This window comes from Haliotis asinina, chromosome 14 (assembly GCF_037392515.1).
Source record: "Haliotis asinina isolate JCU_RB_2024 chromosome 14, JCU_Hal_asi_v2, whole genome shotgun sequence".
In the NCBI taxonomy this organism is placed as follows: domain Eukaryota; kingdom Metazoa; phylum Mollusca; class Gastropoda; order Lepetellida; family Haliotidae; genus Haliotis; species Haliotis asinina.
Genome location: NC_090293.1, coordinates 8091746 through 8163834, shown reverse-complemented (window position 1 = coordinate 8163834; position 72089 = coordinate 8091746). Strand labels below are relative to the sequence as shown.

At 40.7% G+C, this 72089-nt stretch overlaps 1 protein-coding gene across 1 annotated transcript; it reads left to right on the top strand.

The window, feature by feature from the left end:
• Positions 1-18447: 18447 nt before the first annotated feature.
• Positions 18448-25427, top strand: LOC137262240 (neurogenic locus Notch protein-like). Its single transcript, XM_067800043.1, has 6 exons — positions 18448-18769; positions 20572-20766; positions 21736-21849; positions 22705-22950; positions 24023-24220; positions 25249-25427. The coding sequence occupies exons 1-6, from the start codon at positions 18448-18450 to the stop codon at positions 25425-25427; spliced, it is 1254 nt and encodes a 417-aa protein (XP_067656144.1).
• Positions 25428-72089: the final 46662 nt, after the last annotated feature.

Below are 72089 nucleotides of genomic sequence, written 5' to 3'. Positions count from 1 at the left end.
TGCTTGATGATCGGAAAAATACTATGATAGTGCTTGATGATCTGAAAAATACTGTGATATTTGTAAAACGAACTGTTTGATCTTCACGGGCTATAAAATACAATTTTTGTATCACGTCGGACTGATTCTGATGCAACGACACTGCCCAAATCGTTGACTTGACGTCTCCAATAATGGAACTTGCCTCTCAGATAGAACGCTTTCTCATTAGAATGTCAGTGTACATTTGTTCCACTTGATGACGTCAGTTGTATTAGTGTGGTATCCCTCACACCCAGCCGCTGGATTCCCTCACGGACTCTAAGGAACCTGTGTAGTGGTTGATGGCTGTGCCATCTACATCTCACATTACTCGGAGATACACGCTCCTTATACAATAGCGAAGACTCTTGTCTCCTTACAGGCGGAGATATTTCCCGCTCCTTACTCTAAGGATAACCGGCCAGCCAGTCAGCCAGCCAGCGTGAGATACAATCCAATATGAAAGTTGAACCCATGCAGGTGAACACAGTGGTGATTCTGGCTGACTGTGCAGAGCATGGTTTAAGGCCGCTTTGAGCAGTATTCCAGTTATATTACGGCGTGTCAGCTGAATGTGCAAGGAAAGTTCCAAATGTCGAAGGTCTCGGATGTTTACAACTTTCAAGCATCCACAAGGGACGCAACTCTGCACAGCGAACTGTGGCATCAAAGACCACTGTGCCACCCGTTCTGTTGTAATCATGCAAGCTTTAGAAACTTGAGGTGTCTTTTCAGCAATAATAGTTGAAAGGTATGCCAATAAACTGATTGGTGAGCGTATCAAAATATCTTGCACGGTTTATGCCACTGCAGTATAACTATTGTGAACGTCATTTTCATTAGGGTGGGGATATGAGGAGTGGGGGAGTGAGATATGAGGTGTAGGGGTGTGGAGTGTTGAGTTGAATGGGTGTGGAATTGTGAAATGTGGGAGTGTGGGATGTGAAGATGTGGGTGCTTGGAATTGTAGAGTGTGGAGATGCGGGGGTGTTGAGTGTGGGGTGCGGAATTGGGAAAGGTGGGGATTGGGCGTGAAGATGTCGGGGTATGGAGGTGTGGGATATGGATGTGGGGTGTTGGGGATGAAATGGCGGGATTTTTGCAATCACAATACATGACCATAAACCTTAAAGACATGTACTTCTCATAAATCCTGACAAGACATCGTTGGGGATTTTCCTTATTTTCTGCAACTACCACACACTTAGGGCTTACATTTTTGTGTTTAAGACCCCCGTTGTTCGTTTTTGTCACACGCTCAGAATATCGCAAATGCTTTGACCATTCTTCGTCACAATGTTGAAATTACCTCTTTCCCCGGTTTTCCACGAATGATGCTCATCCCCAAACTAAAGACAAAAGCAAATACCATTTATGTAAAGCATTGTGTCCAGAAGTTTTTGTGGCTTTTCATCGCCCAGTATCCCTTTCTGCGATAGTAAATCCTCTTGTACACGTCAGTTTTTGGCTTATGAATGCGAATTCCACTCTGGGTCAATGACCTCATTACCACATCTAACATTTTCCGTAGGGCAAATTCAAAATCAGCACTGAAGTTTACATCCCTACCATTTTCCTGGAAGAAATAATGAATTGACCTGAGGATTTCTTGAATGGTATTTCTATGGTATTCGTCCCCATTCTGTTTTTTCACCACTGTCACAAACAATACCAAGTGTTTACATAAATCCTCACCACCTAAATTCGGAAGAGTCTGTCCAAAACGTAAATCTATGCCCTTTCTGTCCTTGCACCATGAATAAAAAATACGAACGGTCTATTGACACTTTTTCTCAGTATTTTTATTTTTGGACATATATTTGTAAATTCATAAATTCCTCGTTTGTCAGAGGTTTTCCAAAGCGGGAAGCATTTGTCCAGCTAGAAAAGTTGTTTTCAAGATGTTGTGAAGCACATCAGAGGAATCATTGCCTACGTTTGTTTCAGACTTGTCAGAGTCATATTCAATAGCAAAGTCGGGCTTTGCATAGTCTGAATCTATAAATTCTTGAAACTCAGAGTGTATGTCCGTTTCGTCAGCATGATATCTCAGCAGTTTGTAAGAATATGGTCTGAGAAAGAAATATGTCATCATCTGTGTCGCTCGACATACTTACTGAACCTGTTTTATCCATGTAGTTGTTGCAACTATCATGCTCGTGTATACGCCACCTTATATCTCAGCAGTTTGTAAGAATATGGTCTGAGAAAGAAATATGTCATCATCTGTGTCGCTCGACATACTTACTGAACCTGTTTTATCCATGTAGTTGTTGCAACTATCATGCTCGTGTATACGCCGCCTTATAATAGTCTCCAATAGTCGCCATATGTGAAATGCACGTGCTTCCCGCGCTTTTTCAAGCCGCTGGAGCTACTCTACTTTTATGACGCCAATATCCAACAACCTGGATAACGGAGTCTATTTAGGTTCAAGCAGAACAGACTCCGGAAACACTCCAATGGTTGTGCACGAAGTCTAGTGCGCCTCGGACTAAACATCGCCCACAACTATTGACGTTTTTTCGAAGCCTATTCTATACATAGAATAACAAATAAATAAACTTCCATGCATTTGCAAGTACACAAAGACTTAGAGGTTACAAAGTTAATTCACACATAATGGACCACTTACAGCTTATAATCACTGGTGTGTGTTTGTACTGGGTTATTGTCAAAGTACATGGTTTGTGTGTTAATAATCTCACAGACCTAAATCTATGGTTTCTCTTAAGTCGCTATTGTTGACTACCCATGTGTCATATGTTCAAGTAAATATAAACCTGCTGTCATCTTCACTGTGGAGGCACCCGTGGCGAGCCACCTCCTCGTGGCTTGTGCTGGGTAACGCCAAGAGCTCGCCGACACCCTGTTGTGGAACCGTTCGCCATGGGTTGCGTCCCGTGTCGGTGGAGGACGGTAGGCTGGTGGTTGAGGGCAGCAGGAGCCTGGAACCGCGCTCCTGTTGTTCAACACACCACTTCGGCCCTTACTTCACCTAGACGGGTGGTAGAATCGGCCCGGTTCTATCAATCGGCTGGTCACGCCAAGCCCTGTGCATGGTGACTGTATTTTGCACATTTAACTATTATTGGGTATTGGCCGTTTCTATGTCAAATATATACACCATTTATTGATTGAACTGCCTAGAGTCCTATGCCAGAAGGCGGTGGCTCATGGGCCAATCTGGCACTTTTGACCTCCAGGTTCAAATTGTCATCAAATAAGTGTAGGGTCTGAACCAACCTGACTTTTATTCTGTTTGGCAATATTTGCTACCTGTGCTGATATTGATTGAGTATAACATCCGTGTAGCCCTAGTGTTTGTCGTTGGTTTCCACTACAGCACTGTCCTCGTTGACACTCGATGGCGGGTGGGGAACAGGGATGTCGAATGTTTACCTTCAACATGGATTCCCCACAAATCACTGGTTCTCGGTACTCAACTAAAAGACGTCATATTGATATAGACACTATTTCGTCTTCTGATGATGAAAGTTCTCTTCTAAATGTAGAGTCATGGCCACGATTTCTGGTTGTGGAAGGTGCTAAGGGTCTCCCGCTTAAAATAAACCCTTTTGTTGTCTCTAAGGCTGTGGAAGGAATATGTGGCACTGTGCAAAATATTACTCGTCTCCGTTCTGGCTCTATGTTGATTGAATGTGCTAAAAGGCAGCAGTCTCTAAATTTGCTCAAAGCAAACCATTTTGCTGATACTGAGATTGTTGTATCTGTCCACAAGACATTAAATTCGTGTCGAGGCATTGTTCGAGATCGTTCAAAATGTTTGTCTGACATGTCAGAAGAGGAGATTGTGGCAGAACTCAAGACTCAATGGGTGACATCCGTGAAACGTTTCACTAGAAAAGTTAATGACAGGGTTATCCCTACCACCACCTATCTGTTTACCTTTGCGCGAGCCAAACTACCAAAATCCATCAAAGCTGGATATCCTAACATCGGTGTGGATACATATATCCCAAGTCCACTCCGTTGTTTTAAATGTCAGCATTTTGGTCATGGGGCAAGTTCTTGTAACAACTCCCCAATTTGTTCCCGCTGCAGTGGAAATCACGAGAACACTGATTGTACAAATGCCATAAAATGTGCAAACTGTAGTGGTGAGCATATGTCTTACTCTAAGCAATGTCCAGTGTTTGAGAAAGAATCTAGAATTATTAAAATCAAAATATTCAAACAACATTTCTTTCTCTGAGGCCAAAAAATTAGTTGCCGACCAGACACACAACAACAATTTAACAAAGCCATATTCTGTCGCAGTTTCTTCTTCTATCCAAAAAGTGGATAGTGTGTGCCAGACAGCCATTAGCTGGGTCACCGATCAGCAAACACTCCTCTACTCGCTCAGTGCAGTAACTTCAACAACTGACACGCAGACTGATGTACCATCTACCCCCCGGTCTCAAACAATTGATCGTAGACCAGAATCTGTGCCAGAACCCCATACTGGGAAAAAAACTGAACCAAACAACACTGTCTTTTCCAAAGTGAGTGAGTGAGTGAGTTAGTATTTAACGTCACATCGGCAGTATTGCCGCCATATCGTGACGAGAACGATTAATTATAAAAATACAAATGAATTACTAGCACGGACATTGTAAAACCCTGTCAACGAAGGACAGTAAAACTGACTAGAATATCACAGAATAGAATATAAAACTAGTGAATAGATCTAAAACAATGTATCTATAGAGGACAGTACAATATAAAAATGAGCTATAGGTTGCCAACAACTGAAGGTAGATCGCCATACTAAGGACCATGGGGACTTACAGTACATTTGCTTCCTTCATGGACCCTAGCTGGATTTACATCATCCCTTCAGCTGTTAGCAATTTAGACAAATCTAGCCATAAATTAAAAACACACTTATTATACGATTAAAAAGCTGGAAAACTGAAATTTACGTCAAATGTTTTTGGACTTACGTACCCTCTCAGGAGGACAATTATTTTACGGTTCTTCAACCCCCTTTGAGGGTACAGCCACTAACGATTTGAGTTACTAATTTAATCTTCCAATTTTAAAATATTTATCTATTTACAGTTCGATTAACAAATTTAATTCCTTTAAAAATGCAAAAATTAAATGAGGACTGACACTGTTAAAAAAATCCTTCATAGTATGTGAATTAAAATACTGATCCCTTGTGATGGAATATTCAACACAGTCAAGCAAGATATGCCTGACTGTGATTCTTTCATCACAAGGGATGCAGAACGGAGGATCCTCACCTTTCAAAAGGTATTCATGTGTATATCTGGTGTGGCCAATACGACATCGCCGCATGATGACCTCTTCAAATCTGGACTGACAACCCAAGTAGGTGTAACCAATATAGGGTTTTATTGCATGTAATTTATTTATGCCCACTTGGGTGTCCCACTTCTTCTGCATCAGATCACGGATGTAAGTTCTAATGCTGGCTTTATAATCTGAGTATGGAATAAGAAGTGGTGTCACAGATTTGTTGAGTGCTGCCTTGGCAGCAAGATCGGCCATTGCGTTACCGGAAATACCTACGTGGCTGGGTAACCAACAAAAAACGATGTCGTATTGGCCAGTGGCAAGATTATTGTACAATTCAATAATTTCTATTAAAAGTGGATGTTTACAAGAGATATTTTTAATAGCCTGAAGGCAAGAAAGAGAGTCGGAATAGATTATATATTGTTTACGTTTAGGGTGTCTTTGAATATATTTGAGAGATGTTAATATGGCGTTAGCTTCTGCTGTAAAAATAGAACTATTATCTGGTAATCGAGAAGATATTGTTCTGGATCCAATGACAGTGGCACAAGCAACTGCGCCACCGTCCTTGGACCCATCTGTAAATAAGGATTTATAATTCCTATATTTATGTTTTAATTGATGATATTCTTGTTTATACTGTAATTCATTAGTTTCTGACTTTTTAAATGATGTTAATGTTAGGTCAACTTGTGGCCTAACCAATTGCCAAGGAGGAGAAGAAATAAGACGGGAGGGAGCTATGTTTTCCAGTTCAATGCCCGCAGCAGAAAGAAAGGGTTTAATTCTGTGTCCTAGAGGCGGGACAAGAGAAGACTTTTTGTTGTATAAATCCTCATGAAGGGGATTGAAAACACAGTTATATGCAGGGTTAGATTGATTTGAGTATAACTTAGTAATGTACTGTAAAGCTAACTTTATACGTCGCTGCTCAAGAGATGGTTCATCAGCCTCGACGTACAGACTGTCAATAGGTGAAGTTCTGAAGGACCCAAGACAAAGTCTTAGGCCTTGGTGGTGGACAGAATCGAGAAGTTTAAGGTTGCTTTTGCAGGCTCCGCCATATACGATGGAGCCATAATCAAGTTTTGAACGGACCAGTGATCGATATAGGTGTAAGAGGGTCGCTTGACCCCGCTTGATATTCAAACAACATTTCTTTCTCTGAGGCCAAAAAATTAGTTGCCGACCAGACACACAACAACAATTTAACAAAGCCATATTCTGTCGCAGTTTCTTCTTCTATCCAAAAAGTGGATAGTGTGTGCCAGACAGCCATTAGCTGGGTCACCGATCAGCAAACACTCCTCTACTCGCTCAGTGCAGTAACTTCAACAACTGACACGCAGACTGATGTACCATCTACCCCCCGGTCTCAAACAATTGATCGTAGACCAGAATCTGTGCCAGAACCCCATACTGGGAAAAAAACTGAACCAAACAACACTGTCTTTTCCAAAGTGAGTGAGTGAGTGAGTTAGTATTTAACGTCACATCGGCAGTATTGCAGCCATATCGTGACGAGAACGATTAATTATAAAAATACAAATGAATTACTAGCACGGACATTGTAAAACCCTGTCAACGAAGGACAGTAAAACTGACTAGAATATCACAGAATAGAATATAAAACTAGTGAATAGATCTAAAACAATGTATCTATAGAGGACAGTACAATATAAAAATGAGCTATAGGTTGCCAACAACTGAAGGTAGATCACCATACTAAGGACCATGGGGACTTACAGTACATTTGCTTCCTTCATGGACCCTAGCTGGATTTACATCATCCCTTCAGCTGTTAGCAATTTAGACAAATCTAGCCATAAATTAAAAACACACTTATTATACGATTAAAAAGCTGGAAAACTGAAATTTACGTCAAATGTTTTTGGACTTACGTACCCTCTCAGGAGGACAATTATTTTACGGTTCTTCAACCCCCTTTGAGGGTACAGCCACTAACGATTTGAGTTACTAATTTAATCTTCCAATTTTAAAATATTTATCTATTTACAGTTCGATTAACAAATTTAATTCCTTTAAAAATGCAAAAATTAAATGAGGACTGACACTGTTAAAAAAATCCTTCATAGTATGTGAATTAAAATACTGATCCCTTGTGATGGAATATTCAACACAGTCAAGCAAGATATGCCTGACTGTGATTCTTTCATCACAAGGGATGCAGAACGGAGGATCCTCACCTTTCAAAAGGTATTCATGTGTATATCTGGTGTGGCCAATACGACATCGCCGCATGATGACCTCTTCAAATCTGGACTGACAACCCAAGTAGGTGTAACCAATATAGGGTTTTATTGCATGTAATTTATTTATGCCCACTTGGGTGTCCCACTTCTTCTGCATCAGATCACGGATGTAAGTTCTAATGCTGGCTTTATAATCTGAGTATGGAATAAGAAGTGGTGTCACAGATTTGTTGAGTGCTGCCTTGGCAGCAAGATCGGCCATTGCGTTACCGGAAATACCTACGTGGCTGGGTAACCAACAAAAAACGATGTCGTATTGGCCAGTGGCAAGATTATTGTACAATTCAATAATTTCTATTAAAAGTGGATGTTTACAAGAGATATTTTTAATAGCCTGAAGGCAAGAAAGAGAGTCGGAATAGATTATATATTGTTTACGTTTAGGGTGTCTTTGAATATATTTGAGAGATGTTAATATGGCGTTAGCTTCTGCTGTAAAAATAGAACTATTATCTGGTAATCGAGAAGATATTGTTCTGGATCCAATGACAGTGGCACAAGCAACTGCGCCACCGTCCTTGGACCCATCTGTAAATAAGGATTTATAATTCCTATATTTATGTTTTAATTGATGATATTCTTGTTTATACTGTAATTCATTAGTTTCTGACTTTTTAAATGATGTTAATGTTAGGTCAACTTGTGGCCTAACCAATTGCCAAGGAGGAGAAGAAATAAGACGGGAGGGAGCTATGTTTTCCAGTTCAATGCCCGCAGCAGAAAGAAAGGGTTTAATTCTGTGTCCTAGAGGCGGGACAAGAGAAGACTTTTTGTTGTATAAATCCTCATGAAGGGGATTGAAAACACAGTTATATGCAGGGTTAGATTGATTTGAGTATAACTTAGTAATGTACTGTAAAGCTAACTTTATACGTCGCTGCTCAAGAGATGGTTCATCAGCCTCGACGTACAGACTGTCAATAGGTGAAGTTCTGAAGGACCCAAGACAAAGTCTTAGGCCTTGGTGGTGGACAGAATCGAGAAGTTTAAGGTTGCTTTTGCAGGCTCCGCCATATACGATGGAGCCATAATCAAGTTTTGAACGGACCAGTGATCGATATAGGTGTAAGAGGGTCGCTTGATCCCCTCCCCACTTTGAGTTGGAAACAACTTTCAACAAGTCAAGAGCCTTAAGGCATTTAGTTTTAAGGAACTTAATATGACGCAGAAATGTTAAGTGGGAATCAAAGATTAGGCCCAAGAACTTGGCCTCCTTAACAACTCTGATGGGAGTGCCATCTAGAGATAGTTCAGGGTCCTTATGTGGCTTTTAATTTCTGCAAAAATGTATACAATTAGTTTTGGATTTAGAAAACTTAAAGCCGTTTTCAAGACACCATTTATTTATTTTGTTTAAACACAACTGCAGTTGCCGTTCAATAGTATGCATAGTTTTCCCACGACAAGAAATATTAAAATCATCCACAAATAGTGATCCATCAATTGAATCATTTAAAACTTTTGATAAACTATTTATCTTTATACTAAAAAGAGTGACAGACAAAATACTGCCTTGTGGAACACCCTGATCCTGATTGTAATGATCAGACAGGGTAGAACCCACTCGGACCTGGAATTGTCTGTCATTTAAAAACTTGGCAATAAATTCAGGCAAACGACCTCGCAAGCCGAAGTCATGTCAATCTCGTAAAATGCCATATTTCCAGGTAGTGTCATATGCCTTCTCAAGGTCAAAAAAGATAGAGACAGCGTGTTGTTTTTTGATTAGTGCGTTTTTAACAAATGATTCTAAACGCACTAAGTGATCGACAGTACTTCTATTTTTACGGAAACCACATTGTATATCTGTGATAAGGTTATTTGTTTCCAAGTACCAAACAAGTCGATTATTTATCATGCGTTCCATGGTTTTGCAAACACAGCTAGTTAGTGAAATTGGTCGATAATTGGACGGATCAGTATGATCACGTCCAGGTTTAGGTATTGGTACTACTATGGCGTCATGGAAACTTACCCGATGTCCAAATATCATCAAAAATATTGAGAAGAGTTTCTAGGCAGGATTCTGGTAAATGCTTTAGGAGTTGATAATGTATGTTATCAGCTCCTGTAGCAGTATCATGGGCTTGATCAAGAGCAGTATGGAGTTCATGAAGAGAAAAAGCTTCATTATAATCCTCCCCATTATCTGAATGGAAGTTAATAGTTTTCTTTTCTTGTTGGTTTTTTATATTGCTGGAATTTAGGTACATAATTAGAAGAGGAAGAATGTTTAGCGAGCGTTTCACCCAGTTTATTTGCAATATCTGATTTATCCGTTAGTAATTGATCTCCATGTTTAAGATGATGGACAGTAGATTTAGTACCTTTACCTTTAATTTTCTGGACCATGTTCCATACCTTGGACATGGGTGTCCGAGAATTTATTTTGGATACATAATTTTGCCAAGATTGGCGTTTGTTCTGTTTAAAAGTACGCCGTGCTTTAGCATTTAAAATTTTAAATTTATTTAAGTTATGCACCATAGGATGGCGACGGAAATAATGTTCTGCTTTTTTCCTTGCCTTCCTTGCTTGTTTGCAGTCATCGTTGAACCATGGTTTTCGGATATGTGGAACAGCAGAGGACTTTGGAATACACTCATCAGCAATGTTATTTAGTTCATCAGAAAAGCACTTGATAGCATCAGGAACGTCAATAAAATGTTCAGGTTTAAGTTTGTCAGCACATTGTATGGTATATAAAGGCCAGTTAGCCTTTTTAAAATTCCATCTGGATAATGGAAGAGTATCAGATGGGGTCACACGTTTAAGTATAGTAGGAAAATGGTCACTTCCACAAAGGTCATCGTGGACTGACCACTCAAATTCATTAAGTAAGCTGGAGTCAGTTATTGACAGGTCAAGGGCTGAATATGTTCCTGTTCCAGGATGTAAATATGTATCTGCACCATCATTGTAGATACATAAATTATTATTTGAAATAAAATCTTCAATAATTTTACCTTTAGTGTTTGTGGTCGCACTCCCTCAAAGCGGGTTGTGGCCATTCAGATCGCCCATGAGTACACATGGTTTGGGAAGTTCATCATAGAGAGACTGAAGATCAGCCAGAATAAGAGTTGATGATGGCGGAATGTACAATGAACACAGAGTAAGTGTAATGTTCAACGTAAGTCGTACTGCAACTGCCTGAAGGTTTGTTGTGAGTTTCACATGACTGTGGATAACGCCATTTCTGACAAGAATGGATGATCCTCCAGTGGCCCTATTTTCAGCAGGATGCTGCTTCAGATGCGTTTCTTGTAAGCAGATTGCTGACGGTTGAAAGTCTTGGTCTAATAGATGTAGCTCATGCAAATTATTTTTAAGGCCTCTGCAGTTCCACTGTAAAATGTTCGAAGAACTATTTCTTTGGGGGGTTTATTGGGGATCTACCCCTTGACTTTCGAGAGGGTGACAGACTATGTGCCCTGTGCTGGATGTTTTCGGACACGTCCATGGCTTCAAGGGATCCAAACCTATTGTATATCTGGATCTTATCTTCTGCACCTTTAGAGGCTCTGCCACTCTGATTTTTCTTGTTTTCAAGTATCATTGTTTGGTTTCACTTTGGTTTTTGAAACCTGTTTTCCATCATTTCCAAGAGAGAGTGTTGGGGTAGACTGTGATGATGATTTATCCTTTGACACTGACCGAGATTGAACTTCAACTGTGACTGGTGTTTTTGATTGTGATTCAATCGTTTGTGTTGACTGGTGAGGTGAGTATACCTCAGGTGTATCAGTGTCAACCCATGTCAAATCAGTTTGGCATGATGTGGAAAAGGTGGACATAGGTGCAGTTGCTTTTTGACTCGTTCCAGCGGATACTCGAGTAACTGAGGCATATGACTGATTTGGTTCTGGGGTCTGAAGAGCAAGCTTTTTGGCATCTGCAAAACTAATATTTCTGGTAAATTTAATTTTGTTTATTTGCATCTATTTCCATAATGGACAGTCTTTAGAAAAAGATGAATGAGTGCCAGTGCAGTTTGTACATTTTTTAAAGTTACTATCACAATCTTCAGTCACGTGAGTTTTTTCACCGCAGTGAGCGCATGTTATGGAATTTGTGCAGCTATTGACACCATGTCCATACTTTTGACATTTAAAACACCTCAGAGGGTTTGGTATATAAATGTCAACGTTGATATTGCAATATCCTGCTTTAATTGATGTTGGAGCAGTTGGCGAAGAAAAATGGAATAAGTAGGTATTTGTTGGTCTATTTTCAGAGTTTTTCCGGGTCATAAATCGTTTCACAAAAGTTACTCCTTGGTCCTTCATTTCCGAGGCAATGTCCAGTTCATTCATATCGGCAAACAGTTGGTCCCGGTCTCGCACAATGCCTTTACTTGAGTTCAAAGTTCTATGCGGAGTAACTGATACCGGTATTCCAACGAATAACTCAGTGGACATCAAATTTGTTGCCTGCTGTTTTCTACTACGTTCTATGAGCAGAGAACCTGTACGTAACCTTTTTATGTTAGAAACTTCACCAGCAATACCATACACACCTTTTGATACCGCAAAAGGATTGAGTTTTAGAGGTGATTTGTCAAGTGTCTCGATCACGAGAAATCGTGGCCAATATTCATTTGAGTTTGAAGGTCGTCGATCATCATCATCACTGTCCAGTTGACGCTTGTTTCGTTTTAGGGGGGGTTTTGTATTCCATAGTAAGTGTATAAGTTTCATCATCCGAGCTCCCCACCCACCACGGAGTATCACAAGGACAATGCTAAAAACAAGCGGGTCTCCAGCTTGCAGCACCAAGGATACCCGGATGATATACTCCAGTAGAAAAATTAAAAGATTAATGATTCCACCAGATTGGCCCATGAGCCACCGCCTTCTGGCATACAACTCTAGGCAAAAAGACATTAACTTGGGTATTGAAATTCGGAGTCCAAAAGTTCGCCAAGACTTTAAAACATATCAAAGTATAATTTTCAAACTTTGGTGCAACAGTACAATATGTAGCACAGGGCTTGGCGTGACCAGCCGATTGATTGAATTGGGCCTATTCAACCACCCGTCTAGGTGAAGTTAGGGCCGAAGGGGTGTGTTGGGCAACAGGATCACCTAGTCCTTGTTCCAGTGCCCTCAACCACCAGGATCCCCTCCTCCACCGACACAGGGGCGCAACCCACGGCCAACAGGTTGCCCAATTTGGTCGCCTCTTACGACCAGCAATGGGGTGCTGTGGACACATTCTGTCCCGGGTCCACACGGGAGAAGAGCACTTAGCGTTACCCAGCACCCACCACGAGGAGGTGGCTCTTCACGGGTGCCCTTTTCCAAAGCAGAAAGAAAACAACATAAAAGAAAAGAAGCAAAAGCTCTTAAGCACATTGACGTATCTTTGAACAATTCTGTCGAGGTTCGTAACAGCTTTGAACCTCTGGATATGGAAACCTCTTTTCCAAAGCAGAAAGAAAACAACATAAAAGAAAAGAAGCAAAGGCTCTTAAGCACATTGACGTATCTTTGAACAATTCTGTCGAGGTTCGTAACAGCTTTGAACTTCTGGATATGGAAACCTCTCCATTACAGTGCAGGGGACCTTCCCCTCATTCACGATCTCCTGTTAAGCCACCATGACTTCCTCCACCTGTTTATTACAATGGAATGTTAGAGGACTTCGGAACAATTATAATGACCTCCAGCTATTAATCCAGGATTACAAACCATCAGCTTTTTGTTTACAAGAAACCTTACTCAAAACAACTGATACATTAAATTTAAGACAGTACGACTCGTACCATTACTTTTCACCTGCAGGTGACAAAGCAGCCGGAGGTGCTTCTGTTCTGGTACGACAGGGGGTAATTCACAGTCCAGTTTCTCTGAACACCCCTATCCAAGCTGTTGCAGTACGTTTGACACTGAATATTGTTTTCACCTTGTGTTCTTTGTATATCCCATCGTCCTATTCTCTTCACCAGTCTGATCTTCAGGCACTTTATGACCAACTTCCCAAACCCTGTGTAATAATGGGTAATTTGGACGGTCATAACCCACGTTGGGGCGGTAATGACACTAATGCAAAAGGAAAATTACTTGAAGATTTTTTCTTAAATAACAATTTATGCCTTTTTAACGATGGTACTAAAACCTATCTACACCCTGGAACTGGCTCGTATTCCTGCTTGGACCTATCAGCTGTTGATTCCAATTTACTCAATGAATTCGAATGGTCAGTTCATGATGACCTCTGTGGTAGCGATCATTTTCCTACTGTATTAAAGTCAATTACACCATCTGATGTTCCTCCGTCTTCGAGCTGGAATTTTGCTAAAGCAGACTGGGCTCGCTATGAAACTCTTTGTTCAGAAAAGCTAACACCAGATGATTTCATTGATGTTCCCGACTCTATAGAGCTCTTTTCCGATAGGCTTCACAAAATAGCTGATGAATGTATTCGGAAATCCTCTATCATTCCCCACATACGTAAACCTTGGTTTACTGCAGACTGCAAACAAGCTAGGAAGGCACGGAAGAAGGCTGAGCAATATTTCCGTCGTCATCCAATGGTCCATAATTTGAATAAATTTAAATTACTCAATGCAAAAGCCCGGCGTACTTTTAAGAAAAACAAGCGCCAATCATGGCGAAATTATGTCTCGAAGATAAATTCACGAACGCCAATGTCACAGGTATGGAACATGGTCCAGAAACTTAAAGGTAAGGGTAGCAAATCAAGCATACACCATCTCAAATGCGGAGATGAACTGCTGACGGATAAATCTGATATCGCAAATAAACTGGGTGAAACACTTGCGAAACATTCTTCCTCAGCTAACTATATTCCTCAATTTCAAACATACCAGAAACAGCAGGAAAAGACAATTCTCAATTTTCATTCAGATAACGGGGAAGATTATAACGAAATCTTTTCTATTCATGAGCTTCATACTGCTCTCGACCAATGCCATAATACTGCTACAGGAACTGATGGTATACATTATCAGCTCCTAAAACACTTACCAGAATCCTGTTTAGAGACACTATTGAATGTTTTCGATGACATTTGGACATCAGGTAAATTTCCTCCATCCTGGCGTGATGCCATAGTTATACCTATTCCCAAACCTGGACGTGACCATACCGATCCATCAAATTATAGGCCCATTTTTTTTACTAGCTGTGTTTGCAAAACCATGGAACGCATGGTCAATAACAGATTAACTTGGTACCTGAAATCTAATAATTTAATCACAAATATCCAATGTGGTTTTCATAAAAATCGCAGTACCGTTGACCATTTAGTTCGACTGGAGTCATTTGTCAAGAATGCCTTTATCAGCAAGCAACATGCAGTGTCGATCTTATTCGATTTAGAAAAGGCTTATGATACCACCTGGAAGCACGGCATCTTAAAAGACTTACATGACTTTGGTTTACGGGGCCGTATGCCTCAGTTTATATCACAGTTTTTAACTGACAGGCAGTTTCAAGTCCGAGTGGACTCTACCCTATCTGATCATTACCATCAGGATCAGGGTGTCCCACAAGGCAGTATTTTGTCTGTCACTTTATTTAGTATCAAAATCAATAGTTTAGCTAAAGTTTTAAATGATTCAGTTGATGGTTCACTTTTTGTGGATGATTTAATATTTCTTGTCGTGGGAACAATATGCATACTATTGAACGGCAATTGCAACTGTGCTTAAACAAAATAAACAAATGGTGTCTTGAAAACGGCTTTAAATTTTCTAAATGAAAAACCAATTGTATACATTTCTGCCGCAAATATAAACCACACAAGGACCCAGAACTCTTCTTAAATGGCTCTCCCATCAAAGTTGTCAAGGAGGCTAAGTTTTTAGGTCTGACTTTCGACTCACATTTAACTTTTCTGCCGCATATCAAATCCCTCAAAACTAAATGCCTGAAGGCACTCGATTTATTGAAGGTCGTGTCTAATTCAAAGGGGGGAGGTGACCAAGCTACCCTTCTACCTCTCTATAGATCACTTATCCGTTCGAAGCTTGAGTATGGCTCAGTTGTATATGGTGGAGCCTGCAAGAGCAACTTAAAATTATTAGATTCCGTCCATCATCAAGGTCTCAGACTTTGTCTTGGCTCCTTTCGTACTTCACCTGTTGACAGCCTGTATGTCGAGGCTCATGAACCATCTATTGAGCAGCGCCGTATAAAATTAGCCTTACAGTATATAACAAAACTACATTCCAATGAGTCAAACCCTGCATATAATTGTGTTTTCAATCCTCTGTATGAGGATTTATACAGTAAGAAATCTCTTGTTCCACCTCTTGGTTTAAGAATAAAACGACTTATTGTTGCTGCCGGCATTGATCTGGATACTATAGCTCCTTCCCACCTTTTTTCTTCTCCTCCTTGGCTGTTGGTTAGGCCCCAAGTGGACCTAACATTGACCACATTTAAAAAGCAGACAGTAATGAACTACAATATAAACAAGAATTTAATCAATTACATACTAAATATAAGGCATATAAATGCTTATTTACAGATGGGTCCAAGGACGGTGGCGCAGTTGCTTAGGCCACTGTCAGTGGATCCAGAACAATATCTTCTAGATTGCCAGATAACAGCTCTATTTTTACTGCTGAAGCTAACGCCATCGTAATGGCTCTTAAGTATATCAAAAGACACTATAAACATAAACAGTATATAATCTATTCAGATTCTCTTTCTTGCCTTCAGGCTCTTCAAAATAGTTGTTGCAAACATCCACTTGTAATTGAAATTATTGAATTGCATAATGATCTTGCTACTGGCCAATACGACATCGTCTTTTGTTGGTTACCCAGACACGTAGGCATTTCCGGGAACACAATGGCTGATCTTGCTGCCAAGGCAGCTCTCAACAAATCTGTGACACCACTTCTTATTCCATACACTGATTATAAAACAATCATTAGGTCTTACATCCATGATCTGATGCAGAAGAAGTGGGACACCCAGGTGGGCGTTAATAAATTACATGCAATAAAACCTTCTATTGGTTATACCTATTTGGGTTGCCAGTCAAGATTTGAAGAGGTCATCATGCGGCGATGTCGTATTGGCCATACGAGATATACACATGAATATTTATTGAAAGGTGAGGATCCTCCATTTTGTATCCCTTGTGATGAAATAATCACAGTCAAGCATGTCTTGCTTGACTGTGTCGAATATTCCATCACAGGGGATAAATATTTCAAATCACCAACTATGAAAGATCTTTTTAGTAACATAAGTTCTCGTTTAATTTTTGCATTTTTAAAAGAATTGAATTTGCTAACGGATTTGTAAATAGATAAATATTTTATGATCGGAGGTTTAAAATGATAACAAAGATTGTTAGTGGCTCTATCTTCGAGGGGGGTTAAAGTAGTGTAAAATTATTGTCCTCCTGAGAGGGCACGTAAGTCCACAAACATTCCAAGTAAATTCAAACTCTCTGCTATTTTGATCGTAATATATGTGTCCTTTTAAATGCATGGCTAGACGTGCCTAAATTGCTAACAACTGAGGAGATGGTGTAAATCCAGCTAGGAACCATGCAGGTAGCTAAAGTAATGTAAGTCCCCATGACCCCTAGTGTGGTGATCTACCTTCAGTTGTTGGCAATCTATAGTCCATTTTTATGTTGTATTGTCCTATATAATTAAACTGTTTTATAACTAGTCACTAGTCTTAGATGGATATCTGTGATATATACTAGTGGTTTTACTGTTCTCCGTCAACAGGGTTTTAGTTTCTTATATTCTTTCATTCTACAATGTCATTCTTACTTGTTCCCGTCACGATATGGCTGCAATATTGCCGATGTGACGATAAAATTTAACTCACTCACTCACTTCACTGTGGACATGACTTTGTCATTCCATACTTGTAGCTTATTAGCTTTTGCCAGGCCCCTTTAAACACCCTTTCAAGAGGATATTTTGTACCAAACTCTCGAGACATTCATCAGATAGGGCCATCCGGGTAGTTAAATTAAGCTGTGATAACTTTGATAATATTGCTAATTTGCATAACGAAATAAACCAACGACTGTTTCAGATAATTGTGTGTATTTTTTCTTTCCAGATCTTATGAAAACTTTGCAGAGCGTTATATGCTGAGAATCATTTGGAAGACCAATCCATCAATACGACATAATGGTGCTTATATGAGTTTTACATACAAGTACTTGGTACCTTTGTGAGCGATAGTCAGTTGTGTCACTGCGAGCCAACTTGAATTTGGTGGCAGTTATGCAGACATCAAGATCATATGATACTGATTTGGAAACATAATCAGGGATATCAAACCGACAATCACTGCCCCGACAATTTTCTTTACTCTGAAGATCCTTAACAGGATAGTAACAATAAGCGCATATGTTCACATTCGGCCCCATTATGATAAGGCATCACGCAACATTTTTACGACACGCAAGGACTACTCGGTGTCATGTTTGATCTGTGTTTCAGGAAGTAACGGACAGATGCTTTACAAAGGTGTTATCGTCTATCATGTTTAGTTAGTTGACTTGGTAGGTCTTAGACAATGTGATGTTCATATCCCTGCAAGGCAATGTTTGTGCCATGACACGAACATTCCTCTGAATATCTCTATTGAACACGAACTACCTCACGTCTTATTAGCGTGTGTTAAATCAGGATATACAACTGTTATAACTATGAGCCAATGTGATTGTGTCGATAGCCAGATGCAATAGTCAACATACGATTATTGTGCAGAATATACAACTGAAATAATGTACTACTTGGATACCCACAGGGTCACGTAAAACACCAGATGTGTTAAGCCGTATACATCGCTTCAGAAACCATCTGGCTTGGTTATACAGATCAGGCTTCGTACATTGTACCTTGTTGAATATTGTGAAAAGAGACAGAATGGTTCCAGAGATGTTTTTGGTAGTGTGTCTGATGACATCCCATGTGAGCAGTCAACGCGCGCCTACCTGGGAGGCGTGTGACTGTGAATGGGAGCATTGGAATCCTTGGTCCACTTGTGATGCACAGTGTTTTGGAAAGCAACAACGCTCAAGAAGTGTTTCGATGATCGACACTTGCACGGACTTCGAGAACTGCGATGCTGGAGCAGGTGCCTATGATCATCAAGCCTGCAACACTCTATGTACATATGGTTCCTATGACTTATCATCTGGTGGATGTCAGTGTCCAGGCGGAAGATACGGACAGTGCTGCACCGACGGTAAATATCGCTAGCTTGGAATCAGTGTTTTGTATGGAATACTGTAAGGGACATTCTCGCGATCTCGCATTCTCCCGATCTCGACCTTTGGAAACAAGCCAAAATGTCAAAAGTGCGAGAATGCGAGTTCGCGAGAACGCGAGATTTGGCCAAAATCTTTCGTTCTCGCGATCTCCTGCTTTTGGTACAGATCAATTATTTGTCAAAAGTCGACGACACGAGAATGCGGCTGTTAAACATGCTGTCAAATCTCGCAATCTCGCAATCTCGCAATCTCGACTTGTCAAATAAAGCCACAAAAACACGAAATCGCTAGAGCACGAGAATGCGACATTTCATTTTTCTCGCGATCTCGCGTTTTAGACGCTACCGTTGCGCATGCTTATTATCACAAGGTCAAGGCGCATGCGCATGCTAGTAGTGCTGTGGTCATGCTTCTTTCATATATTTCATTGCGCAAATAGCATTTAACAAATTCATGACATAGCTTGAAAATACTAAGCATGTAATTTACATTCACGAAGTGTAGGGTAGTGTATATAAGTCCGCTCCCGTTGTTACAATTGTTGGGAATGAATTAGCGCTTAGAATTTAGGACAGGTCTCCTAGATCCAGCAGCATCAATGAGAAGCCTTGGGACAACTTGACAAATCTAGATTGCCTCAGCTATAAGACGTTAAGAATTGCTATTCATTCATATTTTTACAATATTCAACATAACTTCCTATAAAACACACTCAGTCACTCACTACTGTTGTTTGTTACTGTGTACAACGTAAACCAAACTTGGAAGTGTAAAGATACACTTTTCACTGTAGCAATTCTTTATACAGGGACTTGCCGATGGGTATAAAAGGCTGCGTTCGCGGGAAGTTTTGTATTGTAAGAGTAATTGTAATTATAATTGTAATAATTTGGTAAATTCTTTTTTTAATATGTTGATGATTTAAGGTACCTTTTAAAATTAAATAGATCAGGATCTATGCGTCCAAAACATGCATGCAAATTTCCTGCGTGTGTTTTTATTATTTTGTTGCGTTTAAAACCCAGGTTCTCTGTTAACACGAACACTGAACCTTTTATATTTGCATGTGGACAAATATTTCCTAATAAATCAGTTTAAATTTCAGTTCAAACTGCAGTTGTTGCAAAATGACTATACTTGCAAAAAATAGAGGCACAGTTGATTCTGACATACACGCAGTCTAGGTCTGGAGCATGCACAAGAAGTTTGTGTCTGCACACTCTATAAGCAAACTGGCAGTATCCTCTTCCATGCCAACCTCCAGTGCCACGAGCTGTTGCGTTATGGACGTTAACGTCAATCTATTGTTTACTGACTCACAAAGTTGGCCTTGACCTTCAAACAGCATAAGACATAACCTCTTTAAGATGTATTTAGTTGAAATAGTAAGGAAGATTATAATATACGGGTATAGATCTGGCGACAGTCTACATTACCTGTCCGTGCGGATTTCATGCAAGCATGCAAAGCAGACGTTTGGCATATGCTGTCGTTACTGGGGCAGTCATGAATGCCCGCAGTTGTTTCTGTTACTGAGGACGCCTCGTTTTCAGTATTCATATAATTACATTGATTGTTGTGGTAATATTTGAATGTTTTGTCATCTGTGTACTTGACATTTTACCTAAGTAGAAAACTACTGTCCGTTTTCAAAATGTATCAAGGGAAACGTAGTATGTTTTAAAGTTTAAAATTGCTAATGGCACTTCCTTAGAAATATAGTAATGCATACATGATAGATTCAGAAAGATTTGATAACAACAGTTATCGCAAATAGAAATAACGTGCGGGGAACCCCAGACAGTAGTGAATGGTGACTACAGCCTCAGCAACGGCAACCACTACGGCAGCGTGGCCACCTTCACTTGTAACCGAGGTTACAACATCACGGGCACCGCAACATGGACTTGTTCCCAGGACGACGTCACACCTTCGGTTGGGGTCTGGATCGGGACGACGCCACAGTGCTTGTGTAAGTGATGTCATCCCTATTAGAAGTTTCGTTCATAGCCATCTTGGATTTTTGGTGCGCAACTATTTTTCAGTTTCAAGTACCGCCTAAAGACGGCCCTTGCACACAAAATGCACTGTTTGTGTTATTGACAGAACTGTACCTATTATGCGCTCCACTTCATTTTGTAAATAATCTGAACCAGTTAATCCTGTGATTGACACTGTGAACACTGATCTACAGAATTCGATGCGAGAACATATGCCAACTATTACGGTGAATAATTTGCCGTGCCATAGGTGTAAGAAATCCCTTCAGAACCAGCAAAATATAACACTGATGAGTCTGAAATTTTCAATAAGTTGTATTCAGCAAACAGAACCAAGATACAAAAACTTCACAAGAGAGCTTTTTTGTACATATTAGTCAAATCTGAAGTAATGGGTCACAAATACATTGTCAGCTCACCGAGTGTGAGAGTAAGACAGTTTTACTGAATGTAACACGACGAGCGATCAGGCAGCGGTTAAGTCGGTCAGGCGTTGACGAAGACAGGCAGTTTAATGTACTCCACTTACTCGTGGGTGTGTCCCTATGTCGTCAGCACGACAACCAATCTTTATATATAAATCACTACTTCCTGAACGTTCGTGTTTACCTCAGAAAATTATCAAAGGGAGGTAACTCTAAAGCCCTACCTTAAAGGCCTGTCAATAAAATACTAAAAACACTTAACATTTATGATACGAAATGTGACCCATAATAATTATCACTTAATCAATAATACAATTTACAGAAACACACTCTCGTAACACAGTTGGTTCAGCGAGTCTGACCACCCGATCCTGTCAGTCACTTCCAACGACAAGCATAATTTACTTAACAGCAATTCTAACCCTATCTTCAGGTGGAAAAGCTTGAATATAAAGATGAATACTTTATCTACCTTATGTGTAGCAGGTTGTATTGACCTTGTGTTTCTCTATGCAGTCGCTGAATCCTGCAACAGCAACCCATGCCAGAACGGAGCCACGTGTGTGAACGGCCTGGACATGTACACGTGTGTGTGTCCACCTGGATGGTCAGGCGTTAACTGTGAAGGAGGTAGGGCATCCAACATTCCTGGTCAGGCTAGGAAATGTACGGCCATTGAACAGTAACAGCACCTGAAATCTAAAAGCAAATATTTATATATTATCACATGACTGACCTTCAGCAACACAGTTGTTGATGTCCGAGTAAGTAAGTGAATTGTTAATCAACACCCGTAATGAATATTGGACTTATCATCATCATTCGCTCTCCTTGCCTCAAACGTGCAGCCCCATAATGTTTATTTGTTGTTTAACGCCACACTCAGCAATATCCCAGATACATGGCAGGCCAAACCAGTGATAGACATCATGAGCTGAGGTCTAAGAAATTGGGAAACGATTAAACGACATGTCAACCAAGTCATCCAGCCTGAGCTTCCGCTCCCACACCTTTCACGACAACTATGGATAGACCCATAATGAGTGGTTGCGAAGGCCAGACTGGTCAAGATAAGAGTGAGTGAGTTTAGTTTTACGCCGCACTCAGCAATATTCCAGCTATATGGCGGCGGTCTGTACATAATCGAGTCTGGACCAGACAATCCAGTGATCAGCAACATGAGCATCGATCTGCGCATTTGGGAACCGATGACATGTGCCAACCAAGTCAGCGAGCCTGACCACCCGATCCCGTTAGTCGCCTCTTACGACAAGCATAGTCGCCTTTTATGGCAAGCATGGGTTGCTGAAGGCCTATTCTACCCCGGGACCTTCACGGGGCGGTAAAGATAAGAATACTGCCTGCCGCCTACATACCTAGTCGAATGGAGCATACAAAATAGTATATTAGCATACAGTTGTGTTGGTGTCCTAATCGTCCGACAATATCAGGGTTCCTTTCATTTGATGACCTTTCCTCCTTCAGACGTCCAGCCCCCTGTGGTAAGTGGCTGTGAAAACAGGACAGAACTCAACACAGTTGACCACGAACTGACCCACGAGTGGACAGTGCCAACTTTCACAGACCCACATGGTAACGAAGTCACTACGACGTCCAACTATGTCACCAACTCCTACCGCTTCCCCTGGGGCGACTTCTTCGTCCAGTACGTGACCATCAAGAAAAACAATGGTTTACAGAAGGAGTGCAAGTTTCAAATCAACGTCCGACGTAAGCAGTTTTGAGGTCATCATAACAACCCCTTCTGTTGAATATGTCAGTTGGCGTCTTATGCCGTTTCGATTAGTTTTGTTTTGTGCACTCGGAAACTCTTGTCAATGGACTTTGAAAATTTCATTTTCTCTTTTCAGTCGGTGAAGATGTTTTGAATTACATACGGTGTTGTATCTGAATACAGTTTGCTCAATATTTCATATAGTGAGTGAAAGAGTTTATTATTACACCGCTTTTAGCAATATTTCAGCATCATCACGGTGGAGATATCATAACGATGTTTGCTACGGGCGTAACAAGGAATGTGCACATTTCAGTTTCAGTTTTTACAAACTGAGAATGGTGCGCTAGTCATACGTGGAGGTGAAAGTCATGGCCGCTATTATCAGTGTTGAGAAAGTGTCTGTATGACATTCAGATATACTGGACTGTCTGAAGTCACAACGTGTCTGACATAAGACGTCACTGACATTACTTTACAAGGTGTCTGACACAAAACGTCACTGGTATTACTTTACGTGTCTGGCACAGGACATCACTGACACAAGACGTCACTGACATTACTTTACAAGGTGTCTGACACAAGACGTCACTGGTATTACTTTACGTGTCTGGCACAGGACATCACTGACACAAGACGTCACTGATATCACTTTACAACGTGTCAGACATAAAGTGTCAAGGAATGACTCCACAACGTGTATGACACAAGCCGTCACTGACATAACACGTCACTGGTATTAGTTCACAACGTGTCTGACCGTGTCTGACATAAGACGTCACTGACATAAGCCGTCCCTGGCATGACGAAGAACGTCACTTGAACATTCTCGTCGTTACCAAGGATAGGGTTTTAGTTAAAATGTTCTATCTCAGAAGCTCCAGAAGAATCCTGTGCGTTAATGGGTTGAAACAACAAAATAAATGAGTTGTTGTGTAGACTAGACTAACCACTGTATTGATATTACGACGCACACATGCATCAGACGTAGACAACAAATCCTGTGGACATGACCGATCTAGTATGCCAGTACATACCCTCTAATGCGGCAAGAACTTATCTCCACAGCCTATCCCTGTGACGAGCTTCCGGTACCCAACTCTGGCTACGTGGCTTGCAATGGCTGGCGGGCTGATTATGGACAATATTGTCTGATTGGCTGTAGAGCTAACTACACTCTACCACGTGACATAAGTGGAGACCGCTGGTATGTCTGTGGAGCAAGTGGGGCGTGGTCATCTGATCCCGGGACCTTCCAGTGTGAAGGTATGAGCCTTTACATGGATCACACTTAATCGACATATACCTGGCACATATATTACCTCCTGACACACATTTTTGCAATTGAAACGTAGTTTGTCATCACCTCCGTTTCTATGTTAATACCACAACCACGATGTGACTGAATGCACCTGAGACAATTTCACAGCAAAAGGACCATCTGAAATTTGTCAACATTTAATATATGTGTAAAACATCAATGAGATCCTACTCATATCGCCGAGAGTACGGAGGCACAAACAAACAAGGTGGAAACGATGCTCACTTCACCATACTTCTAAGCAGATCGGTGTCTGTATGTCGGTGTATTGAATGCCACTACTTTGTGAAGAAAAAAAATATGTATTTGTTAGAACACAGTGGATGCATTTTAGACAATAGCTGTTAATACTTTAACTGAGTACACAGTTCAAACTCTTATCTATAATGATCTGTTGTAAACTGACTCTGTAATATGACAGGTAGTGTTCGTGAAACAATAAGCGTATTCTTCAATACCGGTGACATGTCAATGTAAAAGAGAGAAAAGAAAATAGAAAAGAAAAAAGGTCCACCAACACCGAACACACACGGTCGAACTCGAACATACGCCTGAGGCAATTTCATAGCAAAAGAACCATCTGAAATTTCAGCCGTTCAACCATTTGAGTCTTTGCACTCATTAAACTAAATACATCGTCATACGATAACTGTTGCCAAAGCTTGTTCGTCCATTTTAGTCGATATGTGTCAATATCTGATCAATTATGAGGCATGGAGAAAGGAAAAGTTAATATTTGGTTATACATATCGATGATATTTGACGGTCTCGCTTCACATTTGTTTATCATACTGTCTGAAAAACTAACATGGTCGGAAGCATTATGTATGTTTTTGCTCTATAATCTATAATTAAATTGAAGAATATTTAAAATTGTTCATGCATTATGGGGGATTTAACGTAAAAAATATCACTTGTATGATTTGCATTTTCGCCACATTGTCAATGCACAAGATGTTCTGATGTATTGTAGATGCTGCCAACGTGCAGGGGATTTCCGGTGGCATCCTCGGTAGTCCTGATACTTGTGATGACGTCACATCCGTACAAGAACTCTACATCTCACAGTTGGAGAAATCAGACTATAATTCTGTGTGTCGAAAACACGACGATCTTTGTAGTGCAGAAAATGTTAGTGTGAGATGTCGGTGATGTAACATTAGCGTGGCCCAGTAAGGAGACTGTCATAGTACTTATATGTTCATTTCACAATAAAATTCAAAACTTGATGTTCAGACCTGCTGTATTCATAGTCAGTGAAAACTGAAATAATCTGACTGTGTTGCGTTTTCCTACATTATCGGTATGGTGAGTGAGTGAGTGAGTGTAATCCCTCCTAATATAACTCAGTATGAATTTGTTCACTGAAACCATACTGCATACATGTTCACCACTATTGTTTCTAACTAATACGTCAAAAACATGAAGACGTCACAAACGCAACCCTACTGCTACCATGGCTACGTTTTACGTCTCCCGCTATTCTCCCTAAGTGAAATGTCATACTCATGATTACGACATATCTATTACAGTTGTGCGTCGTGCCTCATTAACTACCTGAAGAGCCGTTTATCGGCGAAAGATCGTTTGGAAATATGAAGACGTTTTTGCAGGAAGAAACATCTGGACTCATCATTTATGTTTTTATTATATATACACCCTGTGGAAATCACCTAATTGTATCACCTATGTCAAACACTTACAGCTTCATAGTGCAGCCTAGTGGTTACTCCCATTTCTGGTGTCTACCACTGGATATTGCTGGAATATTGCTAGCATATTGCTGGTAAAACTAAACTTATTCACTCAAACAATAATAATCCATACACTATTCATTTAACCAAAACAGTAGGTTTACAACTTCCATATCAATACAGTGTTCATCCTGTTAAGGCTTTACACTAGGTCCGCGTTTTTACGCATGTGTTACCGAGGACGTTTTTTTCCAGTACACTTGCGAATTATTGGGGTTTTGGGTTTTGACTGTGCTGGCATCAAGAGTTCCTAACAGATGTGGAGGAGGAAGAAGAGATGGGGGAAGAAATTCCAGCATCTCTGGCAGTTTCTGTTTCTGAGGAAGAACCGTGACAGAACACGGAGAGGATGGGTTCATCCTCTAAACCAATAAAGATTACTTGAAGAAAAATGTAATTGTCTACGAAGGGAATTAGAAGAGGATGAAAAATTTCCCGTCAATCTGCTTCATCAGAGAATGAAATACTGTATATCAAAGTACATAAAGTATGTCAAATGTTTGTCATTTTATAGCATCTCATGTACAGACAGGAGCAGAAACACATCACGAATAATATACCATCAAAGTCACAGGTTCTCTGCGGTTGGATTCGTGTACTTTTATGGAAAGATGAGGAAATACCCTTACCTGATTGCCCATGTGTTGAGAAAATACCATATTTGAATGACAATAGGAGGAATTGACACTACGTCCGAATTTCTCTGCGTAGCGTCATGCGTTGCGTCCAAAAAAAACCCCGCAAGCAGTACTTTTTCATCTCACACAATATATTACGTGCGAATTTTGCATGCCATGCGATCCGATGCGGATTAGATATGTATGCCTCCTATTTGTGACGCATCGCAAATGAATTCGCATGAGGAATTCCCCTGATGACGTCATTCCAAGAAGATATGTTGTTACGAGTGTGTATTTTCTGTATATTTTTCTTATTAATTAAGTAATAATTATTAAAGGGTCACAACATTTAGTGTTTTGAATATTAATTATGATGGGTCACATTTCGTTTTAATAGCTGGTCAACTATTTTAGCATTCTGGTCTTCCGGAATTTGTCTGCTCCTAGTTTTCGATGTGTTTACTTCCGGAAGACTTATTCTAGGGCATTCTACAGTGTTGACGATGTTCGTTTGTGCCTGAACCTTCGGCAAAATGACTCAGTAAATATATATAAAGGCTGGTTGCCATGTTGAGGGCGACACTCACACTCATTCATAGTTACATGACTGCCACGCTTGATCATCAAAACCCGTCAATGCCTGATCTACATTATCTGCTGTCACACCGATCACTGTGTTGACATTCAGCATAGTTGATTACCTCTCGTACTGAGACATTGGTGAGTTTGCTATATTGTAGTTTGTGACCCATTGACTTGCTCTTGTTGCATAGTAATACAGAATTTGAACGTAAATGACTTGTCTTTGTTCTGTTTTGCTGGTTCACAGGGGATTTCTTAAATTGTTGTCATGGTAAATTCTTTACCGTAACAAAATTGGGGTTTCGTCCGGGATAGAATTCATTTGACATTTGAGACCATAATGTGCAATATATTCCAAATTTTTGCAATTTTGCAACATGTTAATTGTTGAACCAGCAAAATGGTGTTTGAACTTGAGAGGTTTATATTGTCCCCTGACTCTGGGACAATTAGTTAGTTGAGGAAGTCATATTTATTGCAAATTTCTTCACATCTCCAACTTGATGCCAAACCTGCAAAGAGGAAATTTCAGATTTTGAAAATTGTGTTGAATCACTATATTGATGAGGGAGGTTTTGAAGATGATGTGTTTTGGAAATGGTGCCAGAGACAGGTTCAGATCAATTGGAAATAAAGAAACTTGAGATTCAATTACAAATTCAAAAAGAAGAAAATAGAAAACACGAAGAATTGAAAAAGATGAAAATGAAAAAGTTTGAGATGGAGAAAGAAATACAATTGAAGAAATTGCAAGTCGATAGAGAAATTGCTTTGAAAAAAACCTTGAAAACCCTTCTCAGACCTCAATCCTTATTCGATATTGCAAGTCAAGCTAGGCTTGTGACCCCTTTTAAAGAAGAATGAAGTTGACAAATATTTTCTACATTTTGAGAAAGTTGCTGAAAATCTCAAATGGCCTAGAGAGTCATGGACTATGCTATTGCAAACTGTTTTGAAGGGTAAAGCTCAGGATGCTTATTCAGCCTTGTCAGTACAACAAAGCTGAGATTATGATCTTGTGAAGAGTACACTTTTGAAAGCTTATGAGAAAGCCTGGGACCTATCGTCAGAAATTCAGAAATGCTCACAAAAGGGACAATGAGACTTTTGTAGAGTTTGCTAGAGAAAAGGAAACATTGTTTGATAGGTGGTGTGGGTCTAAGGTGAGTGAGTGAGTGAGTTAAAAGTTAACGTCACATCGGCAATATCTCAGCCATATCGTGACGAGAACATCTAATATCAAAATTAATTATATGTCTGCTATAAAACCTGTCAACGAAGGACAGTAAAAGAACTAGAATATCACAAATGGAATTAAAACTGGCGTGAAAACTTAAAAACAACATCACCATTAGGACGATACACTATAAAATCAGGCTATAGATCGCCAACAACTGAAGGTAGATCACCAAACTAGGGACCATGGGGACTTACAGTACCTTTGCTACCTGCATGGACCCTAGTTGGATTTACACCATCCCTTCAGCTGCTGGCGAGTGTACAATATGCTAGCCAAAATTAAAACAACAAGAATACTACGATTAAAAACCTGGTAGATTTAAATGTTTTAATGACTTATACTAATAATACTTATACTTCCTAAATGCTTATACTCTTTCACATTCCCAGGAGTTGGCAGTCTATAGCCTGTTTTTTTTTATATATTGCATCATTTACCTTTTAATTATTAATATATATCTGAACTATTGCTATTGCTAAAGTGGCTTTAATTTTATTTCTTTTTATACAATAAAACAGCTCAATGATCCAATAAGTTATAATTGATATATAATAAAAGTTTGAGCAATATTTCTATGCAGAGTCAACTCACCTTTTATTCTTGTATATAGATATCACTGTTTTATTATTTCTTTTCAGATAAAGAAAGCGTCTGATCCTCAATTTGACAAAGCAGACAACCGAAACCTGGACTTGCCCCATTCATCCCAATCTAGAGAAACGGAACTAAGTGCGCCTCGCGCACATAGCTGGGCAAAGACCATTTATAGCCAATCGTCCTTTGACCATTTGCATGTTTAGTACGGTTATTGTGTGCATGGTACTTGGAATATGATGCTTCATTACATTACGAATAAACAAGAATGTGAAGGAAAAAAGTGTATATTTCTTGTATCATCAGTTTGAAGCCACATTTAATGTTGTGATATCCACAGAATGATGCGTCAACAATTTACTTTTGTTGTCTTGTTCATCTAAGCATTGATACGAATCTACTATTCCATCCCCAGTCACATTCAGATTGAATTATAACACATCGTGAAAGCTAAGTTTCAGGCAGGAGTGGAAACCAACACATGACCATAGCTTCGTGTCAGTTTCCATCATCGGAGCTTAGAGTATCCATTATGGATTCTATTTGGAAACTAGGTCACCCAGTTTTACTGAATGGATACCAACTGGATGTCAGGATGGTAAACAATTTCACATTTTATGTTACTTAGTTCAAAACAGCGCAATGGAAACCAACTTGAAACCACATTTTCTACTTTTATGTTGGTTTCCATTTAGTGAGATCTGAGAGTTGGTTTCTGGAAACCAAGTCATTTTTGTAGTGATATTTTGCCTTTTCTGATGAGTCTTCAGCCAACTCATATGTTTTGCTTCAGGGTATAGGTGGCATTTCTTCTGCTTCTCTCCATTTTGTGAATTTGACCTCAGATCTGATTTCAGGTGAGGTGAAAGGTGGTGTTCTTGACTCTTTCCCAGTTCCGGGTGTCGATTTGTTGATCGGTAATGATCTTATGGGGGCTAAAGTTGGCGCCGATCCAATTGTCACTGTTTTGCCGGAGAGTTCAGTTAGTACTGAAAAGTTGGAGGATGAATTTCCGGGTATTTTTCCTTCTTCCTCCTTCCTTCATTCAATGTCTAAAGGCATTTCTACCAAGACTTTACAGAATGATACAATTTACGATTTGTCAGGTACATGTATCTATCATTCTTTGTGTGAGGTAGAGACAGATGACTTATTTTCAGAGAGTGGTAGCTCTTCAGGACTTCTTGATAAGTCAGATAGTTTGTCAGGTGGTGAACATGTTCTTTCCAGAGAGCAGCTTATTAGTGCACAGGGTGAGGATGTTGAAGTGCAGAAGCTGGCTAGTAAGGCTGTTTCTTTTGAGGAGGTTAGCAAGGTTCCAGTTTGTTATTACTATAAGCATGGTGTTCTGATAAGGAAATATAGGTCGCCGGATGTTCCTGCGGAGGATGAATGGAAATTGTATCATCAAACTGTGCTACCGAAATTATTTTGAAAACGTATACTTTCATTGGCACATGAAAGTCCCACGTCATTTGGGTGTAAACAAAACTTGTGAGAAAATTTTGGCACATTTCTTTCGGCCCAGTCTGAGACATGATGTGGCTGAATTTTGTAAGACCTGTCATGCATGCCGAAATTGTTGGAAAACCAAATCAGAAAATTCCTACTGCTCCCTTGAAACCAATACCGGCTTTTGAGGAAGCTTTCAGTAGAGTTATTATTGACTGTGTTGGTCCACTATCTAAGACTAAGTCTGGTAATCAGTATTTACTCACAATCATGTGTGCTTCTACCAGATATCCTGAAGCAATTCCGCTTCGTAGGATTGTTGCTCCTGTTATTGTCAAGGCTTTGATCAAGTTTTTCACCTTAGTTGGTTTGCCAGATGATGTTCAGTCTGATCAGGGCTCAAATTTTATGTCTAAGGTGTTCCAACAAGCTATGTACCAGTTAGGTAGTGAGCAAGTTAAGTCTAGTGCTTATCATCCAGAGTCACAGGGAGCTTTAGAAAAATTTCATCAAACTTTGAAGAATATGATCAAGACTTATTGTTTTGAGACAGAGAAAGATTGGGATGAGGGTGTGCAGTTTTTGTGGTTTGATGTCAGAGTCAGTTCAGGAAAGTGTAGGGCTTAGCCCCTTTGAACTTGTATTTGGTCACAGTGTGCGTGGGCCCCTAAAACACTTAAAAGAACAATGGCTCAATGACAGACCTGAGTCAATCTCAACCATGTGTCTACATTTAGGGACAGATTATTAAAAGCAAGTGAGTTGGCTAGAAGAAACATGAAAGTTTCATAAGACAAAAATGAAGCTAAACTATGAGAAAAAGTCAAAGGAGAGAAATTTCACTTGTGGTGAGAAAGTGTTAGTTTTGCTTCCCATTGCTGGTCAGTCACTGAGAGCAAGATATCAAGGTCCATATGTTGTTGACAAAAAGGTTAGCGACACAGACACCTGGTTGTTGTAAACAAAAGAGATTGTGTCATGTCAACATGATTAAGAAATATCATGACAGGTTAGAAACCAAACATGTCAATTGTATTGCCACACTCTCCCCAGTTACTGATTGCACTAAAGACAATTGTGAAAATGTTGACAACATTGATGATTGTGTTAGCAATGTGAAGTTTGATGATCTTAGTGATAATGTTTCACCGAAAGTGAGAAATTCTGATGTGTTAGCTCACCTTGATGAGAAACTATCATATTTATCCCCTGAACAGAAAGTTCAAATGTCAGATTTGATGTATGAGTTCTCTCACTTATTTCCTGATGTGCCTCGTTGAACTGATGTTGTTAGTTATGATATAGATGTAGGTGATGCTGTACCTGTAAAACAACACCCTCATCGGATGAATCCAGTGAAGCGTGAAATTCTATGGAAGGAAGTCAAATACATGCTGGACAATGACTTTATTGAACCCAGTGACAGTTTGTGGAGTTCACCATGTGTTCTTGTGCCAGTGGTTGGCGCTGCTGTGCTGACATGAAAGCTGTCAAGGCACTCTCACGAACTGACTCGTATCCTATTCCGAGAGTGGATGATTGCATTGATCACATTGGTCAAGCTAAATATATAAGTAAGTTTGTCTTACTGAAGGGCTTCTGGCAGATTCCACTTACAGACTGTGCAAAGAAAATATCGGAATTCGCTACACCAGATGGACTGTATCAATACAAGGTGATGCCGTTTGGTCTGAAGAATGCTCCAGCATCGTTCCAGAGACTCGTCAACAATGTCAGATCAGGCCTTGATCGTGTCGAGGCTTACGTGGATGATGTCATTGATTACGACATTTAGTGGGATGACCATCTTAAAAGGACTCGTGCTCAGAAAGACTGTCTGAGGCAAAGTTAACTGTGAATCTCGCCAAATGTGAATTCGGAAAGGCACAAGTGGAATTTTTAGGGCATGTTGTAGGGCACGGCCAGGTACAACCAGTTCATGCTAAAGTTGAGCCAATTGTACATTTTCCAGTACCTCAAACTAAGAGAGAACTCATGAGATTCTTGGGTATGGTTGGCTATTACAGAAAGTTTTGTCAAAACTTCTCAGATGTTGTATTTCCACTTACTAATCTTTTTTGGGCAAAAGTAAACTTTCAGTGGGATAGCAGTTGTCAGACTGCATTTGAAAAAGTCAAAGCCATACTCATGAATTCTCCAGTATTGCAGGCACCAAATTTGAGAAAGCATTTAAGTTGCAAATACATGCAAGTGATGTTGGTGCAGGTGCTGTCCTGATTCAAGAGGATGATTCAGTGATTGAACATCCAGTTTGTTATTTATCAAAGAAATTTGACAAGCACCAAAGAAATTATTCTACCATTGAGAAAGAGACATTAGGTCTTTTGTTAGCTTTACAGCATTTTGAAGTGTACCTTGGTACTACCACTTTGCCAACTGAAGTTATTACTGATCACAATCTCTCGGCTTTTCTTCAGGACAAAAATCAAATACTTATGAGGTGGAGTGTGACCTTTCAAAGGTTCAATCTTGTGATCAAACACATTAAAGGCAAAGACAATGTTTGTGCTGATGCACTTTCCAGGGTATAAATGTTTGATGACTTGATGATGCTGTATGTATATATCTGCATTTTGTCATAGTAAATCTGCAGGAAGGTTTTCATATTGCTCCTATCATTACTAATGTTATGTTATTATGTTATTATTGCTATGATAGTAACAGAAAGTTTCTGAGAAACTTTCTTTTCCTCAAGGGGGAAAGTGTTATGAGTGTGTGTTTTCTGTATATTTTTGTTATCAATTAAGTAATAATTATTATAGGGTCACAACATTTAGTGTTTTGAATATTAATTATGATGGGTCACATTTCGTTTTAATACACGGTCAACACTTTTAGCATTCTGGTTTTCCGAAATTTATCTGCCATGTTGAGGGCGACACTCACACTCATTCATAGTTACATCACTGCCACGCTTGATCATCAAAACCCGTCAATGCCTGACCTACATTATCTGCAGTCACACCAATCACTGTGTTGACATTCTGCATAGTTGATTACCTCTCGTACTGAGACTTTGGTGAGTTTGCTATATTGTACTTCGTGACCAATTGACTTAGATTTTGCCTTTCTTGAATTGTATTTGTAATCAGCATTGTTATATTGACTTGTGACTTTGTATACCTTGCTCTTGTTGCATAATAATACAGAATTTGAACGTAAATGACTTGTCTTTGTTCTGTTTTTCTGGTTCACAGGGGATTTCTTAAATTGTTGTCATGGTAAATTTTTAACCGTAACAATTTCCCCAACACGTGGGCAATCAGGTAAGGTTATTTCCTCATATTTCGATAAAATGACGCGATTCCAACTGCAAGAAACTGTGCTTTTGATGAGATATTATCTATCATCTGTCCCCGCACCTCTCTGTACATAACATATTATAATATGACGAATATTTGATAATTACTTAATCGTCAGAACAAGCAGAATGGCAGGAAAAAGAAGTCAACAGACTTCCGTTGATATGGAACAATTAATATCCCTTGCTGACCAAAACAGCATACTGTACGATAAAAGATCCAGGAACTACAGAGATGTCAATAACATATGGACATCTATATCCAAGACCCTGTCAGCGTTTCAGAAAGTAACTTATTTTCCTCAGGATTATGTCAGTATTAACGAAAAACCCTAAAACCTTGGACAGCTCACTATTATCATATGATGTTATCGGTTGCAAGATACGTATCATATTATCAGTCCCAAAGACATTGTAAAATACCACAAACAAGGTGTGTTTTTATGCTCTTTTATTATCTATGAACTCCGTGTGTTTAATTGCAACCAGGGCTCGATGGGGTGCATAAAAGACACGTACATAAGAAAATGCAGGGAACTAATATAAATGAAAGCAAAATGGTGGCTCAGGAAGAGATGAGTGAGTGAGTTCAGTTTTACGCCGCACTCAGCAATATTCCAGCTATATGGCAGCGGTCTGACCAGACAATCCAGTGATCGAGAACATGAGCATCGATCTGCGCAATTGGGAACCGATGACATATGTCAACCAAGTCAACGAGCCTGACCACCCGATCCCGTTAGTGGCCTCTTACAACAAGCACAGTCACCTTTTATGACAAGCATGGGTTGCTGAAGGCCTGTTCTACCCCGGGACCTTCACGGGTCGGAAGAGAAAATGTTGGGCTTTCCAGATGAGTACACGAAAGATAACTGGTAAGTTTGTATTCTACTTCCAAAATATCAAACAACATAATTTGTGAAAAACAATTGCGTCTTTCATGCAATGGTTGCCTATTTGATATCAAGCTAAAGGTTTTATGTTGAAAACAAACACTTGCTTCCTGCAGCACTGTGAACAACATGCCAAGTGACACAGAGGAAAATCGGGAGGAGGATGACGTGGACCCTGAAGACAGTGTTGACCATGGATATTCTGAAGAAGACAACAGGTAAGATGTCAACTTACCTAGATTTGAAACAGTGCTCTCCTAACAACATCGGTCTGCCATGGTACCTGACCCTGGTTGTTGACATACTTGTATTGTCTGAATGCATCCCTCACATTTTCTGCCTCTAGACTAACGCGCCTGTTGTGCCTAGACAGACTGGCCATGTTGCACATTCGTGTGAAGACTCAGCAGATTCACCAGATCGCCTCTGCTGTGTTGGTGTCATAGCGTTCTGGAGATAATTGTGCAGTACACTTTGAGCTTTAACGATGCTTTTAGTCGTTTCTGGCTTCACTGCTATTCTGGATTGAAAAACTCTCCATCTTGCGGCGAGAATGCCAAAGGTGCTGTCAGCTATTCTCCTCGCCCGACTGAGACGATAGTTGAAGATACTCTCTTCCCCGTCCACAATAAGGTCTCATCAGATTTCTCAACAGCGGCAAACCTTCACCTGCGATGAACACATATGGGAGGGGTCCAAAGTCCTCATCTCGATGGAGTGTTCTGTCCTGGGGAAGGGACAAATTACCATTTCTCAAAGCCTGACCTTGAGTTCCGAAACACTCCCACGTAATTGTTCATCCCATATGATCCCACGTCAATCCTCACAAACCTGTAGCCAGCATCAACCACAGTCCTTTGTAATTGTAGTAAACAGATCCTGTCCTAGCTAGTGCCTTCATCACAATATGCTTGCCATTAATGGTGCCACAGAAATTGGGAAATTCCTATGTGTCTTCAAAACTACCAGCAATCTGTTCCCAATCCTAGGGTGTATTAGGAACTTTCATAACTTGTGGTTGTAGCGTTTCCCAAATCAGAGAGCACATCTCTTTGACTATACCTCCAATAGTACAGGCAGCTATTTTGTAGGTGTAGGACAGTGACTGGAACGATTCTCCTTTAGCCAAAAACCTAAAAAATAAAACAATCAAAGTTAACATGTTTCTTAAGATTCTTGTAATGAAGAATTACTTAATAAGCATGTTTTCGCTTTTACAGACAGACCTCATGTCAAGTATCTCCTTCACCTTCGACTTCAAGATGTGCCTCACCTGTTGTCCCCATCCCAGAACAGACCTCGGAAATCAGAGGACAACACTTCTAAACTAATTGGTGTTCTTGAGGAGACAAGAGAGAGGAACCGCTCAAGACAGCAGGCGAGAGACAAGTTCCTGGCAGAGTCTTTGGCATCCGTACACAAGGAGCACGACAGTGATGAAATGTTCATGATCTCTTATGCCAAAGATTTAAAGCTTTTTTGAAATGCTACCTAATTTCTTGTAGAAATTAAACTTGCCCAAACATGCCATGATGCTCAAATTGGTTCATATATTGAACAGAAAACTCAGGATTATAACTATGTCCCCAGTACTGCTCAAGCTCTCTGTGGAATTTGTAATGCCTGATAGTATGGGAGAACAATGAGTACAGTAGTATCGTATATAACACACTGGTATGAAAATAAATATTTTCTGCTTATTTTTAGTTCGATGTCTCGAAAACACATCAAAATGGTGATGTTTAATTTAAATTGTTACGTTTTACGTACCAATGTAAAACATTAAAGAGGTCTTAAACCCGACATATGTAGTTGTTACTTTTTAAGGAACAGTGAAACGCCCTGAACATACCATGACTGCTACTCTTTCCCGTGATGCAATGGCTAGTCGCATTCCTCTTGTGTTGTCTCGATATAGTTTGTTCAGTTTTCGACAGTAATGCATAGAATTGTTCTTTGGATAACCTGAAATAGTTCTGGAATTTGTCATCATCCACTTCTAATTCCGTTATCAGTCGATCATAGACTCCTTCAAGTTGTCTTTCTTGGTTTATAGGATGAACCCACCATCTTCGTGGTCTGTTCTTTTCATTATGCAGGGAAACTTCCAGAGATGCTATGATTTCTTCCTCTATTTCTTCCGCCTCCTTCTCCCCCAATAGTAGTATAAAAGTAATATGCGACGCCATGCGAAAAAAACAATTAAAACGCATTGGCTTATATCGCAGATGATTCCACCTAGTGTATTGGAAAAAACGCAATCTCTAACGCATACGGACGTAGTGTAAATCCAGCCTTAGCAGGAAAATTCCTCATGCGAATTCATTTGCGATGCGTCAAAAATAGGAGGCCTTAAGAATTGCAAAATTCGCACCTAATGTATGGTATTGCTTTCGTTTTCTTCGCACGCAGCGCATGACGCAACGTAGAGAAAAGGGGACTTAGTGTAAATCCAGTGCACATACCTATCTGTGTGAAGTCCGTTCCTGTCGAAACTATGATTGTAAGTATACACTAAACGATTTAGAGTAAAAGGTGTATGAAATTGAGACTATATCTTATCTCAGTGTCATGACAACACAGTGCAACTCTGTGCATGTGCGTGTAAATGAACTCGTGTACCAACCCTTGACAGCAAAATAAATCCCGTTATTTTATTGATCATCACCATGAGACTAAACAAATAGTCCTCGCCCAGACGCTGTGCAGCACCGGGACAATTCATCACGTTGAGTTCATATTGCTCGGAGAGTACATTTAATTTTAAGTGGGAGTGCTTTGTATGCATGTTTCTTTAACCACAAAGAAACCGCGCAATGCTGTCGGTTTAAACAATAAGCATTTCAAGGTAATGCCAGGGACACGTTGAAATGATTCATATTCTTTCATATATTTTGTTCGATTTGTTAAGTTGAAACGATGCTTATTCTTTCATGTATTTTGTTCGATCTGTTAGGTTTGTAAATACACTGTCAGTTCTTTATTGTCTCCTCGTATAGGTTCGCCTCACAAATGTACCTTTTTGCGACGCTCCTGATCTGCATTGTGAGCCATTGACTTCATTGACTACAGAGTTCACTTGGTAGGTTACATGTTGCAGAATATGCTTGATAATCCCGTGGCACCAAAACTGATTTCTAATGTATATGATGTCATCTGTAATCTTGTTGGACTTGCATTTATTGACATTTTTATGGAGCTCTCAGAGACGCAAATAGAATTTTACCATAGCGAAATTCCGATTGTAACATTAATGACAAAGTCCGTCATCACAGAATATCAATATGGCAAGATTGTAGTAGAAATGAACTGTCGGTGGAACATTAAGTTGTGTTACTTTAGACTGGCTAAATAGTGGATAAGGTTGGTCTGACATCGAACTGAACTTTGGCAGTTTGTAAGAGATATACTGGATTTAAGTTGGCGGCGAGTCCAAAGTGACCAGGTCTTTGACGAGTCCAACTTAGATGAAACCCATAAATACCGATATGATTCAGTGAAGGACTGTGTGATCATCAGATCCCGGCGTAGCTAAGGGACGTTACCATGAACTATCAATGCCGCGAGTCTAAACCGACAACTGGATCATATTTGTTCCGAATTCTATCATATGACATGATATAATCTGCCAATCAGTATCGAGACTTCTAAATTGTGAGTTTGAGTGTGAGCTTCAGCAAAACGTGTAGGCGTACATGTGACATATTATGTGACATGTGAAGATGTTTATTATGCGAAGACAGTGGAAGGTACTTGACAGAGGCCGTGGTTCAATAATATTACGTTGTGACGCACGCCGGTACTTAGGGTTGGTGAAATAAGACAGTAAACTCTGTCAAATGAAAACATTAATGGGATCAATGAGTGAGTGAGTTTGTATCTAACGTCACATCGGCAATATTGCAGCCATATCGTGACGAGAACGATTTAATTACAGAAATACAAATGAATTAATAACACACACGGTGTAAAAACCTGTCAACGATGGACAGTAAAACTAACTAGAATATCACAGAATATAATGTAAAACTAGTGATGAGATCTAAAACAATGTATCCACAGAAGACAAAACAATATAAGAATGGGCTATAGGTTGCCAACAACTGAAGGTAGATCACCATACTAAGGACCATGGGGACTTACAGTACATTTGCTTCCTGCATGGACCCTAGTTGGATTTACAACATCCCTTCAGCTGTTAGCAATTTAGACAAATCTAGCCATACAGTAAAAGAACACTTATTCTACGATTAAAAAAATCTGGAAAAATTAAATATACATCAAATGTTTTTGGACTTAAGTACCCTCTCAGGAGGACAATTATTTGACAGTGCTTCAACCCACTTTGAGGGTACAGCCACTAACGATTTGAATTACTGTTTTAATCTTCCAATCATAAAATATTTATCTATTTATGATTCATTCAACAAATCTAATTCCTTTAAAAATGCAATAATTAAACGAGGACTAACATTGCTAAAAGGTTCCTTCATAGTTTGAGAATTAAAATACTGATCCCTGTGATGGAATACTCAACACAGTCAAGCAGAATATGCTTGACTGTGATTCTTTCATCACAAGGGATGCAGAACGGAGAATCTTCACCTTTCAATAGGTATTCATGAGTATATCTCGTATAGCCAATACGACATCGCCGCAAAATGACCTCTTCAAATCTGGACTGACAACCCAAGTGGGTATACCCAATATAAGGTTTTATTGCATGTAATTTATTTACATCCACTTGGGTGTCCCACTTCTTTTGCATCAGATCACGGATATACGATCTAATTGTAGCTGTATAATCAGAGTATGGAATCAGAAGTGGTGTAACAGACTTGTTGAGTGCTGCCTTAACAGCAAGATCAGCCATTGCGTTACCAGAAATGCCTACGTGGCTTGGTAACCAACAAAATACGATGTCGTATTGGCCAGTAGCAAGATCATTATACAATTCTATAATTTCTATTAAAAGTGGATGTTTACATGACATATTCTTAATAGCCTGAAGACACGAAAGGGAAAATATGATATATTGTTTATATTTAGAGTGTCTTTCAATATATTTAAGAGCTGTTAATATGGCGTTTGCCTCTGCAGTAAATATAGAGCTGTTATCTGGTATTCTAGTAGACATTCTTCTGGATCCAGTGACAGTGGCACAAGCTACTGCGCCACCGTCCTTGGACCCATCTGTAAATAAGGATTTATAATTGCTATAGTTATGTTTTAATTGACTATATTCTTGCTTATATTGTAAGTCATTAGTTTCTGATTTTTTAAACTTTGTTAGTGTTAGGTCAACTTGTGGCCTCACTAGTTGCCAAAGAGGAGAAGAAAAAAGACGGGAAGGAGAAATATTCTCCAGCTGAATGCCGGCGGCAGAAATGAATTGTTGGATTCTTATCCCAAGAGGTGGAACAAGTGAAGATTTTTTATTATACAAATCCTCATAAAGAGGATTAAAAATGCAGTTATGTGCAGGATTGGATTCATTAGAAAATAACTTTGTGATATATTGTAAAGACAATTTGATACGGCGAAGTTTTAAAGATGGCTCATCGGCCTCAACATGGAGACTGTCAATGGGAGATGTTCTGAAAGACCCAAGACAAAGCCTCAGGCCTTGGTGGTGGACAGAATCTAATAGCTTTAGGTTTTTTTTCCGACAGAAATGTATACACTTGGTCTTTATTTGTCAAAATTTAAAGCCATTCTAAAGTGACCATTTATGAATTTTATGTAAACACATCTGTAATTGTTTCTCAATTGTATGCATATTTTTACCACGACATGAAACGTTAAAATCATCCACAAACAATGAGCCATCTATTGAGTCATTTAAAACTTTTGAGAGACTATTTATTTTTATACTGAATAAAGTAACAGACAAAATACTGCCTTGAGGAACCCCCTGATCCTGATTATAATAGTCAGACAAGGTTGATCCAACACGAACTTGAAATTGTCTGTCTGTTAAAAACTGGGATATAAAATGTGGCAAACGGCCTCTCAAACCAAATTCATGTAAATGTCTTAGAATACCATGTTTCCATGTGGTATCATATGCTTTCTCCAGGTCAAAAAATATTGAAACAGCATGTTGGTTATTGACTATGGAATTTTTAACAAACGATTCTAGTCGAACCAATGGTCAGTAGTGCTTCTATTTTTGCGAAAACCACATTGGATGTTAGTAACAAGGTTATTAGATTCAAGAAACCATACTAATCTATTATTGACCATGCGTTCCATGGTCTTGCAAACGCAGCTAGTTAGTGAAATAGGTCTATAGTTCGATGGATCTGTATGATCACGACCAGGCTTAGGTATTGGTACAACAATGGCATGACGCCACGAAGGAGGAAAGTGCCCTGTTGTCCAAATATGATCAAAAATGTTCACAAGTGTTTCAAGACATAAAGTGGGTAAATGTTTCAGGAGCTGGTAGTGGATATTATCAGCGCCTGTTGCGGTATCATGAGCCTGCGCTAAAGCAGTATTCAGCTCGTGTAGTGAAAATACTTCGTTATAGTCTTCGCCATTATCAGACTGAAAGTTCAGTTTTTGCTTTTCTTGATGATTTTTATATTTCTGAAACGTTGGATTATAATTGGATGAAGACGAATGTGCAGCTAAAGTTTTACCCAACTTGTTTGCAATGGCAAGTTTATCAGTTAATACATTTGGTCCATCATTAAGATGATGAACACTAATAGTTCTACCTTTGCCCTTGATTCTCTGTATCATATTCCACACATTTGTCATTGGTGTACGTGAATTAATCTTTGATACAAAGGTCTTCCAAGACTGACGTTTCCAAGACTGACGTTTAAAAGTACGTCGAGCCTTAGCATTATTTACTTTCAAATGATTAAAATTGTGAACAGTAGGATGGCGGCGAAAGTATTTCTCTGCCTTTTTCTTACACTTTCTAGCTTGTTTGCAATCATCAGTAAACCATGGTTTACGAATATGTGGTTTAGCAGAAGCCTTAGGAATAGTTTCATCGGCGATATTCTTCAGTTTTTCAGAGAACAACTGAATTGGATCTGGGGCATTGAGAAAAGAGTCACATTGTAAGTTGTCAGCACACAGGCTGGAATAATGGCCAGTTAGCTTTATCAAAATTCCACCTTGTTGCAGGGGGTTCATCATTCGGATTTATAGCTGAAAGTATTGTGGGAAAATGGTCACTTCCACAAAGATCGTCGTGGACTGACCATTCGAATTCGGTATATATGTTTGCATCTGTGAGCGACAGATCGAGTGCAGAATAGGTTCCAAAACCAGGGTGTAAATATGTGACAGATCCATCATTAAATATGCACAAATTATTATTTGCAATGAAATCTTCAAGAATTTTTCCTTTATTGTTGGTATCGGCACTTCCCCACAAACGGTTATGGGCATTAAGATCACCCATGATTATGCATGGTTTAGGAAGCTGGTCGAATAGATGCTGAAGATCGGACTGCTGAAGAGGTGAAGAAGGAGAGATATACAAAGAACAAAGCGTAAAGGTTATCTGCAAAGTAAGCCGGACCGCAACAGCCTGAAGGTTACTTTTAAGGGGAACTGAGCTATGGATTACATCATACCTCACAAGAATAGAAGCACCACCAGTGGCTTTATCACCTTCAGGTGAGAATGAATGAAATGAATTATACTGGCGCAATTCAAATTTATCAGTACTTTTCAGATAAGTCTCTTGTAAACTAAACGCCGATGGTGTATAATCTTGTGATAATAATTGTAGGTCGTTAAAATTGTTCCTAAGGCCTCTGCAATTCCATTGTACTAATGTCATAAAAATATCTAGGGAGGTTCAACTGGAGACCGTGCGTGTTTGGTAGCGCCACTCCTGCACCCTGTTTGTGAAGGAGTGATCTCCATGTCAAGCGCTTCAAACTGATTTTGAACCGTCACTGATGGTGACTCTTCGAAATGTTGAAGAGCTCTGGTCTTTTCCTCATTTATTTCTTTTCTTTGCTAGAAATATGATCAACGCCTTTTGTCGCCTGTGTTGAATTCATGGCTTCTGGCTGAGATTCTGTCTGGGACGATGAGGAGCGTTGAGACTCATGTGATATTGGAGGATTGTCATCCAAGGTTATCTGAGTTGCATTCACCCAAGATATTAAAGTCTGACAGGATGTTGAAACTGATTTCTTACCAGATGTTGGAGCAGACGAAGAAACTGTAGCTGAATATGTTTGCCCAGTAGAAGATTTAGATGGATTATTTACTAATTTCTTTGCCTCAAAATAAGAGATGTTATTTGTGTATTTGAGTTTTAGAACTTGGCTTTCATATTCAAACTTTGGGCAAGATTTAGACGAAGCCAGATGTTCACCACTGCAGTTGGCGCACTTGATGGTATCAGCGCAATCAGTACTCTCATGAGGTCCACTGCAACGTGAGCATACAGACTGGCCTGTGCAAGATCTTGCACCGTGTCCAAACTTTTGGCATTTGTAACACCGGAGTGGATTCGGTACATAGACTTCCACTCCGTATCCTGCTTTAACGGATTTAGGGAGTACTGTCATACAAAAAGTGAAAAGGTAGGTGTTCGTTTTGACCACATTTGAATCCTGTTTCCTGATGAAACGCTTCACAGAAGTAACACCTTAACACCTTGGTCTTTCAACTCGGCCACAATTTCTTCTTCCGACATGTCTGACAAACAATGAGACCTGTCTCTAACAATGCCTCTACAAGTATTCAGTGTCTTGTGAACGGAGACAACAACCTGTTTGTTAACAAAATGCTGCAAGCCCAGCAGATTGACAGATTGTTGTCGTCGTATACATTCTACCAAGAGGGAACCATTTCTGAGGCGAGTGACATTCTTTACCTCTCCGCAGACACCCTGGATGCCCTTGGAAACAGCAAAAGGGTTTATATTAAGTGGACTCCCATCATCAGTTGCAATAACCAAAAACCTTGGCCAAGAATCATTCACTAAAGGGGATACCTCCTCATCGGATGACGAAGAAAGATGTCTCCGCTTGTACGTCTTTGATGAACCAGAATGCATATTTTGAGCCATGGTATTAGAATATTATTCGACAGCCCTGCTCTCCACCTGCCATCGAGTGTCAACATGGACGATCCTGCAGCGGAAACCAGACTGCAACACCAGGGTTACAGGGATGTTATACTCCAGAAATAAGGACATAAATAGCTAAGAAATCTAAAAGATCAAATGCCAGGCTGGTTCGGCCCATGACATAAGTCCTCAGAAACTCAGAATTTAGAGGTCCATACCACCAGATTGGCCCATGAGCCACCGCCCTCTGGCATTAGACGCTAGGCAATTAAATGTAACAAAGATTTGTATATTGAAATTGATAATCAGAAGAACCAATACCCAATATGTTGAGTGTGCAAAAAGTGAGCTATGAACAGGGCTTGGCATGACCAGCCGATTGATAGAACCGGGCCCATTCTACCACCCGTCTAGGTGAAGTCTGGGTCAAAGTGGTGTGTTAGGCAATAGGAACACGGTTCCAGGCCCCTATTGCCCTCAACCACCAGGATCCCCTCCTCCACCGACACAGGGTCGCAACCCACGGCTAACAGGTTGGTGGACCAAATATACCCCCGGGTCCACAACGGGGGTGTTCGCGAGCTCCAGCACCCACCACGAGGAGGTGGCTCGCCACGGGTGCCTAATGGGATCAGTGAGTTACACTGAATGCAACTCGTTATTGATTATAATAATAAAACTCTTACAACTAATTAACAATAAACAGTGGTTATGTTAATGAAGCGTACTTCCTGTAGTGCACTTGTCCCAACGGGAAATCAAATTGTATACATGAAACAGTTATATCAAAAAGGCATGGATCAAACATACATGCATAGATATAGTCATTATATACATTTTCCAAAACTATCAGATCCTCAAAAACTGTAGATCATGCAGGCCAAAAGTACTAATTCGCACATAAATAATCTAACATCACGGCGATTTCTATCCTTGTACCATTTATTGAATATGACATTTTACAGGTAGATAACTACATAATATATTGACAAGCAATAACAACGCAACTCAGAATTCATGAAAATTATACTTTTTTCAATATGAGTTTGCATTTGATCAAGGAAATATATTGTTCGGATTCCTGGAATTGCGCTTCTTTTGGTGATGAGTATAAGATCAGTGCCTAAGGCGTTATGGTCTAACTGGTATACGGAGACATGTTGTAACATGGAGAAAATTAACAAAGTTTTAGACAAATTTCATGAAATTATATGGGAATTAATTTGAAATATCATAGATATAACTACGTCCCGCCATCTTTAACCTGCTAATGGTGACATTAATAACGATATTCGGACTTAATCGGCAAACAGTATCATTTTAACTAACAGAGCCAAGGAGCAAACCATTTATCTGTCTTTACGGCTGTTTATATTTCACACTGGTCAGAACACTCGCAAGTGGTCATCCATTAGACACATTTTTCCACAAAAGTATACTCACTCACTCGTTCAGTTGCTGTCATCTCCAGTCCGTTTTCTTATTGTATTGTTCAAGATAGCAGGCGAATCTAATTTTAAAGATTACTCGCTAGTTACACTTTCCTGTGATAATCAAGTTATGTTACTGTCCTTCGTTGTCAGTTTTTAATTTATTGTTAATTTGTAACATTTTAAGCCACAATATGGCAGACATATTGTCGATGTGACTATACATTTTAACTCACTCACTGTACATCTCGTGTGACTGCACACTCGGGTAACTTACTGGAGTTTGTCGGGTGTGTTCGGAGATGCATGAGATCGTGTACCCTCTTCAGAAAAAGAGAGAAAGAAAGCAATTCATCTCAATATATTTCGACAGCAATCGTCACTAAGACAATTCCTATGTTTGAATCCCGTTACTCACGCCGTGGTTGTTGTGTATTGCTTGTTAACGCATCCTAAACTGTGTTTGTAAGCGTCAAAAAATATATATAAACCCTATGAAAGTGCAAGCAGCATATCCACGTTATGCACGTGCAAGGTGTCGTAAATATGAGTAAAGTGATCGGTTATAAAAGACAAATCAAAATTTATAATTTCAAGACTGAATGCTACGAATGCTATAACTATTGTGGACACCTTTTGTTAAATCGTTCAAAATAGATGAATTTACAAGAGAGCAAATCATGTCATTTTTATCCTATGAAATTTCATCAAAGTCAAAATGTGCGTTTTGGGTACAAGTTACAATATGCAAATGCAATTTATCATCCGTACGTTCCGTACACAATAAGTTATCGGGCAAAAATAAACGATGCAAAGTCGAAATCACTGGTATTATAAAACGACAAATCACCATTGTTACTACCATATTCTTGTCATTAAAATACTTAAAGTTTCCTTTTTCACAATGGCGGTTTGTTGTTTAGTAATATCAGTGATTTCGACTTGGTATCGTTTCTTTGTCCCGTTAATTTATATTTATATAGTTTATAAACGTCATATAAAATCGAGTCCGTTTTTTCTTTTGTCATACAAAAGAATTTATTTAGGGATTTTCTCAGTACATTTTTCATGTCTGTGCTCTTGTATGCTAGTGTTGTGAAGGATATACCATCACAGCACACACTCCTTATGGCACGTCTCCGTTGACCAATAAAACTGGATGACCTGAAAAGAAATATTGCAAACTTGTCAATTCACCCCCAAGCGAATCGTAATTACATTACCAGATATATGTTATAGAAAAATAGTCAGATTAAATTTGTCACAGGTGACGTTCAAATGAGATAACACTGTAATATGAAATGAGGTTGTTATCTAAATGGCATCTGGAAGGTTACTAAACACTTTGGGGACTTACCGACATACATAGCTCAGGATATATACCTTACATCTCCTTGCTGACGATCTACGATGTTGTCGATCAAGTTCTTCGTGTCTATGCCTTGGGGTTACCCGTAGAGACACGTAGTAACATGTTCTTTAACAGTGAGATGTAGTTGGAAGGGTCGCCTGAACATTGGTCACAATCATAAGACGGAGACGGTGTATGTCAAAAGGTGTGCGTATCCTGCCTCAGCGGTGTCTCTCATCAGAAACACATGGAAAACACTGGTGAACTGTTAACTTGAAAACTGATATTCACTGAAAACTTGGAAACTCAGTGTCAACATGGCAAAATGTAGTAAATATGTCGAAATTGGGAAATTCATCGGATATGATTTTGTCACAAATGGCAGTGTCCCCAACTTACAATATACATCGTAAACTGACACCAGGTAAATACATGCTCATAGTTCGTAAAGGAATTAGGATAAGGAATTGTTTAGGATATGGAAATATCTCCGTTCTCATAAATCTCGATGTCACCCCCAAAGCTTTGATGCACAGCGCATAGTTCTATTGCGAGGATCCCTCGTGCATTCGGATCGATCTTTCTTTGAACCATAGATGCCGTGAATTCGCAAAGCTTTTAAATGATTTTGCTGGGCAAATACTTCAGTGGGTACTCAATACACTGGGTAATGTCCGTCTTACATCGATCAGTTAGTGCGCATGATTCTTGAAACTGAAGATCTCTCAAGTGATTTATATAAAATGGGAGAGGATGGACGCTGTTTTCGTTTCGTCTTTATACCTTTTCTGCTTTTCTTTAAAACAGGTAAGTGCAATTCTTCAATGTGACTTTTAAATGCTCCTTAATATAAAGTCGTTGAGAGGCATTTAGCAGTCGGTATTCTAATATACGACAAAATGTTATGGAAGTGAACCTCTTTATTGCGTTCACGACGTTTCTGGGCTATTCCTTGCCTCTTCGTCAGGATCCTTAATAAATATGGATGCACACACTCAAGTTTCCAGTAGCATTTATTGTTTACAGATGATAAGGAGATCTCTAATGACGTTTGTACTGTCATAAGTGCATTTTGATTTTGCTAAACTGTGTATTGTTTATGTTGATTTCTATAACGATTATCTAATATGGTTCAATAACCATCCAGGACTTAATTAGTTTCCTTCCTCTGAACAACCCATTTACTCTTGAAAGTACCTGAGCCCATATTTATATCTTTGCACAAGAATCAGAAAAGAAACCGAAAAAAAACCCTCCACTTGGCTGTACTTCAAAATTGATATTGTCAACTTTTCAATTGTCAACTTTTCCTTCCTTTCGAACTTCCATTCCAGTCAGTGTTTGAATTTAACAACTCTTGAAGAACATTAGACCTTGCTGTCCAAGATAAGATTTCATACAGAGATATACGACTCATACAAAGTTGTTCGATCTAGGTGACAACATTCAAAATGTCAAAAAGGTATCAGCTTTCAACATGTGAGAGACGCTTAAGAAATGATGCTTCAGTTATGACTCGTGCATTTGTAAATTCTGCGTTGTCTTTGTATCCAACACGTACAGCTGGACAAGTTCATCATTTCGCGAACACCTGGTATCATCACTATCTGTCGTCGTTCCTTATGACGTCAGTGACTCGATTGTTTAGTGAATTGTTTGCTGAATGCAACGTTTAAGGGACACACAAACGCACAAGTCGGAATTGTACGGTCTACTTCTAAGAACAATATTTTATTACTAATGTGGAAACCTTGGGTGTTGTGGCTTCTACAACAAATGTCTATGCACCCACCCACACAGACACAGACACATACACACACACACACACTCACTCACTCAATCACACACACACAATAAATTGCGATGTTACACTAAACACAGTCATTAAATTTTGCAACACATAGGTAACAAATACAACCTAACATCGCGATCGTGTCGAACGCGTGGGGACGTCGAAGAAGACACAGGTTATGAGCGTTTCATGACAACGTTACAAAACTAACGTCACTAATCTATTGTGTGGTGCATGTGGGACAGCTTCAGCGGTAATGTCACTAATGTGTTTTGTTTTGGCATGTGGAATATCTTCAGCCGTAGTGTCAATAATGTCTTGGGTGGTGCATGGGGACAGCTTTAGCGGTAATGTCACTAATGTCTTGGGCGATGCATGTGGGGCGCCTTCAGTCTCAGTGTCACCAATGTGATGAATGGGGTATGTGGGAGGGCTTCAGTTGTAGTGTCACTTATCTGTTGAGTGATGAATGAGGAACATAATCAGCCATAGTGTCACTAATGTGATGGGTGATGAATGTGAGACATAGTCAGCCATAGTGTCACTAACGTGATGAAAATGGGGACAGCTTCAGTCGTAGTGTCATTAATGTGTTGGGTGATGTGTGTGGAGCAGCTTTAGTCGTAGAGTCGCTAATGTGTTGGGTGATGCATGTGGGATAGCTTAAGTCGTTGTGGCACTGATGTTATGTGATGCATGTGGGGCAGCTTCAGCTGGTGTGTCACTAATGTGTTGGGTAATGCATGTGAGACAGCTTCAGTCGTAGTGTCACTAATGTGTAGCGATGATTGTAGTGCTGGAGACAGAACAAAGCGAATTTTCGAAAAGCAAACACCAGGTTGCCTGATAATAAGATATGTAATCCAGTGATTCATATATAATTCCAAGAAGAATATCGACTGGCAAACAAGTCGTGAAGGTTTATGGAAAGTAATTGCCTCCTTATTATTTGTTGCATTAGCAATTCTACATAAACAATGGGAAAAACTACACATGTACCATTAAAATACAATTACACTGCTTTTCAGTCAGTCAGGGTACACATCTTCTGAATAGCCCTTGCGTAAGTCAAGTCACAATGGTGCAAATACATTGATTTGGATTCAGAAAAATAGATTTACTGAACGCAGAATAAATGAATAAACAGTTCTGTATACACTTTCTACTGAATTTATTCTTTAAAACATCTTCTACATAGTAAACCAATCGACCTCTTTATTCGCTCTGTTTCTGACACATGGAACAGTTGTGTAGTGGATTTACCCATATGTCTACAAAAACACAACAGGGTTACTTGGCCTGGCTTGGAAAATGATTTAAACAGTTTTTCTACCCACAGTCAGAATTTATCTGTGAACGTTTAATTCCAATGGCAGTCTCACCCTGGATAATCTGAAAAAAAAACTGTCTGTACCAGGGATATACCGATTAATAAAAAGGGCTCAAAGAGATGTCCCAGGGGAACTCCCCCCGAATCGGGTTGCAGTGTGACGGTCTATAACGTTTGTATGAGCTTTAGCCGTGATATCTATGAAGGTCAGTAGACAGCAAGATATGCTGACGTTGAAGAAGACTTCTACCGTCCCCTCGCCTTTATCTATACATATCTCATTAGAAAAGTCTATCAGGAATATGTGAGCCCATAAGCAGCAGAATCTCCAGGTCTTTAATTACCAGTTATGTACGTTTTGAGACACACGTTTCGAAAACCCTAAGCGTACGTATGACATGTATTTAGACAGGGGCGATGATAGTCTAGTGGTCCGAGTTTGATTCCGCTCCATGTTAAACCTTTGCGAGATCACTCCTGCTGAAAGTATCTCAGGATTTTAGTAGAGTAAATGCATTTGTACAGTTAATGAGAAAGGCATTATGTATTCAGAGCAAATAACTGGTCACTACGTTTCTTGGTTTTCTTCTTGCCCGAACCAGGCTTCTGTTGGTCCTATAAGAGGCGATGAGCGTGTTCAAGTGGTCAGGTTCTTACTGACTTGGTTTATAATGACATTGGTTGTGCCTTTGCATCCATGTTTTTGTAGATGGATGTTCATGAAGCTGATCAATGGAATGTCTGGTACATACCTGTTTATATACAGATCACTAGACTAATCAAATTTCTCAGAAGTGCATGAGGCGCTTTTGAGTAAAAGCAAGCAAGCCTGAGGTGGTATTCTTGCTGAATACGAATATGTTGTTTGCTAAGATAAAAAAATATCTAATTGGATCACAAATTAGGGTCAAAGTCAATGAGTGCAAAGTTCATTTTCTAAGAAAGTGTTTTATCTATTATTATCTATCCTTACAATGAACTCATTTTACAATATATTGATTAGTAATGATACCACAGGATTTTCAAATCTTGAATTTCAAGGGAATGGTGAAGGAAAAATTCAGAATCTTTGCAAATAGCCTTTAGTTTTGCGTGAAGAGCTAGATTTTACAGGCATTTGTAATGAAAAATGCAAAGCAAGGGTGAATCGTGTCCTTTTGTTGACAGAATTATATTCCATGCACACTGTTTTGATCACAGAATTTGCATATTAAAGGTCAATGGGTGCGACAGGATGCGATGCGCGTTTTTACATATATGCCACATGAATGCTACACAGCTTCACATGCATGTCAAATGAAACTGCTTTTACTCATAAAGTGAATTTGATTAATGATTTTACCAACATAATTACCCACGCAACAGTTCAAGAAATCAAAGGAATAGGTTGGGACCCTCTCCGATAATTTGTCAAATAGATAAGTAGATAAGTAGGCGAAAGTAGATATTAAGTCCATACAAGATGTACCATGACTACCGGATCGAGGGTGCAGTAAAAGACTTTCCTATCACACATTTGTATTTAGGAATCTTTGTGCCAGAGGCCTTGGTTTGTTGATGCAGTTGTGTTCGTATTTATTCAAAAGGTACGCTGTGTGTGTGCCAGGACCAGCCAGAATTGGGCATATCTTTCATCTTTGAGGTCACCAAGCTCAGGCACAAATTGAGACAATGCGAAGTTAGGTCAGCTCTCGACAGGCTTTCATCCCTCGATGAAGAACCACCTGACAACCAACCCTAATGTAAAACTGTTATTCAGCATACACGCATTAGGGACAAATGAATGCGAGACTTGCCACGGAACACTCCAATGCCTCATAAGGAAATGAACGGACGATTGTTTCAGTTGAAGGATACCGCTTTTTACGCAGTGTTACTTATTGTAAAGAAAACGTCACTGTGTTATGTAATCTGTTTGGTTGAAAAACAGAATAAAAAAGTATTCGATTCCCGGAAACTGTAAGACTATTCGCTGCGTATTGACACGAATAAACATGCATGGGAAACAATTGTTTTGTTGTATCATCCACAGTTGTAACGTCATTCAAATCGTATTGTGACGTAAAGTCAGAATGACGTCACAAATAAGCAGCTCGAGATGCCACCATGGGAACCAGCTGAAACGGCCAACTGATGACAATGTAAATGAGTGCAGACAGTAAAACCCTTTGGTTTAATTTTATGTTTCCTAAACCCAACGTACATCACCCGGTTAGGGCTGACCCCCCGAAGCTGGTTTTCTCAATGGGTTACAAACAGCCAAGAGGAAAGTTTACATTCACTTCCGCAGCCCAGTCAGCCTTCCTCCGGTAGTGACACCAACCACACTGGAGATGGGACTTGCCCCAGGGGAAGGTACAGAACCCGACCAAGAATATCTTGGTCAAAACATCTAAAATCCACACTACTAGAGTGTGCGAAAGCGACAGGATGGCCTGAAAATCCACGAATTAACGGCAAGTCGCTTAAGCTGCATTGGGACAATGCCATGTCCATGTATGCTTACCTGACGGAGCAAAATCTCCGAGATCAACTCCGGCGGCTAAAACATCTCGTGCCCCGTGAGCCAGTTCAACAAACAACTGGTGCCCGTCAGGAACCTTTGCAAGAGCAAAAGGCTCAAGTGGCAGCAGACCTAAAACTTCTGATGGACGTCCGCGTCAACCTCTTTCCTCTTCCTGGTGGAAACTCTTCCGAGAAAGAGCCAGTTGGCCCCGAAATTTTTTATTCTCACTCTTCCTCAGTTGCAGACCTTACCGAAAATCCTGTTTAGACTTTGTTTTCATCTATTTATGAGGAAATTTGTGATTTACCTTTAGAGAAACGGAGGTCAATTAAACAACTAAACGTGTCTTTTCCCAAAAAATGAAATTGATTTACTTAATGAAATTATCTCTTCAAAACCCCCTGCGGACTGTTCATTACATGAAGTAAATTCTTGTGTCTATGCTGCCGCTCGAACTTTGGAGGAACTTCACACAGTTTCTAATACTCCCAATACTAAGAACAATAAACCAAAGAAAAGCCGGTTTCAACTTACACTAACAGAAACAAGAAAACATATTTCCTGGATAGAGCTGTGCCTGAAATTAAGATTATCAGGGAATCCCATGTCTAAACGACAAGAAAATTAAAATTACAGTAAAAACAACAAAAGAAAAGGTACTTCTCCAAATTGCCGATTCCCTATAGGCAAAAATAAAAGTTTGGACTGAAAGAAAGAAAAAATGGGAAAAGAAAAACAAATTTATCAAACAAAATGAAATGTTTAGGAATAATGAAAAAAAGTTCTATAGGCAACTTAAAACAAGTGGTGTTGATGAGCATGATAAACGGTCTCCCATGGATGCCAATGAAAGGTTCTGGAAACAGTTGTGGTCTGTACCCGGCAACTGTAACCTGGATACACCATGGGTCAGTGATTGTGACCATGCAATGCATGAGAAAGTAACTACGTCGTTTGTCTGTTACATCTCACCAGATTGCCTGAAAAGTGTCTTTGAATTAAAAAGTCCAAATCTAATACAGCTCCAGGGCCTGATGGCATTCGAAACCGGTATTGGAAACTGTTTCCCTGTGTCCAAACACCATAGGTGATGTTCCTCCGTGGTTCTGCAAAGGTCGCACAATACTTCTCCCCAAAAAGGGAGACTTGACTGATCCCAAAAACATCCGCCCTATCACGTGTTTGAATACTCAATATAAATTATTCACAGGGTGTTTGACAAACCTCGTGTCATGTTACTGCGCGTCCAATGAGATAATTTACAGAGAGCAGAAGGGGGCGAGAAAGGGGTGTTGGGGGTGCAAGGATCAACTTCTTGTACAGAAAATGATTTTGGAAGAGGCTAAGACTTACCACCGCAACCTCTCCATGTGCTGGATAGACTACAAAAAGGCATACGACTCTGTCCCTCACGAATGGATTCTGAAGTCTCTTCAGTGTATTGACCTCCCTGAGCGACTACTTCATTTACTCAAGTCTTTAATGGGTTGCTGGTCGACTCAACGTGATGTATTCGCAAGGAGAGGTGCAGACCTCAGAATCTATTCCAATCAGAAGGGGAATTTTCCAGGAAGACTTCTTTAGTCCTTAGCCTTTTTGTCTGTCTCTAAATCCTTTGAGTTTCCTGCTCAATAGGGAGGAGGGTTACCACCCCGGGCCTCCTCAGCACAGGTCGCCAACACCTCTTACTCATTTCCTCTACATGGATGACATCGAGCTCCTTGCCAAAGGAGATACCAATTTGAAAGAACAGGTTCTCCTTGTCGAGTCCTTTTCTAATGATATTGGCATGACATTTGGACTCGACAAATGTAATACTCTTCATTCGAAACGTGGCAAGGTAACCAATGATGGATCAGTCAAGTTACAAGGGGGGGGGGAGTTATTGAGCATCTTGTGGAAGATCAGGCCTACACCTATCTTGGAATGCAAGTTCGAGACAAGCTCGAGAATGCCCAGATTCAAGATAAACTTCGGGCCGAGTATAAATCTTGTTTAAAGAAAATCTGGAGTTCAAAGCTAAATGCTCGAAACAAGGTCAAAGCCACCAATACCTTTGCTGTGCCAGTCCTCTCCTATTCCTTTGGAGAGGTCGATTGGACAAAACAAGACATCCAGGGTCTTGACCACCTGACCAGGAGGATCATGTCTGATAACAGAGCACACCACCTCCGTTCCTCTCTGAATCGTTTATACATGCCAATCAATTCGGGAGGTCGGGGTTTGATTAATGTGGAAGCTCTTCATGACATAGTTTTATTGTGTACTTTTGCACATATTTATTTATCGGATGATCCTCTGGTGATGCATGTCAAGACTCATGATGAAAGCAAGGAATTCCACAGCTATTTTAAGCGTGCCAAGGTTGTTGGACACAATCTGAAATTTGAAGTTGATTTTGCTCATGGTGATTTACATGGACAGTACAGCGATGGGAGTAAACCAGGCGAAGTCCTTTACAAAATCTGCCCAGAGTCGGTCCTTTGTAGAGAAGCTTTCTGAGAAGCCATTGCATCGTGTGTATGAGCAGTGTGTGGAACAGAACAGCAATCCAACCGACTCCTTCGCCTAGATGAAGTCGGCTGGTCTCAAATGTGAAACTGAGGGCTTCCTTTTTGCTGCTCAGGACCAGTCACTTCCCACTCGCAATCGCCAGAATGTTATTCTTAAAGAAAATATCAATATGAAATGTCATCTTTGCAATGAATTTACAGAGACTGTCCAACACCTTGTCAGTGGATGCCCTTCCTTGGCACAAACAGCATATCTTAAGAGACATGATGGCATGGCTCGCTGTTTTTACTATCGTCTCTGCCATGCCTGTGGCTTTGACTACGAGGTCCATCCATGGTACGACCCTGAACATGTCCAGGGCGTCCTGGAAAGTGAGAGCTATAAACTTCTCTGAAATAGGCCAATATACAGCCTGAGACGAATTCCAGCCAACAAACCTGATCTTGTTCTTTTTGATAAAGACAATGAAATTATTTATATCATAGAATTTTCTGTCCCTTTTGACAGCAATGTGATTGGCAAGATTCAGGAAAAGCATGACCTCGCCTTTGAAATGTCTCGCTTACATCCCAAGTACACTGTCGTCAGGCTCCCCATTGTTCTCGATGCCCTTGGTTTGGTACCTCCTGATCTCTTGGCGCAGATCAGGAGAGTGCCCGGGTTCTCCACCGGGAGCACAGCCCTTCTGACAATCTGGGTAATGCAGAAGGCTGCAGTGTTGGGGAGCCTCCATATTCTCCGGAAAGTTCTTGGTGGGTTCGACTAGGCAGTGTTTCCTGGGAGAAGTCCAATTCGCTGTCTGGGCTGCGTGTAGATGGGGCGAGGGCCCTGAGTTGATGATGAGCTTGACCAGCCTGACTGTGCCAGGATCACCCGAACCCTCTCTGCTGCATTTCAATTTTTAATCTGTAAAATAATAATAATAATAATATTGTGTCAGGATCACCCGAACCCTCTCTGCTGCATTTCAATTTTTAATCTGTTAATAATAATAATAATAATAATAATAAGAATAATAAGTATCACCCGAACCCTCTCTGCTGCATTTCAATTTTTAATCTGTAAAACATAATAAGGGCCTGATGATGTACGCCTCTTCGTGGTGGGCCTAGATAGGGGAATTTTATTCCCTGAACTGAACGTACATCACCCAGTTAGGGCTGACCCCCCGAAACTGGTTTTACACTGGGTTACAAATAGACAAGAGGACTTGAATCTTGCATTTCCGCAGCCCAGTCAGCCTTCCTCCGGTAGTCAAACCAACCTTACTGGAGATGGGACTTGCCCCAGGGGAAGGCACAGAACCCGACCAAGAATATCTTGGTCACAACATCTAAAATCCACACTACTTGAGTGTGCGATGGCGACTGGATGGCCTGATAATCCACGCATAAATGGCAAGTCGCTTAAGCTGCATTGGGACAATGCCATGCCCATGTATGCTTACCTGACGGAGCAAAATCTCCGAGATCAACTCCGGCGGCTAAAACATCTTATGCCCCGTGAGCCAGTTCAACCCACAACTGGTGCCCGTCAGGAATCTTTGCAAGAGCAAAATGCTCAAGTGGCAGCAGACCCAAAACTTCTGATGGACGTCCGCGTCAACCTCTTTCCTCTTCCTGGTGGAAACTCTTCCGAGAAAGAGCCAATTGGCCCCGAAATTTTGGACCCTCACTCTTCCTCTTCTTCAGTTGCAGACCTTACCGAAAATCCTGTTTATATTTTGTTTACATCTATTTATGAGGAAATTTGTGATTTACCTTTAGAGAAACGGAGGCCAATTAAAGAACTAAACGTGTCTTTTCCCAAAAATGAAATTGATTTACTAAATGAAATTATCTTTGTAAATTTTCTGCGGACTGTTCATTACATGAAATAAATTCCTTCGTCTATGCTGCCGCGCGAACTTTGGAGGAACTTCACACAGTTTCCAAAGAAAAATCTTCTACTACTAAGAACAACAAACCAAGGAAAAACCGGTTTCAAGTGAAATTAACAGAAACTAGAAAATATATTTCCTGGATAGAGCTGTGCCTGAAATTAAGATCATCAGGGAATCCCATGTCTAAACGACAAAAGGCAATTTGGAGAAAATTAAAATTACAATACAAGACAACAAAAGAAAAGGTACTTCTCCAAATTGTCGATTCCCTTCAGGCAAAAATAAAAGTTTGGACAGAAAGAAAGAAAAAATGGGAAAAGAGAAACAAATTTATCAAGCAAAATAAAATGTTTAAGAATAATGAAAAACAATTCTATAGGCAACTTAAAACAAGTGGTGATGGTGGGCATGATAAACGGCCTCCCATGGCTGCCAATGAAAGGTTCTGGAAACAGTTGTGGTCTGTACCCGGCAACTGTAACCTGGAGGCACCATGGGTAAGTGATTATGACCATGCAATGCATGAGAAAGTAACTAAGTCGTTTGTGTGTTACATCTCACCAGATTGCCTTAAAAGTGTCATTAAAAAGTCCAAATCTAATACAGCTCCAGGGCCTGATGGCATTCGAAACCGGTATTGGAAACTGTTTCCCTGTGTCCAAGCACCACTCCTTCACTGTTTCAATTCTCTTGTGGATACAGGTGATGTTCCTCCATGGTTCTGCAAAGGTCGCACAATACTCCTTCCCAAAAAAGGAGACTTGACTGATCCCAAAAACTTCCGCCCTATCACATGTCTAAATACTCAATATAAATTATTCACAGGGTGTTTGACAAACCTCGTGTCATGTTACTGCTCTTCCAATGAGATAATTTACAGGGAGCAGAAGGGGGCGAGAAAGGGATGTTGGGGGTGCAAGGATCAACTTCTTGTACAGAAAATGATTTTGGAAGAGGCTAAAACCTATCACCGCAACCTCTCCATGTGCTGGATAGACTACAAAAAGGCATACGACTCTGTCCCTCACGAATGGATTCTGAAGTCTCTTCAGTGTATTGACCTCCCTGAGCGACTACTTGATTTACCCAAGTCTTTAATGAGTTGCTGGTCGACTCAACTTGAGATGTACTCACAAGGGCAGGTGCAGACTTCGGAATCTATTCCATTTAGAAGGGGAATTTTCCAGGGGGACTCCTTTAGTCCTTTGCTTTTTTGTCTGTCTCTGAATCCTTTGAGTTTTCTGCTCAATAGGGAGGAGGGCTATCATCCCGGACCTCCTCAGCACAGATCCCCAACACCTCTTACTCATCTCCTCTACATGGATGACATCGAGCTCCTTGCCAAGGGAGAGACCAATTTGAAAGAACAGGTTCTCCTTGTCGAGTCCGTCTCTAATGATATAGGCATGACGTTTGGACTCGACAAATGTAATACTCTTCATTTGAAACGTGGCAAGGTAACTAGTGATGGATCGGTCAAGTTACAAGGGGGAGGAGTTATTGAGCATCTTGTGGAAGATCAGGCCTACACCTATCTTGGAATGCAAGTTCGAGACAAGCTCCAGAATGCCCTGATTCAAGATAAACTTCGGGCCGAGTATAAATCTCGTTTAAAGAAAATATGGAGTTCAGAGCTAAATACTCGAAACAAAGTCAAAGCCACCAATACTTTTGCTGTGCCAGTCCTCTCCTACTCCTTTGGAGTAGTTGATTGGACAAAACAAGACATCCAGAGTCTTGACCGCCTGACCAGAAGGATCATGTCTGATAACAGAGCACACCACCCTCGCTCCTCTCTTAATCGTTTATATATGCCAATCAATTCGGGAGGTCGGGGTTTGATTAATGTGGAAGCTCTTCATGACAGAATTTTATTGTGTACTTTCGCACATATTTATTTGTCAGATGATCCTCTGGTGATGCACGTCAAGATTCATGATGAAAGCAAGGAATTCCACAGCTACTTTGAGCGTGCCAAGGTTGTTGGAGACAATTTGAAATTTGAAGTTGATTTTGTTGATGGCGATGTACTGCTGGACAGTACAGTGATGGGAGTAAACCAGGTGAAGTCTTTCACCAAGTCTGCCCAGAGTCGGTCCTTTGTGGAGAAGCTTTCGGAGAAGCCATTGCATCGTGTGTATATGCAGTGTGTGGAACAGAACAGCAATCCAACCGACTCCTTCGCCTGGATGAAGTCGGCTGGTCTCAAATGTGAAACTGAGGGCTTCCTTTTTGCTGCTCAGGACCAGTCACTTCCCACTCGCAATCGCCAGAATGTGATTCTTAAAGAAAATATCAATATGAAATGTCGTCTTTGCAATGAATTTACAGAGACTGTCCAACACCTTGTCAGTGGATGCCCTTCCTTGGCACAAACTGCATATCTTAAAAGACATGATGGCATGGCTCGCTGCTTTTATTATCGTTTCCGCCATGCCTGTGGCTTTGACTCCGAGGTCCATCCATGGTACGACCCTGAGCATGTCCAGGGCGTCCTGGAAAATGACAGCTACAAACTTCTCTGGAATAGGCCAATATACAGCCTGAGACGAATTCCAGCCAACAAACCTGATCTTGTCCTTTTTGATAAAGCCAATGAAATTATTTATATCATTGAATTTTCTGTCCCTTTTGACAGCAATGTGATTGGCAAGATTCAGGAAAAGCATGATAAATATGCGGACCTCGCCTTTGAAATGTCTCGCTTGCATCCCAAGTACACTGTCGTCAGGCTCCCCATTGTTCTCGGTGCCCTTGGTTTGGTACCTCCTGATTTCTTGGCGCAGATCAGGAGAGTGCCCGGGTTCTCCACCGGGAGCACAGCCCTTCTGACAATCTGGGTAATGAAGAAGGCCGCAGTGTTGGGGAGCCTCCATATTCTCCGGAAAGTTCTTGGTGGGTTCGACTAGGCAGTGTTTCCTGGGAGAAGTCCCATTCGCTGTCTGGGCTGCGTGTAGAGGGGGCGAGGGCCCTGAGCTGATGATGAGCTTGACCAGCCTGACTGTGCCAGGATCACCCGAACCCTCTCTGCTGCATTTTCATTCTAATCTGTAAAAAATAATAATAATAATGTGATTGGCAAAATCAATTCAGGAGGACGGGGTTTGATTAATGTGGAAGCTCTTCATGACAGAATTTTATTGTGTACTTTTGCACATATTTATTTGTCAGATGATGCTCTGGTGATGCACGTCAAGATTCATGATGAAAGCAAGGAATTCCACAGCTACTTTAAGCGTGCCAAGGTTGTTGGACACAATTTGAAATTTGACGTTGATTTTGTTGATGGCGCTGTACTGCTGGACGGTACAGTGATGGGAGTAAACCAGGTGAAGTCTTTCACCAAGTCTGCCCAGAGTCGGTCCTTTGTGGAGAAGCTTTCGGAGAAGCCATTGCATCGTGTTTACATGCAGTGTGTGGAACAGAACAGCAATCCAACCGACTCCTTTGCCTGGATGAAGTCGGCTGGTCTCAAATGTGAAACTGAGGGCTTCCTTTTTGCTGCTCAGGACCAGTCACTTCCCACTCGCAATCGCCAGAATGTTATTCTTAAAGAAAATATCAATATGAAATGTCGTCTTTGCAATGAATTTACAGAGACTGTCCAACACCTTGTCAGTGGATGCCCTTCCTTGGCACAAACTGCATATCTCAAAAGACATGATGGCATGGCTCGCTGCTTTTATTATCGTCTCCGCCATGCCTGTGGCTTTGACTCCGAGGTCCATCCATGGTATGACCCTGAATATGTCCAGGGCGTCCTGGAAAATGATGCTTTTAAACTTCTCTGGAATAGGCCAATATACAGCCTGAGACAAATTCCAGCCAACAAACCTGATCTTGTCCTTTTTGATAAAGCCAATGAAATTATTTATATCATTGAATTTTCTGTCCCTTTTGACAGCAATGTGATTGGCAAGATTCAGGAAAAGCATGATAAATATGCGGACCTCGCCTTTGAAATGTCTCGCTTGCATCCCAAGTACACTGTCGTCAGGCTCCCCATTGTTCTCGGTGCCCTTGGTTTGGTACCTCCTGATCTCTTGGCACAGATCAGGAGAGTGCCCGGGTTCTCCACCGGGAGCACAGCCCTTCTGACAATCTGGGTAATGCAGAAGGCTGCAGTGTTGGGGAGCCTCCATATTCTCCGGAAAGTTCTTGGTGGGTTCGACTAGGCAGTGTTTCCTGGGAGAAGTCCCATTCGCTGTCTGGGCTGCGTGTAGAGGGGGCGAGGGCCCTGAGCTGATGATGAGCTTGACCAGCCTGACTGTGCCAGGATCACCCGAACCCTCTCTGCTGCATTTTCATTCTAATCTGTAAATAATAATAATGTGATTGGCAAGATTCAGGAAAAGCATGATAAATAAGCAGACCTCGCCTTTGAAATGTCTCGCTTGTATCCAAAGTACACAGTCGTTAGGCTCCCCATTGTTCTCGGTGCCCTTGGTTTGGTACCTCCTGATCTCTTGGCGCAGATGAGGAGAGTGCCCGGGTTCTCCACCGGGAGCACAGCCCTTCTGACAATCTGGGTAATGCAGAAGGCTGCAGTGTTGGGGAGCCTCCATATTCTCCGGAAAGTTCTTGGTGGGTTCGACTAGGCAGTGTTTCCTGGGAGAAGTCCCATTCGCTGTCTGGGCTGCGTGTAGAGGGGGCGAGGGCCCTGAGCTGATGATGAGCCTTACCGGCCTGACTGTGCCAGGATCACCCGAACCCTCTCTGCTGCATTTCAATCTTAATCTGTAAAATAATAATAATAATAATGCTCACGCATTCTGTTCGGAATGTATTCCCGTGCTTCAAATACTCAATACCACCCGTAAATCAGCCAACATATGATGTTTATCTCCTAAATTGACTGGCAGTTTCATTGGATTATACACTTAAATTTTGTGATCTAAACAGTTTGCCTGGAATATAATTTTGTAAACAAAAGGAAAAGATTCAGCCTTGTTTTGTATTTTTCATCACAAATTGCCTGTTAAATGTAGCGCTCCACGAAAAACTAAAAGTCGCTCCGTAAGGAAGAATATTTGCACAAATACAAAATATATTCCTTCAGTATGTCCTTCAAATTTAAGATTTTGAAATCATGAAGTAACATTATTAATGAATATAATGTGAAATGAGTTCACTGTATGCATAGAGAATAATAAATAAAACATTTGAATTTTGCACTCATCGACCTTTCACCCTAATTAGTGACGTAATTAGGTATTTTTGATCTTAGCAAACAACTCGTATTCAGCACGAAAAATTACCCCCAGAATGTGTGGTTTGCGTGCCTCTGAGAAATTTGACCAGACCACACCGTCATATGGCCGTGATATTGGTGAGTGTGGTGTAAAACTCACCCACTCACTCTGATGGTGTCTTTAGGTGACGTTTACTCCGCAAAGTGACTGTGCAAGATGAATGTAGTGTAAAAAATACCGCATAATTCTGACAATCAATGTTACATCCATCAATGTTACATATACAATGTCCAAACTGAGACCGTTCTTCAGTTGTCATGATTCATGCTCATGAAGACTTCAAATTGAGTTTACAAACTCGTATTTGAAAACTACACGACACGTGTCTCCGGAACGACTTTCTAAACTCCTGAATCAGTATTTGTAATATTGATGTCAGCAACGAGGAGAGTTCTATGAATATATATTTTTGATATCAATATGATCGATCTTTGTGTGTAGCTGCTAACACCGTTATCAACATAGTGCACTCCCTTTTGGTGAATGGATCCTGTTAATTTTCTGAATGCTGATAATCTTGTACATAATCTTGATTGTTTTTAAAGATATGTCTTATCGTTGTGTTATAGTGTCTACTTCAGGACAGCCATGTCCAAATATTTCTACAGACCAAAAAATATGTAGCCAGGCTATATGATATTTAGTTATTATTATTATTCTGCAATCTTGATCTTTATCACTACCGCAGAGTACATTGTTTTGTCAGCTACCTTGTTCCTCTTTGTGACTTCCATTAATTACTGTATATGATATTTATGGCCTTTATTGGTCATCCCCCTTGGCTGTGTCTGTCATCACATCAGCTGTAGAAGGAAGTGCTATTATCTGTCCATTGTTGAATCTTTGCCTGTCTATTGTTGTTAAAAACTATATATATGTATGCTCAGATCTATACTGTACGTGAGAGATGAGAAGTGAGATGTGAGTGTGGAGACCGGCATTCCGACTGTCTTTGTAGGGACGACCGTGAGCAGGATTATGCCGCTCGCAGGTAAGGCCTTGGGGTTGAGCTGGAAGTCCGCTCACCTCATTCATGCATACTTGTTTGTCATGTCTTGTGAAACCAACTAAAGAAGTTTGAACAACTAAACCATGCCTTCGTCTCATCAACGTATTCATCATTTGTCTTCATCAAAGTATTGCATGTATGTAATTCTCCAGTCATCCTATCCATGAGACGATCCGAAGTCGACGTACCAACCATATATGAACCCGTTGACAGTTGTTACCTTTGGGCAGGCATGATATAATTCCTCTGTGAATGTTCGAACTAAAATATCCGTTATTAAATTATTCACTGATAAACCTTACGACCTTTTGTTCTTTCCAGAAAAGCTTCCAGAAAAATTCTATTGAAAAGCAGTCTACCCCAAGGCTTTTGTTATTTTTAAGTCCTTTGTTTTACTCATTTAGTGCAATTTCAAGTTCCAATTCGTCATTTTGTTGTTTATCTAGAGAAGGAACAGGCAACTTTTGGGAGGAAATCCTGAAATTTCTTTTCTGAAGCTCCATAATTGTGGGAGTAGAATTATTCCTAAGATTTGTTTCTTCTAGGATTTATTTACTATCTGATATTATTTCCCCCTTATCATCAATGAACTGATTAATCAACTTATAATTACTTGTGTAGTTTAGGTTTTCCAAATGACAGAAGTACCTTGTAGGCTTTTCGTCTCCTCGAGCCATTTTTTTCTATTCTTTATTTGAATCCCTCTGGTTGCTTCTCCCCTTAACTTTTAAATTCCTTCTGGACGTTTTGTAAGTTCGGTTAGTTTCTCTTCCTTAATGTTTTGAAAAGATTAACGTATTTCGTTTTCAACTTCATGTATACTTTCTTCTGTGTAATTTTACGCACGTGCTTTTCTTCAGAAATGAGATTATGGAGTTAGATTCACCTCCAAGTTTAACAAGAAATGTTTCCAAGAATAAAATATTACTATTCATGGTTCTTGTCACTAATATCTTGTGTTTCTTGATGAACATTTCTATTGAAACATTCTTGTTTCATTTCTCTCAAAACTGTGTTGACTTTTATGTTAGAGAAAAGAGGTATTAAAATTCCAGTTGCCTTTTTCAAGTTGCATTGAAATCATATTTGAAATTGATATCTGCTGAATGGTCTAATTTGTATCCTGGGAGAATATTGCATTCTATTGTAAGATTTGCCATATCTTGTGATACAAAAATGAAATCTAGCATAGCCTGCTGTCTAGGTTTGTTTTCCACCACGCAAAACGTTCAGAGCCTTGGCCATATTGTCTCCAAATACCCGACAAATTATGTTTCTATCATACCTTAGACCGCTTGCCTGACTTGTTAACGTGCCGATAGACATATAAATCTGTTGAAAGATGAAGTACGAAATTTCTGTCTTCACACAATACCAACTAATCATTTTGTTGACAATCAATCTTTCTAAAAAATATCCTCAGATGAAGTTGGATCATCGATATTGGAGAGGGTAAACTTTATACCACCAACTGAGATATCTGCAGTAATAACTTGCCATGAGGGTCTTTTATTGTTAGACGTATTTAAATATTATTGTAAAATAATAAGAAACCTAGATCTAAAATGGCGATAATGCACTCTAATCCCCATTCGTTTCTCATTACTAGTTCATCTGTTTCAGCAAGGTGAGTATGTGTAAACAAATGATTGAGCAACAGTTTTCTCCAATGTTCATAATTTCTCTGCGTTTTCCTTTCTCGCCAAAACCTCTAAATGTGCCTACACAATTATAATTTTATTATCCATATTCATGTTGGGCGATATCAACGATATTTATATATCTACGACAACATGGCTCTTTTGTTTAGAATTATTAATGCATAGCATGAAATACCAACATGAGTGGAATTTTTAATTAATAAACAGAAGTAAAGAACAAAAAATATAAAGTATAGTATAGAAAAGAAGAAGAGACCTAGGGGTGATGTTCATCAGTCTGGATTACCCTCCTTACATGAGTTGAGGACGCGTTGCGGAGTTGTGAAAGTAGATAATATCCGCTGAAAACATTGCTATTGCAACAAAACTTGAGCAATGGCATCCTGTTCTTTAGCATGGAGCTGCAATGTATACATGTATTCTCAGTATCAAATGTGTAGCAACAACCAATGAAACAGTCCGCTGAACAGAAAGAAATAAGAATCACGACATCGATTTTAACTTTCAAGTTTCAATTTTTCGATCACAAAACTGAAACAAACAGCTGTGACATCATTACAAAATGGAACTCATGTGCACTGCACAGAAAGAGCAGTGGGCCAGTGAAATGTACATACATAAACATGAAGCAGAACGCCTGATGTCTATTTTGTATGGTGCAAAATAACAGAGAAATACACTTCTATTTTCTAACAGTAAACATTGACTGGAAACACTGCACTTTGTCAATAAAACAAAATTCAGAACACATAACACATAACTTAAGATTGCCTTATGAAATTGAGTAGTATAGTATAGGGAATGACAGTTCTAAAACACTTTCAAGAAAAGTCTCTACAAAGCCTTATTTAGTAAATAAGGCTTTGGTTGGGTCCTTAGTTCTTGCTACTATTACCCCTACTACTTAACGTGTGTTGGAGGTAACACTGTGCCGTACGGTACGATCAATAATTCTTCTCTTACAAACCCCCTACCCGGCCCATCCCTCAAGTAGTACAAGTTAGGTTCGTCGGCTTTCATATCCACTTTATCTATGTTGTAAGTTTTGACTGACCATATAGGATCGGTGGCCCGCTTACGGCTATCACCCTCGTGTTCCCCCGGCTGGTATAGATACCTCACTAGGGCCCTATCTGGTATCTGTTTCTCCTTCCCACGCAATGGAGCGGCCGACTCTGCAACTATTGATTTTAGTTTGATAGCGTCTGCCGGTTTCTTACCGGTGAGACGGGTGACTTCATGGTTGATTGCCGACACCACCTTGGGTAACCTCGTGACCCATTCAGTCGATCGTTTTCCAGGGGTGGCCATCTCCCTAGCATACTGATGGCCGAACAAGCGCTCAGCCAAAGTCCTATTAAATCTCTCAGCTATGGCTTGGCTGCGATGGGCTCCGGCCGTGCCACGCCTGACCTTTGTATCGTGTTTGGCTAGCAGTTGTGACACGGCACCCATGAACTCCCGTCCGGGGTCAACTTGCAGCTCTGTTGGCCACGTCAGCGGACTGCGTTTGTATATGCGTTCGAATCCTCTGGCTACCTGGGCCGAATCTTTCGTGGTCAAGGGTTCGGCTTCCTTGTAACGACTGGCTACGTCCACTACGGTTAAGGCATACTTGTACCTCTTGTCGTGGGGTAGGAACAGTAGGTCTGCCTGGTGAACGCTATTAGGTATGTTAATACCGAACCTCCTTCTAGGCACGTAGCGTGGTGCCGGCAAATAGATCTGCCACAGGGCTTGTTTTTCAAGCCACGCTTTGGCTTCCTCCGGGGGTACTCGCGCTAGTTTAGCTAGCTTATCTACTGCGCTAGCTCCTTTCCAGTACCCACGCGGGCTGTAGTAAATAGCCTCAAATTTTTTCATGTCCATACGCGTATGTGTTTATCCCATCAATAGCTATCCAACGTTTCGTGTCCATAGGCGACAGGGACGTCTTGTTTATAGTCAGTCCGTATATCTTATGTCCATCACTTCTAAGTGTGTTCATTTTATGTCTAAAGGTACGGGTCTTGAACAGGGCTTCCTTGAATCTGGCGTGTTTGATGTGTTGTTTCACCACATACTTCTTAACCCCCTTAGCCTTCCGGATCTCACTATTGTCGGCTTTCAGTATGGAGTACATCTTAGGTCTCAAACCTATGTACTCGGCTATGGGCGTGCCAGCACACTCGTCCTTCATCTTACCTAGGACCTTTTTATTTACCGTACTGTGTATGGCATGGGTCTTAGGGTAGTCGCTGGTGTCGTATAAATCTAGGTGTTTTTTCATGTCCTCGTACACGTCCTCGGTTCGAATCTCCATCAGCAGGGAATCCGTGTCAGTGTACAGCACTTCACACCTGTCACCGTACTGTTTCTTGAGCTCGTTGTAGTAAAAGTCGTACATCAGGTGTTTGGATAAATCGAGGATGCTCATCCCCACGTAAACAGGCCGGTTGAATTTTATGTGGCTTTTCTTCATGTGTAGGGCAACCAGGTTGTCTGTGAATATCTTACTACGGTTGAATGCCGGACTGGCTATCAATCTCCTGAGCTTGTCTTCCTCACTCGACCGAACCAGCTTCACGGTCACGCGTTTCCTCAGGTTCTCCATAGTCTTACCAAACACCGAGTTGTTCATGAGCTTGTAGAGATTTTTCTCAAAATCACTGGTGGCTTTTTTTCGTAGGTCTGTGTTCATTCTGATGTAGGGCTCCATCCATGGGCTCTGGTCGAACATGAGCACCCTGTGTATTTTGGTCAGCCTCATACCCAACGACAGGTACAGCTGTAGGTTGCGATAGTGAACGATGTACTTGGTCTTATTCATTAAGTTAGGAACGAGTTTTTCAACGTCTGTCACCCGCCCACCTAACAAGTTATGTTGGTACTCAGACATCCAGTCTGGGTTAACCCTCATACGTTCGGGGGCCAGGGGGTAGCTGTTGTGTGATGTGTGTAATTCCTTGGTATACTCTAAGTCAACCTCGAGGATATACCCTTTGTTCGAATCTGGTGCAACCCCCATAACATCAACGTGGGGTACCCATTCGAATCCCCCTGTAGGTAGATACTGGCTCATGGCCCAGCCGTACAGGTTGTTTGCGTCGAGGTAGAGAATGTGATTGGTTGGCTTGTTAGGATCGTAACCTTTCACGTATTGATTATTTGCTTTCGCGTATCATTTGGATGCCATGGAAATCCCACCTCGCAAGCCTTTCTCAATGAATAGGTGCATGTCGTAATCTGTGAGTAATTCCAAATTAACTCCGGTCTTTTTAAGCAAGGCGTCCCACGACAGACCTGGGCTGGTGTAATACCATGCGGGGTCGAGTTTATACTGCTTGAAACACGTCCGCCTAAACGTCTCAAACACGTCGGCTAACAGCAGTACATCTGTCCTCAAGTACAGGTCGTGATAATCACCCAGGTTCTTACAACCCAGTTTATTCCATACGTTAGTCGCGTGCGAGTAATCATCTCGTGAGACGGACGCCTCATTCAGCTTGCTATAAAAGCAGTCAATAGGGGGTAGTCTGGTCTCGGTGAACTTGACCCAACTATCCATGTACTCATAGGGGTACACACCCTTCCTCATAAGCAGGGGTCTAGTCTCGGCGTCTGTGTATCGATCGGTGATAGGGAAGGTATTGTTGGCCTTGACCAGACTGTCGAGTGACGACAGGAGGAACTGAAACGAGTCAATGAACCTAAGTCCGTTTAAGCTGAAGGAGATGTATCTCTCCATGTTGTTGGGGATGCACGTTATATTACCATCGATTTTCGCGATGGCCTGCATGATCAAGTGTGAGTCGTACCCTCTCAAGTTGTGAAAGACAACGGGGATGTTTATTGTCTTAGGGTTGATTTTAAGCTTGAGGTTGCACGTGCTGTGAGCGGCGCCTCTATACTTACCAGTTATGTGGCAGTGATCTCTCACCGAATCACCGTTAAGTGGTGAGTCACACACGTGACATTTAGTGCTACTAGCGTGAGCTAGCCTGTCGACTCGGGTCATACGCATGGGAGCGATTCTATACAATACATTCCTAATAATTTTTTCTTCCTCCTGCAAACACTTTAGAAACCTTTCAGCCGCGTCAGGGCCCCTATATACTACCGGAGCTTTCGTTTCCCCGTCACAACGGACGACAATGTATCCAAACGAACAGGCTTTATGCTCTTGTGTTTTGTGGGTAAAGCTACCACTGGGGGGTGTGGGGGAATCCCCACCCACAACTAAGGCTTCGAAGTCGGCGTATATGATATAAGGCACAGACATTTGGTTCTTGTGGTTACTGAATTTTAGGATATTATCACCTTCCTTAGGCATGTCGACTCGTATGGCCGTCTGCCCCACACCTTGGCAATCCTCCCGGTGGGATTCTAATAAATCAGCTCGACTGAAACCGTGTAGGCATCGTACACAAAAGTGTTTTTCCCCATCGTGTTTCGACTGGTCGTGCAACAACCGGCTGAGATGTTTTATCCACGTGTAGTGATACTTTTCACCTCGTTGGATCATGAATATATTGATAACTTGGCGATCCTTCACCGGGCTGACCCTGTGTACTATTGTTTTGTTACCTTCGTGTCCAAAGACATTTATAGCCAGATTATTCTGTTTTTCTACTTTAGTGATCTGGGATATGGGGGTGGGTTCATCTATACCATCCCAGTTGAGCCCATCATCCTGAGGATAATTAGAAGGCCTGTTCGGATTAGTGTCAGCTGGAAATAAGGCTGACCTGATAGCTAACCTCAGGCAATCGTTTCCTCTATTCTTAACGTTTACTATGGCATGTTTGTTCCTATAGTAGGGAGGCAAGGCTAGGTATGACCCGCCTCTGAACGGCACGTAGTTAGCTATGTCTAGAGAGACATTATCGATTTTATCTACAGCCCACCCGGACCCCAAGTGTGTGTAGCGTTCTAGGTATTCTCGTATCTGCTGAAAACTGGTATCGATTGATGCGTCAATGGTCTCTGTATGTGTGACGACCTCTTGTTGACCTCGGAAGTAAGGCTGAACATACTCAGTGGTACTCCCAACCTGCTTATCGAGCGACATTTTCACTGTGATCTGAAACTTGATACTTCCTAGGTTATTTAGTTCCTGGTTGACCTTATCAGCTATCAGAGGCTTGATATCTGTAATGTCTATGTTTCTATCAACGTGCATGCGCCAACCTCTCAAATAGTTGCCTACAGCGCGCTCAGTGCGCACGAACTGTAGGTCAATAGCTCTATTCTGTCGTAATAATTCTACAAGCTGTGGTTTTCTCATACGGGAATACCCGCCTAAACCCAAATCGTGTGCCTCGGCTTTCAGTTCTTTTACAGTGGGACGTGCTACGGGGGCATGTGATAACAATGCGGTTAACCCGGCTCTCCCCAGGTTTGAATAACCCGTGTATCCAAGCTGTTTTGCTTGAGCTTTTAATTGTGTTACCGTAGGAGGGGCTTCTAAATCTAGTAATCTCAACAATGCTGACTTCCGCATTCGAGAATACCCGATCACACCTCTCTGTTTTGCGACCCGCTTCAACTCGCGCACAGTAGTCATAGTGTTTACACCTAAGAGAACCAATGTCTAATTGGTTCACAGTAAAGGGAGGTAACCCTTAAGTGGCTGTTTCACGCACTGTTGGATATATTGGAGTCTATCTTGAGCAGTCGCCTACGTTCTTTTATGTAGCCTTTTTTATTCTCGTAGATGAGTTGATGTCTGACTACGTTCGCTCCGTGAACTTTACATAGACAGTAGTGTCCTTTAACCCCGATACCACACACAGAACACATGTAGTTAGGACTTCCCATATGGAAACAACAGAACCCCTGATTCCTGCATTTCCTACCACAAGCCTCGGTCTTCCCCATAAGTATGTATTCGCATCGGTATGGAGCGGGTCTCATGTTTACTTAAATAGGTATTTTAATTTAATTGCTTCGCAACCAACGCAGTAGCTGCTATACCCAACACTATGAAGACCAGTTCACGATTCATTTGCCCCTTGGATGGTGTGTAGTACTGAGCGAGTGTGGGTTTATTGAGCGGTTCCAATCGTTTACCAGTTAGTAGGTAGTATTCTTTCATTGCTTCATCGACATCGTTGAATGTTTGAACGGAATGGTTTTCACGCGTGAGTTGTTCGTTAATAAAATCGATCCTCTGGAGGCGTTTTTTAGCGTACTCGGCCTGTGCCCTTTGTAATTTCTCAGTAGCGAGATCGTGCCGCTTCCTTTCTTCCTGTATTGCGTGATCATCTCGTAGTTTCGAGAAGAGGAAATTACTCCCGGAAAATGCCAGGGCATTCACTAACGCCCCACCGGCCATCATAGCTATCGTGGCCATCCTATATTTATTTCATTATATTTTCAGGTATTATCCCTTGTTTTACTAGGATGTCTTTTGTGGCCATCGCCATACCAAGGTTCATTATAAGCATACCCATATCCTGCAGGTTGAAATCTAGCTTGATAGTTGGTTGTTTAAGCACCATTTTAGTCAACCGAGCGTACCCTACGGCTAGACTGGCGACCACTGTGGCGTGGTATGCGTCGTTGACGAACGTTTTCCCCTCAGACATTATGTATATATAAAAATATTTTAAATTATAACATGATATGCGGGTCGACAGTGGGGCCTGCCGGCGGCGTGGGGGTACCCCCAACACCCCCAGGGTTTTCCTCACTGTGGGAGGGTACCCCCACGTATAACCATGTTATAACCACGGCAGCAGTTACGCCTACAACCAACAACAGTCGGGGGTTGGTCACTTTATGTTGGTTACACCACCGTTTTTTACCGGCAGCTACTCTCTTAGGATTCTTCTGTCTGGTTACTGTTGGGGGTACCCCCACTGGGGTCACTTTCCTCACTGGTTCCTGTGAAGGGGTCTCCACCGTCACCTCGGGAGGGGTTTCCCTCACTGGGGTTTCCTGTGCAGCATCCATCTATACTATTATTATTATTCTTTCTCTCAAATTGACAATGTTTTGCCGTGATAATCGCCGCCGTCACTGGAGCCAACAGCATACCATATTTGTGGTACAGCCCGCAGCTGATAGAACTCACGGCGTGTTCGATAAAAGGGTCTTTCTCGAGGTCCTCCCACAGGTAAAGTCGGCGCTCTGGTGGAATGGGAAGGAAGTATGACACAATACCGGTGTATATCTGGGTCATAGCCGATCCTATTGTCTTTGTCATTTCTGCTCCGAGCCGGGACTCGTATCTAGCGTACAGCTTATCGATTTCTTCGGCTGACATTTTGTGAATTTTATCTGGAGTGTAGTCTCCAAAGTAATGTTTGGCTTTGCCACCAACAGCCAACGCCACCGGTTTCTCTCGCTTATCATCAGTGGGGCCTGCCGGCGGCGTGGGGGAGACCCCCAACTGTTCGAGCAATTCCTCACACTCCATCTTATAATATAACAAGTAAGATTTAGTTTTAACTATATAATACCCGATGCAGACAAAACACAGAGAAATGAAGGTTAAGTTGCACACGACAAACACTTCAAATATCATAGCTATGCTTAGCTTTGCTTAGCTTTGCTTAGCTTTGCTTAGCTTTGCTTAGCTTTGCTTAGCTT

What these genes read in the sequence shown, in the direction of transcription:
- LOC137262240 (XM_067800043.1), top strand. Translation starts at nt 18,448, where the DNA reads ATGGTTCCAGAGATGTTTTTGGTAGTGTGTCTGATGACATCCCATGTG. An exon ending in GACGACGCCACAGTGCTTGT is followed by an intron (nt 20,767 to 21,735) that starts GTAAGTGATGTC and finishes TTCTCTATGCAG; the next exon opens with TCGCTGAATCCTGCAACAGC. An exon ending in CGGGACCTTCCAGTGTGAAG is followed by an intron (nt 24,221 to 25,248) that starts GTATGAGCCTTT and finishes GATGTATTGTAG; the next exon opens with ATGCTGCCAACGTGCAGGGG.